Source organism: Spermophilus citellus (assembly GCF_964194105.1).
Source record: "Spermophilus citellus genome assembly, chromosome: 13".
Taxonomy (NCBI): Eukaryota; Metazoa; Chordata; class Mammalia; order Rodentia; family Sciuridae; genus Spermophilus; species Spermophilus citellus.
The window spans coordinates 540,442-612,530 of record NC_138193.1 but is presented as its reverse complement, the minus strand read 5'-3'; the positions used below and the strand labels follow the sequence as shown (position 1 = coordinate 612,530).

Below are 72,089 nucleotides of genomic sequence, written 5' to 3'. Positions count from 1 at the left end.
AGGGACAATTCATGTCCAAATCATAACATTGTATCCCTGGTCCCCCAAAGCTCACATCTCTCTCAAAACACACACACAAAAATGAGTTTACTCACTCTCCAAGAGTCTCATAGTCTTAACAGTTTACCATTGTTCCAAAAGTCCATGTCCAAAGTCTTCTCTGAGACTCAAGGAAAACTCTTGACTGTGAGTCATTGTAAAGATTAAAAAAAATTTATTGTTAATTCACGATAAGTGGGGACTAGGAAGAAAATACAGGTACTTTCGATTAGGCAGAGGGGAGTGAAGAGGGGTGAGGGTACGGGGGTAGGAAGGATAGTAGAATTAATCAGATATTATTGCCATATGTGCATATATGACTATACAATCAGTGTGATTCTACAACATGTACCATGAGGAAGTTACACTCCATTTATATATGATGTGTCCAAAATGCATTCTACTGTCATGTATAACTAATTAGAACAAATTTAAAATTACATAACCTTAAAAAGATAAATAAATAAATAGTAAAAAGGTTAAATATATCCAATGTACAGAAGCAAAGAGTAAATCTTCCATTCCAAAATGGACAAATACAGACAGAGACAAAAGTGATGGGACAAAAACATGACCAAAACTCAGCCAAACAAATAAGCCTTATATCTCCACCTCTGGCATCTGGGGAACTTGGTGGTAAGATGTGATTTCCAAAAGATTTGGACAGTCCCGCCTCTTTAATCTTCCTAGTTGCAGTGCACACATGTTCTCAACAGTCTGAGTCTCTGCACAGTCAGAAGATCTTTTCAGTGGTAAGTTCATATTACAGGCATCTCTTAATTCCTGGGATCTTCATTTCAGCTTTGTTGTTATGATCACAACTTCATGCATCACCCCTTCATGGTCAACCAACAGGGACTTTGATCCTGCTACACTTTGCCTGGCCTCCCACTCATTCCATTGAAATCTTGGTGGAAGCTTCCATGGCCCTTACCTTGAGCATTCTGTATTTCAGCAGGAGTGACACCCTGTAGATGATGTTAATGTCTGCTACCAGTTGGGGAAGTACCAGGGGCCCCTGTAATCACAACAGCAGTATCTTAGGTCCTGCGTGGCTGAGCAGTGTGAAACAATTTCCTAGGCCCCCTGGTGAAAGCAGGGTACCACCAAGATCTTTTCTAAAAGGATTTTTCTCCTCCACATTATCCAGTAGGCAATGTGTGCTGTCTTGCAAATTCCTGAGATGCCCTCAGCCATCTTTCCTATTGTGCCTGTACAAAGTGCTTAACATCTCTGTAGTGATCATAATCTCCTTAAAAATCACATTTTTCTTGAGCACAGATTTACATGCACTTGTCTAGTCAAGCTGAAGTTTCTAAAATTTTTCAGATATGATTTCTGGCCCCAAATTTTCACAGTAAACCTGGCTAAAAGCTGGGGACAATATCCACACCACTGATTGAATTCTTTGCTGCCTTGAAATTTCCTCAAGAAGATGTCTATAATCTTTATATAGAGTCTCACATGAAGTCTCAGAACATGGGCAGGATGTAACAACTTCTTTGACACAATGTAACATGAATGGACTCTAGTCAAATGTCCAAGGGAATCCTTATTTCCCTCTGAAACCTCATGAGCAGTTTTTAATCTCTGCATTCTAGTATTCAGAGTTCCCACCAGAATTTCCCATTAAACTCTTTTTACAACACTCTAAAGCTTTTCTAGCTTGCAGTCCAGAATTTTTAAAACTTCTCCCCAAAACAAGCTCCAAAGGATTCTGAATCATATGGTCAAGTTAGCCACTACTTCTTAGTATCAATTTTCATGTTAACAAATTTTGCATTTTTCTGTCAAAAAGACCTTAGGAGTGGGAAAGTTTACTTTTGTTCACAGTTCCATAGATTTAATCCATGTTCAGCTGAGTCCATTGCTCTGGGCTCAAAGTGAGGCAGAACATTATGGCAGGAGAATTTCATCGAGACCACTGCTACATTCATGGCAGCTAGGAATGAGAGAGGAAAGGGGAAAAGGGTCACAGGGAAGAGCAAACTCTATTTCCAGGGTACATCCCTACTGACCCACCTTCTCCAGTCATGTCCCACCTGCCTATAGTTACCACCCTGTCCCTTCAAACTTGGGTGAACTGGTCAAGTTACTACTACTGCAATCCAATTCTTTTACTTCTGAATATTCCTGAATGCATATAGCAGCTTTGGGGGCACACCTCATATGTAGCTCATAACAGGGAAAATGTCATGAAAATAGAAGGGAGACCAGTAGAGTACAGGAATGGTCCACAGGGAGTTTTGAAAGGAGTGAAAGGGGAAATACTGAAAAATGACACTGACCAAATCAAATTGTTACATTGCATGCATGTATAACCATGTCATACAAATCCCCTTATTAGGTAGAATTTTAATATAGCCATAAAAATATGGAAAAAGAGAAAAATAAATTAAAAAAATGAGTCCTAACCCCAAGATTATGTTAACTAATAAAATGCTGAAGTGCTTACCAACTTGAAAAAATAAATAAAATATGCCTTCTTAGAAGGAAAACAATGTCATTTCCTTTGTGCATGTTTTCAAGATGAATCACTGTGTGTGTGTGTATGTGTGTGTGTGTGTGTGTGTGTACACACACATGTGCACATGCACGTCTTTCCTCAGAATTTTAAAAAGCTTCCTTCATAGTGCTTATATATTCCTCCTTCTGTTATCGCTCTTTATGCATTTATCTTGTTCCTTTCTGGTTCATGTATACTCTGTTTACCTTTCCAAAACCAATTCCCCCTTTGGTTTTCACCACCCTGATTTTGCTTTGAGGAAACACCCCTCCCTAAATGTACACAATTTCATGGTATTATCAATTTACAAACCCACCTTTCCTGGCCAAAGTGTGAACACATGACCCAAAGCAGTCCAGCCATGTTCTCTGCTCTAGAATTTCAATTATGAGCAGAGACAAAATGTATTTGGTGCTCACTCAATTTGACAGAAGTGATCTGAGGAGAGATTGTCCCATTAGATACAGTTTCCTAAATTTCTGTAGCTGCCTCATTTTCTGTCCTGGTTCTTTTCTCTGTTTTGAGAACTGTACCGTGTCCTTCCTATTAAGTATTTCTGTTCCTTATTTAACCATGACCATTTCCTGTTTCTTACAGTCAAGGAATTCTCATAACCATTTGCCCCGATACACATGTGCAACATACATATCAACCCACACATATGCAGGTTCCATGACAGCAGGGCACATGTGATCTTAGCAATTCTCTAAACTGCTGCCAACACCAACCCACCATACACACACCACATGACCACACAAAGAAGTCCATGATAACTTGAGAAAGTTAGATTCCATGAAATATTTATTATCACGAGTTTCCTAATTGAATGACATCATCTCTTTGTTAGCGATGGCAAATGAAAATTACTGAGAACCCAGAATTCTACAAAACCTGAGGCTTTTAGACGTCATGCTACCTGCGGGCAATTCCAACTCCAGTTCCACCTTCTTCCATCTAATTCCACCACTACCACCTCAAGCCCCCAGTTTCCATTAATACCTCCATCACTTCCAAAATAAGTCATGCCTGCTGATAAGCCAAAATGTCATCGACCAACCCTATCTACAATCAGTGATGCCAAGAGTGCACTTCCAGAAGCAATTTAAAAAGGCATCCAGCTACAAAAATAGAAGAGCAGCACAAACAAGAAGCTCACTGGGATGACATTGCCCCAGCCTGTCTGGCCACACTGCCGTGGACTGGAGAGATTCAGGAGGTGTTTCAGAAGCTGATGAAATACAGTAGAAATAATAAAAACATTGATGATTATAATAAAAATGAATGCCAGTGTCTTTTGCCATATTTGTTGTTTTAAAATGTTTGCTCATTCTAATGTTTTGCTCTATTTTTCACATGATAAATAATCCTTTATCACCTTAAATTATTATTTCTAATAAAATAATATCTATTAGATATCTATTAGAAATAATAGTATATATTTATTATTATATATTTAATAAATATATTATTTAGTATATATTTCAAAGTAAATGCTTTGTTTTGGCTTCTTTTTTCCTAAAATGATCTAATTTAGTCAAATAAACCCAAACTAAGCATGAACATCAGCTAGAGTAGCAGATGCATTTTTTGACATATTTTAATTGTGCACATGATGAATTTTAATGTAAAAAAAACACTTTGATCAAAATCTTGAGGGCAGTTTTATCTTCTGAGGCTCAGTTAATTTCTTAATGTTTTGAAAGAAGAAACAGTATCTTGACTGTATGAATCACTCAGAATTGTGTATTTAGCTTGTAGTGTTAACCTCTCTTAACAGAATCTTGAATTTTAAAAAAATATTTCATTTATTTTAATATTTTAAATACTTATCTTATTCAGACATGTGTCCTATATTCATATATGAATACACAACCAGTAAAATTGTACATCATGTACAACCTTAAGAATGGGAAGTTATAGTCAGTTGTGTATTAAGTTATATTCCATATATGTATAATATATTAAATTACACTCTACTGTCAAGTATATCTAAAAAGAACAAATAAAAAAAATTTAAAGTACTTATTTGGTGTTTAGTATTACTCTTTTTATTTATATACTATATGGTACAGGTTTGCTTGCCTCTGAGAGAAATATCTTTCCATGTAAAATAATCTGGATTATACATAGATGCAATTATATAACTGTTAAGAATAACAGTCTTTAAAAAAATGAGCAAAAGACTTGAATAGACATTTCTCCAAATTTATAAAAATGACCATCAGTATTTGAAAACAATTCTCATTGTCTTGAGTATCACATTTAAAAAAAAAACGTGATTCAAACTATAATAAGATATCACTTCATTGGGCTGGGGATATAGCTCAGTTGGTAGAGTGCATGTCTTGCATGTACAGGGCCCTGGGTTGGGTCCCCAGCATCACACACAAAAAAGATATTACTTCATACTCACTAGTAAAAAAGAGGTAATAAGAAGTATTAGTCAGGATGTAGTGTTAGATGATGCAGCTAAACTGGGCAAATAGCATAAAGAAGCTCCTTCAAAAAGTTAAACAACAAATATTTGCTATGGTTTGTACCCAAAAGATTCATGTGCAAGAATCTTGGTTTCTAGAATTTGTTGGAACATTTAAGTGGTAAACCCTAGTGGAAAGTAATTAGGTTATTGGAATAAACGAATGCTGGTCTCTCAGAATGAGTTAGCTTTCAAAAGATACATGTTGTAAAGTGAGGCTACCCCACATGCTTGGCTCCTTCTGCACTCACAGAGTCCCCTTTCCATTTCTCTGCTATGTTGTCATGCAACCAGAGGACTGATTCCATGATCTTTGGGCCCTATGGTCACAAGACAGGAACATTATTTCTTTATAAAGTATCCAGCCTTGGTATTTTGTTGTATTAATAGAAAACAGACTAATGCACCATATGATCCAGAAATTCCACTCCTGGGTATAGAGTAAAAAAAAAAATTTAAAAAGCAACCAAAAGGATATGTTCACACAAAACTTCATACACAAATATGCATATAGCAGCATTACTCACATTACCATAAAGAGGAAACAATTTCTATCAAGTGGTGAATGTGTTAACAAAATATGAAATATTTATGCAATTGATTATTATTCAGTCATAAAAAGAAATAAATTCCTGATATAGGCTGCAGTCTGGATGAACCTTGAAAAGATAGTGAAATTGAAATTCCAAAATTATTATGAAAGAATCTAGTCACAAAAGGCCACTTATTATGTGATTATATTTATATGAAAAATCCAGAATAGGTGAATCTACACAGTCATAAAATAGATTAGTTGTGGCAAGAGCTATGTGGCTGATGGAAGGGCTAGGGGAGGTATCCAATAAGCATGGGATTTCTTCTATGAACACATTAACTGTACATTTTAAATGGATAAATTCCATGGTATGTAAATTAGATCTAAATGAAACATTTACAAAAGAAAACAAAAAAGCAACATTAAAGCCTTAAATATGAAGGAGGGGGCAGGACAATATGAAGGAGGGGGCAATCAGAGATGCAAGTAGAGACAGGTTTACTAAAAGTGGTTTAAAGTTCAAGAATTTACTCTTTATTCTATGTACCAGAGTGCAGCTTGCCATTTGTTTTTGTAAATAAGCTTTTATTGGAGCACAGCCCACTCATCCATGTAGTATTATCTTACAGCTGTTTTTACACTGCAATGACTGAGTTATATAGGTGCAACCTGACACCCTCTGATCAGAAATCAAAGTATTTACTACTTGGTCACGTAAATGAATGTATTCTGATCTCTACTGTGAAGGTTTGAATTTATCCCCATTAAGTTCTTGTGCTGGAAATTTAACCCCAACATTCATTTGCTAATGGATTTGGAGGTGAGGCCTTTGGGAGGTGAATGAGAACAGATAAGATTATGAGGGAGGTGCCCCCTTATGGCATTAATGGCTTTATAAAAGGGAGAGACCTGATCCTGCAGGCTTGCTCTGTCTCACCATGTGATGCCCCCTGCCATGTTACAATGCAGCAAGAAGACACTCACCAGATGCTGGCACCTTGCTCCTGAGCTTTCCAGACTTCAGAACTGTGAGCTGAATAAAATTTTATTATTTATCCATTGTCCAGTATGGGATATTTTGTTATAGAAACATAAAATGAACTAAAATCCCTTCTATGTACAGGACAAAGACTTTGAAGATTTTTAGAAAGAAAACTATGATTGCCACTTAGAGATTGAAACAGTAGAAAAGTAGATGTGAAACATTAGAAACAGAAAGCACACACTTGCCCTGTACCTTATTCCTTCTTCTCACAGGACCCTCAGAACTCTGTCTACCTCTTTCTCTTCTACAGAGCAGTCACCTCTGCTTATACCTCCTGATTCTCTCTCTGGTCAGGACTCCACATGGCCTTTCACTTTAGAATTTCTACCTGTCCCTGAGACCGAACAGGTCACAGGCCACTTTGTGATAAGATTTTTAGAGAGCAGTCACGATTTCTCAGGTTCCAAGATTCCAGAAGTCAACAAAGATCTTACAAAATTCTTATTTCTTTGTGTTTTCAGTGCCTACCATTGTCCTGATGATCAACTAATGCTGAATGAGTGAACGATAGTAGTTAATATGCTGTGTTTTTTTCTCTTTTATTTTGAGAGTCTTTGGGGATCATCTTCGTCTTTTTTACCTGCTTTCACTTACCTTCTGGCTTTCCATAACTGAAACATGGTTCCAGGAACAAACGTCTAAACTAATAGCCATACCCAGTGGGCCCCATCAGCTCTCTGGCAGGAAGTGCAGAGAGTACACTGTCCTCTCACTCTGGCCTGATTTCCATTGCACCCATGCAATCAGTTCCTCCCACTTTGGAAAATGAATTCAGCATGTGTATACTTGTTCTCAGAGGACAGAAATCTAACCCTGACTCCGCACCTAGGTGTAGGCAAAAGTAAACTCATTAATCAGAGTCCTGATAGGGCGATACCAAACACATCAGTTCTTGAGGAAGAAAGCTATAGCCATGTATGAGCCATGCTTTGCCCAGATGTGGTCACACTCTTGGTGACTGGGGAAATGGTGATTGATCTCCCATGCTGCCAGTTGACCTTGGGTCAGGGCACACTCAGTTACCCTGAAGGAGGGCCCTCCTTAAAGGCCCTCTCGGAAAAACCAGGATCTGGACCCCAACTTCCTCACCTAGTGATTCACTGCTTGCTGTCAAATACCAACTGTAAGTAACCAGAGAGACAGTCAGACGAAGAATGTATTTGTAGCTTTTCTTTGAGTTAGTCCTATAGATAAAATGTATTTAAATATTGAATATAAAATGTGCTATTAATTTTGAAATGTGGGTGGGTGGGATTGTGAGTCACATAAAAGATAAATCTGAATAAATTCCAGATGACCTTTTTTAACAAAAAAATTGTTTTCCTTTAAAGTGATAATGAGCTGGGATTGTAGCTCAGTGGTAGACATAGGCTACGTGCATGAGACCCTGGGTTCAATGCTCGGAACCATAGACACACACACAAATGATACCACTCCATACCCCAAATAATTAAATTATCCTTAACACTTAAAATATGAGACCCCAAGGATAAGAGAATAAGTTTCCTAGAGGAAAAGGTGAATTATAAATGTTTTAAGGATGTGGCCCGGAGTTCCTTCAGGCTTTTGCAGAGCTTCAAAGATATATGTGATATATGAAAGTATGGGGTGCCTTTGCCTCCAGAAATACAGACTGAAGGTCTAGCTTCAAGGTACAGGACCCAGTGTGCTAGTCTTTTTTCCCATTATTATAACAAAATAATTGAGATAAGTTAACTTTAAAAGAGAAAAGGCTATATTGCCTCAGTTTCAGAGCTTTCAATCCATAATCTATTGGGTTGGAGTGAACCAATACATTTTATCAGGAGTGTATGGTGGAAGAAACTGCTCATTTCATGATAGCCAGGGAAGAGAGAGAGAGAGAGAGAGACCTAAATCTAGTCCCACCTAAGTTTTAATAGCATAGCTAAGAAAACTGAGGGCATTGGGCAGTTAGTTGATTTTTCTCTTTAAAATAAAAGAGGGAATTGCTATTAAAGAAAGGCAAATTACACATGCTATCTTATTCTGTTTTGTTCTAGTATTACAGAATACCTGAGACTAGCAATTTATAAAGAATAGAGATATATCTTTATGGCTCTGGAGGTATGGAAATGCAAGTTTGAGGGCTCACAACTAGAGAGGACTTTCCTGTTGTGGGATAACATGGCAGAAGGCATCACATGATGTGAGAGAGCAAGAGGGGATGAACTTTACTTTCACAATACACAACAGTGTTGTGATAACAACTTATTGAGACTTAATCACTTCTTAAAGATCGCACCTCTCAAAACTGTTGCACTGGGATTACATTTCAAGCACATAAACTTTGGGGGACACATTCAAGTAATAGCATTTGTAGGCTACACACTGTATGATTTCACTTATATTTGTATGCATAAAATATTCACAGTAAACGAGTCAATTGACATACAAAATAAATTAGTGGATACCTAAAGCTGATGAATAGGGGCAATGAAAGGTAACCATTAATTGGTGCAGGGTTTCTGCCACTTCCTCCTGTTCCTCCTCCTCCTCCTCCCCTTTCTTATTCTCCTCCTTATCTTCCTCCTCCTCCTCCTTACTTTGTGTGTTGGTGCTTAGGATGGAACCCAGGCCTTCAAGCATGCTAGGCAAGTGCTATACCACTGAGCCGCACAACCAGCACCAGAGTTTCTTTGTGGGATTACAAAAATGTTCTAAAATTGATTCTAGTGATGGTTACACTAGTTTTAGTTTTACAACTAAAACTATTTTAAATGGGTGAAGTGAATTAGACCTCAATAAAACTGTGATTTCTTAAAAAGATAAGAGCTAGTTCATAGCACAGTTTACTTTCAGATAGAATCTGAGAACGGCTTCAAGTAAAATTTGATTTTAAAGCTGATACATTCGACTCTATAAAATTTGATTAAGAATATTTTGGATAGGGAGAATAACAGGACTGAAGCCAAGAGGCAGGACATGATAAGATGCGAACACTAAGTTCAGCCATGGATGGTGTCATATTAAAGAAGACCTTGAATTAAGGTGGAAGCACCAGACTCTGGGCCATACAGGATGAGAGGTAACTGCTCTGGACTGAGCTAATTTATATGATGAACACAGTAAAGACCAGAGGAAAGAGACTGGGGAAAAGGAGAGCTGATGGAAGGTTTTGCAACATCCCAGTTCACTGATATGAATGCAGAGGGAGCAACCAGAGCTGTACTTAAAACTATAAATTCTGGGATTTTAAAAACTATGGGTTTATTTTATTTTTAAATTTTGTTTTAATTAGTAATACATTACAGTAGAATGCATTTTGACACATGATACATAAATGGAGTTTAACTTCTCATTTTTCTGGTTGCACATGATATACATTTGCACTGGTCATGCAATCATATATGCACATAGGGTAATAATGTCCAATTCATTCTGCTTTCGTTTCTACACCCATACCCCATCCCTCCTTTCACTTCTATCTGTCTAATCCAAAGTAGCTCTATTTTTCCCTAGAGCCTCCTCCCTTATTGTGAATTAACATCCACATATCAAAGAAAATATTTGGCTTTTAGTTCTTTGTAATTGGCTTATTTTGCTTAGAATAATATTCTCCAGCTCCATCCATTTATCTGCAAATGCCATAATTTTGTTGTTCTTTAAGATGGAGGAATATTCTATTCTGTATATACACCACAGTTTCTTTATTCATTCATCTGTTGAAGGCCATCTAGGTTGGTTCAATAGTTTAGCTGTTGGAAATTGAGCTGCTATAAACATGGATGTGTCTGCGTCACTGTAGTATGCTGATCTTAAGTCTTTGGGGTATAAACCAAGGAGTGGGATAGCTGGGTCAAATGATGGTTCCATTCCAAGTTTTCTGAGGAATCTCCATACTGCTTTCCCAAATTACACCAATTTGCAGCCCCACCAGCAATGTATGAGTTTACCTTTTCTCCCACATCCTCATCAACTTTATTGATGCTTATATTCTTTTTTTTTTAAAGAGAGAGTGAGAGAGGAGAGAGGAGAGAGAATTTTTTTTTAATATTTATTTTTTAGTTCTCGGCGGACACAACATCTTTGTTGGTATGTGGTGCTGAGGATCGAACCCGGGCCGCATGCATGCCAGGCGAGCGCGCTACCGCTTGAGCCACATCCCCAGCCCGATGCTTATATTCTTGATATTGCCATTCTCACTGGAGAGAGATGAAATCTCAATGTAGTTTTGGTTTGCATTTCTGTAATTGCTAGAGATGTTGAATATTTTTTCACATATTTGTTGATCGATTATATTTCTTCTTCTGTGTAGTGTGTGTTCAGTTCCTTAATCTATTTAGTGATTGGGTTATTTGTGGGGTTTTATTGGTGTTAAGCATTTTGAGTTCTTTATATGGTTTATTTCTTATTTGCAGTTGTCCTCAATAAACATGTGATGATAAATGATATTGTTAGATAGGTCAAGGAATCCAAGGTAATGCTTCAGGTGTGAAAGATGGCAGCCCCATGACCTGAAAGGAAATGGGGCAAGGGAATGAGGTAAGAGAGGGGTGGCATACATTCAAGTGGCTCTGGTATTGCAGACATCTACACAACTGGATATGAGGTATTTGAACTGCAGAGAAAGATCATGAGTTAGCCCTAAGAACTTTTGAGTCAATCAAATGAGATTGAGTGTTGTCAGCACTGGAATAAGGGAATTGGGAAGAGAGTAGAAGAAAAAATAGATTGCAATTAAACAAAGAAAATCCCCTTTGGAAAAGGAGAGGAAAAGAGATGTCTGATGTCAGTACAGGGTCAAAGATGTCAAACTTTGCAGGACAGGCAGCTAGGTGCACAGTTACAGAGAAGAATAGATTCTCTGGAAGAGTCCAAGGATTTCTAGAGGGAAGGGGGAACCTGACTTAGCACCAGTGGCATGCCAAATAAATTTATAGACAGAGGTTTGTTTGTTTGTTTTTTTTAGTTAAACAATGCTTTTATTGTTTGAGTACATACATAAATTTATGCCACCAGGGCAGAGGCTGTGGATGACTCATATTTCCAATTTGGGGGAAGGACCCGCTTGGTCTTATAATACCGAGCCAATCGGTGAATTCGGCTCTCTATCAGAATCAGGCGGAATTTAGCAACCTTATCCTTTCTATTCCTCTCAAGATGCTTTCGAACAGCAACTGCTTTCTCAATTAAATGATAGAGATCCTCAGGAAGATCAGGGGCAAGTCCTTTGGACTTCAGGATTCTCAAGATCTTATTGCCAGTCACAAAATGTACTTGTGCAACACCATGTGAATCCCTCAGTATCACACCGATCTGTGAGGGAGTCAGACCCTTAGCCAGTTTGTAAATCTGCTACTTCACGTCGTCAGATGTCAACTTCAACCAGGTGGGGACACTGCGGCGATAGGGCAGAGCCCACGGGGACAGGCCCTTCCCGGGAGCATGCATGCGACCCATGATGGCGTCAGTCAAGGATCAAAAAGCTAGACAGAGGTTTATTTAGGAAAGTAGATACACATTCAAGGGAGAATGGGGGCAATCTCAAGAGAGATGTCTTTGGGGTAAAGCAAAGAATACACATCCAAGAGAGACTGCAGGCTATATCCAGAGGGAAATAAGCAATCTATTGGAGTGGGGTATTAATATTTATAGGAGGCCTATGCTAGGGGCTGGACTAGAGGTGGAGCCAGGGAACAAGTACATAATTGTGCATAAGTTTTTCCTGTGCTTGACAATTTCCCTCATTTTACAAGGATGAGGGCCAAGGGCATGTTGTTAAAGAATCACAACTATTCCTGAGTGCACTCAGCATTTCAATGGCTCACAGATGTGAGAATCCGTGTACCTTTGAGACTCGGTGTATCTTTCTTTTAATCCTAAATCCTTCTCTCAGTTACACTTAAATTCCAGAAAGAAATCACTAGGTCAGAACAAGGTTGGGAGTTGGCAGAAGAGTAGCAGTCAGTGAGTATTTAATGCATGGCCAGTCTGATTTTCCAGGTAGCCTAGGTCACTAAAATATAGTCTGTCTTCATAACTGCATGCCTTTTAAAAGAGAAGGCAAGGTTAAATAAATGCATATCTAAACTCCAGACTTTTTGCTGTGTCTTTTCTGCATATAGGTGTTGATGAATACTGTTCAAGGAGAAAGAAAAGGAAAACCAATATGTGTAAGCAGTATGGGCTAGGAAAGATGTTTTCATTATTGTTTTTAAGCTTAAAGCAACAATTGGAGACAATCACCATTTCCTACATTTTTTTAGGTGTAGATGGACACAACACAATGCCTTTATTTTTTATGTGGTGCTAAGGATCGTACCCGGGTCCCGCCCGTGCTAGGCGAGCGCTCTACTGCTGAGCCACAATCCTAGCCCCATCTCCTACATTTTATAGATTCAGAAAGTGAACCTTGAGCTAAAGAAATCACCAAAGGAGCAGGAACTTATTTGTAGCTCTTTCAGTTTCCCCCATTAATGAACCCAAGTCTATTTACTCACCACTTATAAAAGAGCCCAATGACTTGAGGACAAATTATTGGGGCAAGGAAAAAGATTTACTTGGTAAGCTAGCAAAACTGACGATAATGGACTAGCATCCTGTAAACCCGCTCTTCACACAGGTTTTAAGCCTCCTTTATCTTTAGCTAAAGGGAAAAGAAGGGGATTCAGGTTAGGAAATGATAATAAAACCGGGTGGCTGGTAATCTGTTGATTTGGCACATCATGGCATCATCAGAAGTGAAGCGGGAGGAGAGAGTCAGATAAATCGACTTTGGGCTGCTAGTTTAAATGGTTAACAGGGCTGGGTGCTCAGGCAAACACAGACCCTGACTAGAAAGGAGAGGACCTGGAGGCCATGCGACTGTTTTCTCTGAAGCATAGCCTGGGAACACCCCATGCCCTGCCCATTGTGGATCCTCTGCCACTCTGAGAGCCCTGGAGGGAGGAGCCAGAGCCATGTAGTGCTGGCTTCTGCTGCAGAACTGTGGGCACCCACAGGTGCAGTCACTGGGAGGTCATAGAAAAAAAGGAGGGGTGTGCTTGCTGCCATACATTCCTGCAGACACCTCGAGTTTTCAGCTCAAGAGCAGTCAGGGCCACAGCTAAGTGAACACTGTTCAATGAAAGGTGATTCTTTGTCAGGCAGGTGGCAACAGGGTTTTTCCTATACAGCCAGACTCTTTCAGTAATGACTGCAATGTACCACACCAACAGGAGAGCCTCCCCAAGTGCCTCTACCTGCTGAAGGTCATTCAGCTGCAGCACAGAGGAAATTTGAGCCTCTGTGATTGCCATAGCCAGGGAACACCACCCTTTTCCTTGGAATGTAATTCCTGTGCCTACTGACCCTTGCTCAGGTCTTAAGGCTGCTGACTCTCCTGGAGCTTGAAGGTAAGAATACGGCTCAAAAGAAACGCTGTACTTACCTCGTTGTATTTTTTCATCTTTTGCCATGTAGGTGTTACCAAATAGGTTAACTCAGCCAGGTCCTAAGGAAACTGAAAACAATGGCATGAAAGGTGTGTGTGATAGATACCAGTCAAACTGTTTGATCTAGAAATTCAGGTAATTACTCCCTGAACTTTCTCCCTGCAATACCATCTCTCTCCTCCGACAGAGCTTCTGCAGCCTAGCAAGGGATGTGAGGGAAGGTGAAAAGGGCCTGAAATCCCTTCCATGGCACGGCCCTCTGCTCCCCAGCACTTCCCAGCTCTCTCCACACTCCTGTGAACCTCCTTTCCTGAGCTTCAGTCAGGTTCCACCCGCCCTGTGACTGCCTCCAGCACAGTAAGGCCATGGGGATGACAGCACATAGACAGCCCGTCTTTAACCTCCCTAGTCCTAGACAGCCATTTGTCTCAGCACCCTGCATACTGTGGCCTGTTGAGCTCCAGGTGCCCTTCCAGACACAGATGCTGACTTATGATGGGGTTATATCTTGATAAGTCTATCATAAATTGAAAATATAATAGATGAAAATGCATTGATTAAACCTACCTCCCAACCATCCTAGCTCAGCAACACAGCACACTGTAGAGTGTCAGCTGATTCCTCTTGTGATCGTGGGGTGGGCTGGGACTTGTGGCTCTTTGCCATTGTCCAGCATCATGAGAGGATTTTACCACATACTGTAATCCTGGGAAATGATTCACATTCGAAATTCAAAGTAAGATTTCTACTGAATGCATCTGGCTATTTCATCATATAAAGTCATAATTCATAAGTCGAATGCAGTTAAGAACTAAGTGCCTCTTGACTCACGCTCTCCTCGCACACCTCAGCCCTCAGCACCTGCCTCACTCACGATTTTCTCAGCAGGGTTGGACAGTGTGTTGATCAGGCCAGAGCTCTAGACCCACCTCACACCTGCCTAAGGGTTCCAGATATAGAGGACCCACAGACAGCTCATATTCCCCCTCAAATTGAACCTAGCCATGCAAAAACTGCTCCCCTCCAGTGCTCCCACTCGCAAAAAATTCTCTGACTCCCCAGCTACCCCCATCAGAAATCTGTTCACAAGCTTGACTTTCGCCCACCACCCCTTCACCTCACATTAATCGTTAAGGGACATTTATTCTACCTCCCAAAGATCTCTTAAGTCTGCTTACTTCTTCTTGTCCCCTCTGCCACAGTACTAAGCAAAGATATGGTCACCAACTCCATCTGAATTGCTGCAGAACTCTCCCACTGGGCTCCAGTCCAATCCTTCCAGTCCCCCACCCAGTGTGACCTTTCTAAAGTGCAACATGTCACCTTGGGCAGTCTCCAGCTTCCCCCTATTTGGTGACCTCCTATTGCCCTTAGAGTACAAGCATACCTGAAAGGCCCTTGTAACACCATCCTATGTTTCCATGCTCACTTCTATACAGTCCCCACCCTAAAGCGCTAAGCTCTAGAAACTATTTAACAAGAAGAAACCTTGCTCCCTTGTTCCTCTGAGCCTTTGGTAAAGTTTGAATGTGGTGTGTCCCCTAACCCTCACCTCCACCCCCAACTCATGCAGGAGTTTGATCTCCAAACTATGATGTATAATATTAAAAAGGTGGAAACTTTATCTTACTATAGTGTTTAGAGGCAGGGCCTTTGGGAAGTAATCAGATTAGTTTAGGGGCATTAGGATGGAGTCCCCACAGTCAAATTTCAGAGAGGGAGGGACCACACAAGGAAATACACACATACTTCCCCTATGATATGTCACACCTGAGTGGACCTTTGCAAGAGCCTGTCTGGTGTTGTTTGGACTTCAGCCTCCAGAGCTGTAAGCTGAACAAACCTCTTTATAAGTAACCTAACGTAGGTAGTTAATAATAAAAACAGAAGCTGACTAATACAACCCTCACCTGCTTCTCTGTCTGAATGTGCCAGTCCCTTCCCATGATACTATCTAGATTTCTATTCTAATACAGTAATGCACAGTTTAATGCATGACTATGAAGCAAACATCCTTGTACCTGGCACCCAGGACAGTATATAGTAAAAACATGCCAACTTAAAAAGAAGCCCCCCTTTTCTCTGTCCTCTAACTTTTTAGAAGTAGCCACTGTCTTGACACTTAAGGTAATCACCTCCTTTTTTAAAGTTCTATTTTGTTTACTTTTTTATTATTGTTTTCCTCTTGTGCAGTGTTGGAGGTTAAACCTGGGGTCCCCTGCATACTAGACAAGTGCTATACCACCGAACTACATCCTCTGCTCCCTTCTTTAGTTTCTTCAAAGTCTAATCACTTATGTGAACATTCCTGTGCATGTCTTTTCTTTAATGTCTTTTTAGGTGGTTTTAAAAAATATACTGACTCCTCTTTATTTTTTAAAATGTCTTGTTATTTATTTGAAGTAAGTTTATTATTGTCCTGTAGACTTCCATGTGGTTTACGTTTTTAATTAATTTATTTTAATTGGTGCATTATAATTATACATAAAAGTGAAATTCATTTTGATATATTCATATGTGCACATGACATGGTTGGATTAATTTTATTCTGTTGTTACTCCCCTTTCCCATCCCTCCTCCCCTTTCCTAATTTTCCTTCCTCTATTCCACTGTACTCCCTTTTATTTTCATGAGATTCTCCCTTCTTTAATTGCTTATTTCTCTCTATATTTTGCATGTAAGAGAAAATTTTTGATCCTTAACTTTCTGAGTCTGGCTTTTTTCCCTCAGCTAGATGTTCTCCAGTTCTATCCATTTACCAGCAAATGATATAATTTCATTTTCATTTATGGTTAAGTAAAACTCAATTGTATTTATGTGTGTGTGTGTGTGTGTGTGTGTGTGTGTGTGTGTGAATAGACAGATGGATGGATAGATAGATAGATAGATAGATAGATAGATAGATAGATCACTTTTTCTTTATCCATTCATCTATTGACAGGTACCTTGACTGGTTCCATAACTTGGCTTGTAAATTGTGCTGCTATAAACATTTGTATGGATGTATTGCTATAACATGCTGATCTTAATTATTTTAAGTAGAGTAGCTTGGTCATAGAGTGAGTCCATTCCCAGCCTTTTGAGGATTCTCCATACTGATTTCCAAAGTGGTTGTACTCATTCACAGTCCCCTCTACAATATATAACTATACTTTTTTCCTCACAACCTCAAAAGCATTTATTATTATTTATATTTTTGATGATTATCATTCTAATTGGACTGCAGTTTTGATTTGCATTTCCCTGATTGCTAAGGACATTGAACATTTTTTTTTCATACAGTTTTTAGTCATTTGCATTTTTTCTTTTGAAAAATGTCTTTTAATTAATTATTTGTCTATTGATTGGGTTGTTTGATTTTGGTTTTGGTGTTTTTTGAGTTCTATCTATATTCTGCATAATAAACTCCTGTTGGAAGAGTAGCTAGCAAAGATTTTCTCCTCTCTTTGTGTTCTTGTTTCCTCTGTTGTGCAGAAGTTTTTTAAATCTGAAGCAATTCCATTTATTGATTATTGGTCTTATATATTGACTTACATTTTCATTTCATTGTTGTGATATATTTTAATATGAATTTCCTTTAAACCAATATTTGCTTACTGATTTGGGTTCAATGTATGTGGCAGGACCACTTCATAGGTGATGTGTTTTCTACTGAGAGGCATACGCTGTACACCTGTCTTTCATTTCATGATGTAAACTATGCTGTGGGTCTCACTCTCTGGGAGGGAAAGGCGATTTGAAAGCTAGGTTTGGCCAAGCTGGGCTGCCAGTTCCCTCACCCCTTCTATGGAATCATGGAACCAGCTTCTTTTATTGAATTTCCAACAATCGTTTACTATTACATTTTCTGTAAGGACCCTTTAATCTCCAAAGTTCTGTCACTCATATTATGCAAGAACTAAGAACTATTTATACAGGCATTTAGCCTAACACATGACAAATTAAAGTGTTTGATAAGTGCTGGGTTTTGACTACTATCATTTCATTAATAGTAGTATTAATAAATATCTCCTGAAATCCCAAGAGTAACAGTGGCCCACTACTTCTGTCTTCCTCCTTTTATGCTTTTAAAAGCCTTCTTTTCAATACAACTTCTTTCAAAAGAACAACAACAAATGCAAAGATGGGCAAAGACTTTGAAAAGACATTTCTACAAAGAAATGAACACTTAGCTCATGAGAATATGTTCAACGTCATTAGTCATTAGAGATATGCAAATCAAAACCACAATGAAATAAAACCTCATCCTCATCAGGATAGCTATTTTTAAAAACCCAGAAAACATCATGTGTTGGTGATAATATAGAGAAATTGGAGCCTGTGTACTGCATGTGAGAATGTGAAATGATACAGCCACTGTGGAACATGGTACAATAGGTTTTTCCCAAAATTAAACATATAATGTTTAATTTGGGGAATTACATTTCTATGTATTTACCCCAAAGTATGAACAATGGGAACTCAAAGAGATATTATATACCCATCTTCATAGCAGCATCAATCACAATAATCAAAAGGTAGAAACAACCCAAGCTTCCGCAGATGAATTAATGGATAATCAAATACAGCACATGAGCAAAGAATATCATTCAGCTTCAAAAAGGAAGGCAGTCCTGCAACATTACACAACATGGGTTAATCATAAAACTATTAAGCTAAATTAAACAGGCCACTCACAAAAAGGCAAATACTGTGTGATTTTACTTAAGTAAAACAACTAGTGTTTGTGGAAACAGAACGTAGAATGGTGGTTTTCAGTGGCTGAAGAATGGAGAATGAGGAGTTAGTGATTAATGAGTACAGTGTTTCCATTTAAGAAAAAGAAAATGTTCAAGAGGTGGGTAATAGTGATGAGTGCACAACAATGTGAAAGTAATTAATGCTACTGAATTATACAATTAAAAATGGTTAAAATGCTCAATTTCATGTTATGTGTATTTTACCACCAGTTTTTTTTTTTAAAGAGAGAGAGAGAGAATTTTAATTTTTATTTTCTAGTTTTCAGCAGGCACAACATCTTTGTTTGTATGTGGTGCTGAGGATCGAACCCGGGCCGCACCCATGCCAGGCGAGCGTGCTACCGCTTGAGCCACATCTCCAGCCCCACCGCCAGTTTTTTTTAAAGAAAGCTCTTTTCTTTTCTCATAAGGACTCTCCACCGCAAGACAGTATGGCCCTGACCTCGAATTTGAAGAAGCAATCACCACTGAAAGAGGTGGCAGGGATCCCCCTGCAGAGTACCACTGTAGACAACTGGAGCCAGATCCAGAACTTTGAGGCGAAGCCGGATGATCTTCTCATCTGTACTTACCCTAAAGCAGGTGATTGTGGGGCAGGGTAACAGCAGAGACCTCACCCTGCTAAGTCAGAAAGGGCATCTCCACATAAGTCAGTATGCCCCAGGATGGAAGACGTGCTCCTTGCTGTTCTAGGAGGGGGCTTAGGCTTGGATACCTGGCATCCCTGGATTCCCAGAAGGGGCTGCAGCATAGCAGTGCTGGAGGCCCCACCTGCTGTGCTCGGCCATGCTCTGCTCTTGGGTGGTTGTGAGCTTTTCCTTTGTTTTCCACTCCAAGTAGAGACCCAAAGTCTGTCCCGCATGGACATCCCTCTCTCATGGCAAACAGGATCCTGGACCCAGAGGAGGTTGAAGCCAACAATAGACTCCATGTCCCTTCATCCTTTCCCTCAGGAAGCTTCAAGAAGATTATCTAAAAGTTTTCTGCTTCTTGTCTTTCTCTTCTGACCCTCAGGGACAACGTGGATTCAGGAAATTGTGGACATGATTGAACAGGATGCGGATGTGGAGAAGTGCCAGCGAGCCATCATCCAACACCGTCACCCTTTCATTGAGTGGGCTCGGCCTCCCCAGCCCTCAGGTGAGTCCCTCTGGTGAGTTCCAGAGAGTTCACAGATACACACACACACACACACACACACACAGAGAGAGAGAGAGAGAGAGAGAGAGAGAGAGAGAGAGAGAAACTTCCCAAAGCTGAGCATTACAGAGATCCATGTAATAGAAACTTGGGAACACAAATAATAGAGCTATGAAAACGAAGCAGTGCAGCTCTAGCATGGAGATCTGGAGTTCTTAGAAAACTGTTGATGGTGGTCTGATGAGCCTTTCCAATGCCTTAAGAAATGTACTTCCTGGTCTGATTGATATGCATAAGAACTTGTGACCTTGTCCAGGTGTATCTCCAAGCCAAGATACCCTTGAGGTCCTTCTGGATCTAAGTTCCTCTGTAGGTGACACTGGCTTTGCAATTCAATGCCTGATGTTCTCCATCTCTTAATTATCTGTGGAGTGCCAACTCCATACACAGGCTAACCTCTGTTTGCCTAACTGGGATTCATTCCATGTGCAATCAAGATCTTCCATTTTTCTTTGTCTCTGATTATGACTCCACAGTAGGGTAAATCTAGACAACTGGGGTTCAAATCCTGGCTATGTCACTTATCCCATGACTTTTAGCAAGTTATTTAACCTCTCTCTATAATTTACTCAGCTACAAAATAGCCACAGAATTTAGCACCTACCTCAATTAGTTGTGAGGATTAAGTGAGTTAATATATGTAAAAAGCTTGAAACAGTGCCTGTCAGGGTATCTCATGGTAAAGTATTGTTGCCAGCTACCTCTCCAGGATAAATCACTTGCCCCAGGGTGCCATTTGGTCCTTGGACCAACCAAGCCCAAATTTTTGTCTTGTTTCTACATCCTGCCCCTGTCAACATTGTTTAATCTCTGACAATTGGGAGATTAAAGAGAGAGAAAATCCTAAGCAAGATTTCTAATGAGGTTTCTTGCCAGTGGGGAGCACAATGTCCCATCACTAAGTCAGAAAAAAACAAGACAGAGCCTCCCTCAGGTCATCCCAGCAGCTGTAGGATTTTTAAGAAGCAGGGTAACCAATCACCCAGTTTGGCATGTCATATGGAAGCCAAGATGGTTCTTTATGAATCAAGGTGCCCTGAGTCCAAGGAGGAACAAACAGTCTCAGGTTTTCTTTTCTTCCCAGCCACTGACAGATGGATACTCAGTGGAGACTCATCCATGCAGTGGTTTTATTTCAGGATACACAGTCTCTGCCCATAGAGGTGAGGTGTGCCCCTGAGAGGAGGAGGGTAGCAGATGACATCGACTCATGCACGTGAGTCAAGGGTGAAAACCTCTGGAGTGGATGGGCACCACTGGGCCATGAACAAGCTAGTCAGTCTCCTTCCTAAGGTCCCTTGCACCCTCTGACCAAATCCCAGGTACAAAGACATTTCACACCAAAAGCATAGAGTCTAACAGGAATACATTTGGAAAGACTGAGAAAATGTGCACACATGTGGGTGTGTGAACTACATATAGGTGAAATCTAGGAGTAGCCCACTCAGTTCAACACTCACTACAGGCCCTGGACTGCTCATCAGACATCTTGCATCCACTGGCCCTCAATACGTATGGTTCCATGGAAGAGAAAAATGCAGACAACATGTATGTCACAATCGGTGGGTGAGTCAGAGGTTAGCATGGAGTGCTATGGGCAGAACCAGGGGAGCACGGCCAAACTGCACTCCTGGAGGGGACCAGAATGATCAGCTGTTACTGTCCTTGTTGACTATTGCCTCTCTCTTCTGCCAGACCACAAGCTCCTTGAAGGCAAGAACTGTTTAACTATTAGCTACTTTGTACTCCCTGGGGCTATTTCCACAACAAGCTGAACTACTTCTCTCATAAAGACACATGATATATGGCTCAAATCCCAGGGCTAGGACCTCAGTGCAGATGATGAAGGCCAAACATGACTGACTCCATGGGTCCCCTGCTCCCTGCCAGTGAGATGAAAATGGGTTCTATGGCCTCAATAGGGATGAAAGCAGGAGGGAAGACACATCTTCTCTACATAGGGGGCCTGGAGCGGTGGGACCCATGTGAAAAGACGGGCAGAGTTAGAGCAGGAGACCAGACAGGAGCTGAGGAAAGAGACGAAAGGCAGGGCTGTTCCATCTGCCCTTGGCTGTTCCTTGTGCCCTTGAACACTGTTCTTCCCAACCCGGGATCTGAGCAACCGAGGGAGTTTCCTGGGGTGGTATGAAATAACTGATTTCCTGGAGCACTAATAAGAGAAAGAGAGAGGATAAAATGTAAATTAAGAACTGAAAGACTGATTTATGCAGAGTCCCAACCCCACGGAAGCTCTTTCTCCTACAGGCCATCTTTGGAAGAAGAGTTTATGTTGGAGTTGGCCAAATCCACCAGGCGAGCTGGTTCAGGAGGAGGAGGGCTGCTATCTGGCTGTGGGAAGTGGTGGTAATAACTGAAGATAGGCTTCCCAATTAGAAGATGGCATTAAATGAGGTATGGAAGGAGAAAAATGACAGCCACAAATACCAGGAAAGAAACTGACCAGCCTGCAGGGCTGACTTCCTGGCAGATTACCTGGGTCTTGCTCTCCAAGTTGGAACTGAGAGTCCAACAGCCTGCAACCTTCCCTCCTGCCTTCATGTCTGTGCACCTAGTCAGCCATAGCCTCTTCCAAAACCTCTCCAGACATTTCCACTTCTGGGGGTACAGTGGTTTGAACATTACGAGGACGTCCTAGGACCTCTTCTTTTAGAAGACACCTATAGATTCAAATCGAAGCACCACATATGTGGTTTCATCTATTTAATCAGGGTTACAATAAAACAGTTGATGCCCCAGGGAACAAGTGAAGAGGGAGCTACAGATGGGTGGCAGCAAACAAAATTGAGATGATAGCTAAAATGTAGGTGCAATATGAAGACCAATAGAAGGAAGAGTTCTCATTACAAAAATCACAAAACAAGTAAGGAAAAACAATTTCATGAGTTAGAAAAAATATATGAGGCAGAGTTAAACTGCTACAAACCTCAACAGAGATGAAAGCAGGAGGGAAGACTCGTGTCCTCTATACAGGGGACCTGGAGCAGTGGGGCCCATGCGAACAGAAGGGCAGAGTTTGAGCAGGAGACCAGACAGGAGCTGAGGAAAGGCAGGGCAAGTTTGAGAATCCTTACTGAGAAGTATGCATTTAATGACCTCTAAAAGTGGCTTTCCAATTTTCTTTTTAGTACTAGAATGCTCTCTTATTTAAAGAAAAAAAATGTTGGTACCGCATGATCCAGCGATGTCACTTTTAGGCAGATATCCAAAAGAATTGAAAACAGGGACTCAAACAGAGTTTATAGCAGCACTAGTCACAATAACAAGAGAAGCAAGCACAAAGAAAATGTAGTCTATACATACAATGGAACACAATTCTGACGTATGCTGTAACATGAAGAACACCGAAGACGTGTTAAGTGAAATAAGCCAAATGAAAAAGGGCAAATACTGTGATTCCACTTATATGAATACTTAAAGTAGTCAAATACAAAGAGACCGAAAGCAGAATTGTGGTTGCCAGAGACTTGGAGAAGAATTGTGGAGTTAGTGTTAAAGGGCACAGAGATTCAGTTTGGGAAAATAAAAAAGTTCAGGAAATACATAGTTATACAACAATGCAAACATACTTAAAGTCACTGAAATGTATACTTAGAAATGGTGTAGATGGGGTTCGGAGTATAGCTTAGTGGTAGAACATGTGCTTAGCATGCCCGAGTCCTGGGTTCAGTCCAAGGCATACACACAAAAAGGTTAAGATGGTTGTTATGTGAAACTGTGATACCAATTTCTTAAAACATAATTGGAGATTCCCATAAATAAAGTTGAGATGATCAGAATGTTAGTGTAAATGCTAATGCTAAAGTGAAAGTTTGGGAAGAAAATGTGAAGAGCCGTGGAGATGAGAGATCATGCCAAGCTTCCAAAAAGAACTGCTCCTCAATTGGAGTGGCTCAAAAGCAGCCATGATTTGAAAGTACTAGGTCTGCATGCTTCAAGGTGTCCATAACACGGATGTCAGCTCCAGACCTGGCCCCTCCCTGTTGAAGGGCTCAGTTCTCATTCTCTTTCCTGGGATCTAGCAGAGAGACTCCCTCCTCTTCAGGGCCAGTAGAACAGCCATTCCTATAACACTTAAAGATTGCCCAGGAGCCTGGTTGACAGCAGTGGAGGGAAGTTGGCATCCAGAACAACACTCCCAGCACCACACTTTTTAGAAGGCAAAATATAGTTTACAGGTGTGCCCAGAACAAAGGACAAGAGGCACAGAGAGGCATCTTCTCCACAGTTTCCTTCCCGATGAGGCCCATCCTTGAAAAACAGGCACTGAGAGAAGAGGGCCTAGCTCCTCAGTCAGCTGAGGGCACTTTGATTACAGGCTTAGAACAGAGACCTGATCCCCTGCCAGCCCTCACACCAGCCAGCCAAATGGGAGTTTGTGTGGAAGCCACTTCTAAGTGTAACTCCCTGCTGCACATTTAAAGTAACATGTTATTTTATGTCATTTCTTATTTCTTTATTTTATAAATACCCTCCCTCAGCAATCAGCATTCTTGACCCTTCATGCAGAGGGATCTTCACCCATCACATACAACTGGTCCAAATTCAACTGTGTCACCTCAGCACATCAATTCACTCCAGATCTTTGGAGCAATTTTGATTTTCAGCACTGACTCCTTTGGCTCTCCACTGGCAATTTACCTGAGCCTCTGATTGCTACACTAGAGTTGAAACTCCTTAGAAAGAAGATGTTTGCTTTATTTGTTGTCTTTTCCCTATAACCTCAGTTCAACACAATATTGCATACAGCGAGTACCCAATAATGGTATAAATGAAAGAGTAGAAATCATGACTTACATGCCAGGAAATGTCTATGGTTTTAGAGTTGGAAAAAGTGATTGGCATAGGCCGGTCACATAGGGTTGGCTCTAGCTGGCTGGAAGGTGAGAGCCCTGCTCTCTGGTCCTGATGGGCTCCATCTCAACACGATACCATGGTCCGTCTCCTTATCTTTGAAGTAATGAAGTCGCTTAACTGGAAGCTCCCTTATAGCCTTCATGTTGTCATTCTTCAAAATGAAAGTAATATCAGTAATATGACTGTGAAATCCCAAAAGAAAGCCAAGAAACAAACAGAGAGACAAGTGCATAATGGAACATTCTGGACAGAGCCTGAGACACGAGGTCCCCACACCGTGCTTACGCCATACAGATGTACCCTCTTGAATTATTTTAAAGGTGTGGAAAAAGCCAATGCCATGCCTGGTCCACGGATACTGAGGACTCACCTTCCTACTCAGTTGCTGCCACCATCATTCTGGGAAAACAACTGCAAGGTAGGATCAGCTCAGCCACCTGGTGGCAGGAGGAGAGGAAGCCCACCCAGAGTGCGGCCTCCACTTTGTTAGCATGCCTAGAGGTCTGTCGATCTTATTTATTTTTTCGAAGAACCAACTTTTAGTTTTGTTAATTTTTTCAATAGTTTCTTTTGTTTCAATTTCATTAATTTCCGCTCTGATTTTAATTATTTCTTGCCTTCTGCTATATTTGCTGTTGTTTTGCTCCTCCTTTTCTAGGGCTTTGAGTTGGAGTGTGAGCTCATTTATTTGTTGGTTTCTTCTTTTTTTGAGGAGTGACCACCAGGCGATGAACTTTCCTCTTAAAACTGCTTTCATTGTGTCCCATAGATTCCGATATGTTGTGTCTGTATTTTCGTTTATCTCCAAGAATTTTTTGATTTCCTCCTTTATGTCTTCTGTAACCCATTGATCATTCAGTAGTATATTGTTCATTTTCCATGTGATGTAGGATTTTTCCTTCCTTCTTTTGTTATTGATTTCCAGTTTCATTCCATTATGATCAGATAGAATGCATGGTATTATCTCCACCCCTTTATATTTACTGAGGGTTGCCCTATGGCATAATATATGGTCTATTTTTGAGAAGGATCCATGTGCTGCTGAGAAGAAAGTATATCCATTTGATGATGGTTGATATATTCTATATAAGTCAGTTAAGAGAGAGAACTCAAATTACTAACATACGGGATGAAAAAGGCAATATCACAACAGATGCTACAGAAATACAGAAGACAATTAGAAATTATTTTGAAAACCTATATTCCAATAAAATAGAGGATAGTGAAGACATCGATAAATTTCTTAAGTCATATGATTTGCCCAGACTGAGTCAGGAGGATACACACAATCTGAACAGACCAATATCAATGGATGAAATTGAAGAAGCCATCAAAAGACTACCATCCAAGAAAAGCCCAGGACCGGATGGGTATACAGCAGAGTTTTACAAAACCTTTAAAGAAGAATTAATACCAATACTTTTCAAGTTATTTCAGGAAATAGAAAAAGAGGGAGCTCTTCCAAATTCATTCTATGAGGCCAACATCACCCTGATCCCGAAACCAGACAAAGACACCTCAAAGAAAGAAAACTACAGACCAATATCTCTAATGAACCTAGATGCAAAAATCCTCAATAAAATTCTGGCGAATCGAATACAAAAACACATCAAAAAAATTGTGCACCATGATCAAGTAGGATTCATCCCTGGGATGCAAGGATGGTTCAACATACGAAAATCAATAAATGTTATTCACCACATCAATAGACTTAAAGATAAGAACCATATGATCATCTCGATAGATGCAGAGAAAGCATTCGACAAAGTACAGCATGCCTTTATGTTCAAAACATTAGAAAAACTAGGGATAACAGGAACTTACCTTGACATTGTAAAAACTATCTATGCTAAGCCTCAGGCTAGCATCATTCTGAATGGACAAAAGTTAAAGGCATTCCCTCTAAAATCCGGAACAAGACAGGGATGCCCTCTATCACCACTTCTATTCAATATAGTTCTCGAAACACTGGCCAGAGCAATTAGACAGACGAAAGAAATTAAAGGCAGAGTGCGGCCTCCAGACCCCAGGTCAGAACTTCCTCCACCATATCTTTACGTCTCCTCTACTTCTGAAGGGTTGACAGCTTCTCAACAGTAAGGGAAAATGCAAGATTCTATGTTCAGTGAACAGTTTCCACAAGACTTGAAGGCAGAAGCTGTACTGAATTTCTAGAGAGAATGAGACATGGGGAGGCATGAGGATCCGCTGCTCTGAAGAGCAAGGCTTGCGGTGAAGGGAAGAGTGAGAACAGGGGCCACAGGCTGGGCCATGGGGAGAGGGAAAGGGGAATAAAAAAAAAAGCCTTGCAGATTGTTCAAAAGGGAAAGTTGATGAACAGATGGAGCAATGAATGCTCTTGAGGAGGCACTTGGCCACAGCCCTGAGCTCCTTGTTTTATTCATTCTGGTACTTTATTTATCATGGACGTCAGTGCCTGTTAAATTTCTGTCACCACATAGGGCAGTAAAGCCTGTCTGCTGATCTACAAAAGATGAGAACTGTGTAACCAAGGGGAGGCAAGAGCACAGATTGAATATGGGGCACTGTTTTCTCAGCAGTGGAAATAGATGGGAATGACTAAGAAGGCAATTTCAGGATGACAGGAGTGCAAGTGGGGGGACTCACATCAAATGACATGGCTTCCTTTTGGAAAATCTGGGTAAGGAGTGAGAACTTCTGTTTCCAGGATGATGTTTTGTATACAAAAACATTTGTATACAACCAAGGAATGCTGCAGGACATAGCAGAATTTCCTTTTTAAATGTACAACTGAGATGGGTTTAAAAGTAAGGAAAGTCCCTAAGTTCTAAAAATGAAGAGGGAAATAAAAATCAGAGAAGTAAATTAGGCCTGGATCTGTCTGGGGAAATTTGATGACCTGGATAATCCAGCAACTTAAATTTTGATGGCTGCAAAGGCACAAGGCCAAAGCCAAGGATATCAGGAACCAGAAGAATCAGGAGAATAACTGGGATACTGAAAGGTTGAGTCCTCAATGGTGGGTGGAGATGATGAAGGAGAACCCAGGGAGCCTGTCTTGAGCCTACTCTTAGCTCCCCCGAGAATGTGTGCCCACTGTCCTCCTCTCTCAAAACTTTGGGATTCAAATTGGCCTTCCTGATGCTGTTCAAGAAAATACAATAAGTCAAATCGGCATATGATAACTATCAGTGTTCCCTAGGATCCCTGGCAGGCACATGGTCTGGAAGAATACAGTTTCTGTCCATGCCTCACAAGATACCCACCTGAGCTCACCATCCCACATTACAAAATACAGAATTAGCCGAGATACTGAGATGGAGATAGAGATGATAGACAGACAGACAGATAACAAGCAGCAGAGTTAGACCTCAAGAACTTGACTTAACAATTTATCACCTATAGAAATAAAAGAAGAGGTCTGGGAAGTACTAGGGTGTTTTCCTAGCATACAAAGTTCTGGTTTCATTTACAGCCCTGGAAAGAAAAAAAGAGAGAGAGAGACAAAGAAAGAAGAAAAAAGGGAAGGAGGAAGGAAAGAAGAATAGGTTGTATAAAGAAATGAAAGATTGAATCAAAATTAAAATACAGGAATAAGATATAATTAGAAACAGAACTATTAAAGAAATATAAGTCAGTTATTGAAATTTAAAACCCAAAAATAGGCTAATATGCAGTATAAATACAGATGAATACCAAATTCATGAACTAGGAGAGGGGATGAAGTCTTGTGACTGCAGGTCAGAAATATGAGAAGAGATTCACAAGCTGGCAAGGGACAGTGAAGTGAAAGACAACTGAGGTTTAAAAGCTTAAGGATTCAGGTGTTTTTTTAAATATTTTAAGAAACGTGTTCATTGGTGGAGAAGACGGATATAGGACTTAGACAACAGTGGCAGAGTAACCAACTTTGAAAGCAGGGCTTTTCAATCTCAGCCCTTATTTTATAATTTTGTTTTGTTTTGTTTTTGCTTAAAAGACAAATGGGATTTGTTCAAAGTGATGTGGTAAGTAATGCAGACATAGAAATGACCGTCATGAAGAGTGTTTTGTGCTCACAGTTCCCTAGAAACAGAAGGTACCGCATGCCACATAGAGCCATATAGAGAAGCACCAGGTCAGTCCGGTTGCAGAGAGATGAAATATGTACAAGAGCCATTATTGTAGTCTCTGCAGGATGGGGACAGGAGATGCAAGATAGGCAGGCTTCGAGCTGGGTGGTTTGAACAATTTAGCAGACTCTGGGGCATGGGGCTGTGTCTGATTGTCTGGTACCTGCCCTGTGCTGAGTGGGCAGGTGGATAGTGGTTCAGAGTATGAGAGGTTCATAAAGGAGGAGGTGGAACTGTGGGCTCTGGACTGGTTGGCTGTATATTTACTAGACCTAGGAATGAGCTACTCCTAGAAAGGATACTCCCTCTAAAAACAGAGAGGTCCCAAAATGCCCAAGTATCAGAATAGAGAACATAAAAGATAGTTTAATATGAATAAATATAGCACTACTGATATTTTGAGCCAGATAATTCTTTCATGTGGGTGGGAGCAGAAGGACTCTCCTATGTATTTTTTATTAATTTTTAAAATTTATATATAAAAGCAGAATACATTACAATTCATATTGCACATATAGAGCACAATTTTAGATATCTTTGGTTGTATACAAAGTATATTCAAACCAATTTTTGTCTTCATACCTGCACTTTGGATAATGATGACCATCACATTCCACCATCATTTCTAACTCCGTGCCCCCTCCCTTCCCCTCCCACCCCTCTGCCCTATCTTGAGTTTGTCTATTCCTCCCATGCTCCCTCTCCCTACCCCACTATGAGTCAGCCTCCTTATATCAGAGAAAACATTCAGCATTTGTTTTTTTGGGATTTAACATTATCTCCTCCAACTCTATCCATTGACCTGCAAATGCGATGATTTTATTCTCTTTTATTGCTGAGAAAATTCCATGGTGTATAAGTGCCACATTTTTTTCATCCATTCATCTACTGAAGGGCATCTAGGTTGGTTCCACAATTTAGCTATTGTGAGTTGTGCTGCTGTAAACACTGATGTGGCTGTGTCCCTGTAGTATGCTGTTTTTAAGTCCTTTGGGTATAGACTGAGGAGAGGAATAGCTGGGTCAAATGGTGGTTCCATTCCCAGTTTTCCAAGGAATCTCCATACTGCTTTCCCTATTGGCTGCACCAGTTTGCAGTCCCACCAGCAATGTATGAGTGTGCCTTTCCCCCCACATCCTCACCAACACTCATTGTTGTTTGTCTTCATAATGGCTGCCATTCTGATTGGCGTGACATGAAATCTTAGTTCTGTCTCCTGTGTATGGCAGAGTGATGTACAGCATTCCTGACCTTTACTCACTAGAGGCCAGCATCACTGTCCCAGTGTCACAACTAAAAATGTCTCTGGTGATTGATAAATGTCTTCTGGTGGAAAATATCATCCCTGATTATGAACCACTGTTTTATGGTGAGAATCAGCACAGCACTGAAATAACTGTTCATGGGTCCTGGGTGGATAGTTGAGAGGGCACTTTGGGGCTGATACAATCAATGTGAATTTACCTACCTCTCTCATTTTATAATAATGAGACAAACGTTGGTTAAATGAAAAGTTGTGAAGAGGAAGATTTGACTTTGAGGTCAAAGTGACACATAAAGGGACGCTTTGTAGGGGCAGAGCTGAAGTGACTAGAGATAGAAATAATAAAGTTGGAGAGGCCAGAAGGAAGACAGTAACTCTTTTCTTGTTCCACAGTCCATACCCTAACCACGAAGCTATCCTGTTTCACCAGGACACCAAGATGAGTTTGTCAGAAGCCTCATCCATATGCATGTGGCATTTTTTAGTCACATGACAGGTCATCCTTTCTAAAGGAGGATTTAGCCCCCTGCCACCAGTGGGGATCAGGTTAGCTAATTAAAGACTTAATAGGATCAGGTTGGAAACAGAGTATAATTGGCAAAGATACACGGAGAGTGGTGAGAGGTTACAAAGCCACACTGCCAGCTCTGAAGTGCTAAACAGGTGTGTGTAGATAGCCTCAGGAAGACTCAACCCAGGTGAACTTTGTGAAAATCCATTTCTATAACATTTTTCATCCATCTGTCTCCTTACCCTAAAGTTCCTTTATGTAGCTAGAAATGCCAAAGACTGTATGGTTTCCTACTACCATTTCCAAAGGATGAATCAAGTGCTACCTGACCCTGGAACCTGGGAAGAGTATTTTGAAACCTTCATTGATGGAAAAGGTAAAAGAAAATGCTTCATGTACCTGTATTCCCATTCTAGTGAGACTGATTCAAGAGAATCAGACATAACATTTGATTCTCTAGAACTTTGCCTCTTTGGGTAATCCTGCCACAGATGGGGACCAGGTAGAGCAGCTTGGCTGCTTTTCTACTATAGACCCACAGCCCTCAGTAAATATCTCCCACCTGGTTAGAAAGTCTGTGTTCTGGGTCACAGGTTCTGTTGAGGCACCCTCATTCCAGAGGGATTGCTATCTCAGTGAGGGTACACATGTTTGTGCATCCTCAACAGGAAGACCCTTTGGGTAGCATGTTTGGACAAATAACCCCAAGCCCATCCCAGTCCACATGACCATCAAAATCAAACAGATTGGGACTCTTAGGAGGTATCTGATGCAGACTCTGTCCCCTTTACACTTCAAATCAATAAAAACCCTGACCCTCAGAAGGTTCTGTGCCATGTCTCTGTAGACTGCTCTTTGTGTCTGTTACAGTGGGTTGGGGCTCCTGGTTTGACCATGTGAAAGGATGGTGGCAGACGAAAGACAGTCATCAGGTTCTCTTCCTCTTCTATGAGGACATAAAGAAGGTGAGTAAAGAGCCACTTAGACCCAGGAACAGAGAAACTTGAAGCTGTTCAGGGCTGTACTTCTGAGAAAGAATCATGGCTTTCTGAAACTCATCCATCCCATTCCTATGTCACCCTCACCACAGGACCCAAAACATGAAATTCAGAAAGTGGCACAGTTCATGGGAAAGAACTTGGATGAAACCATGCTGGATAAAATTGTCCAAGAGACATCATTTGAGAAAATGAAGGAAAATCCCATGACAAATCGTTCTACAGTTCCCAAATCTATCCTGGACCAGTCCATTTCCCCCTTCATGAGAAAAGGTTTGTGGGGCCTTGCCACAAACGCTGAGCCTGCCTGGTAACATTGCCAAGATGATACTGGGTTTCATTAATTCCAAAGCCATGTACTGACTATTCATGATACCTGGTTCTAATAAGGCTAGGCACTTGAACCTGTTGTAGTAGACAAAGCTCTGCGAATAGCAAAGGAAATGCAACCTTGTAAATGAATAAGGCAGGAGCAACTATTGATCCAGAATTCACAGAGACTCCTGGACCTACCTAACGATCTGGGACCCAAGCAGCAGGAGGTCACAACTCTTTGCTCCATGAATCCACCACTTAAAAGGCTCAGCGACTGTCCGCATTAGGCATATCTTCGGTCATGACCCATTTCCTCTCTCTCTGCCCATTGTAACTTTAACTTACATTATAGTTTCTGCTGCCTCAATATCTGCTCAGACCTAGTCATGACCATGTCAAACCTGCCCTACGTCATGATTTTCAACTGTAACTACTACTGAGAACTGCCTCCTCTTGGTATTTTTTGCTTCTAGTTCTTAAAAGAGGGATTCTAATTGGCACAGCATATATTTTTCAAGAAAAAAAAAACTTCATCACTTTTATGTAAGAAATAATCCATTAAAATTATAGAAAGTTTAATCAATTCAATATTATCTCTTTAAAGAAAATCTCCTCCAAATGCTACCACCCCAAAGTCTTTCTGCTCTCTGTTTTATAAGCATATACTTTTATTTTTCACAACAGTGGAACTATGGTTTACATACTATTTTGTAATGTCTTTTCTTCTTCCTTTTATTTTTTGGTAGGCAACTGAAATTATTTCATTGCCCTTTCCATCTAAAAGAGTACTCAATGCTTCTGAAAAAAATCAAATTATTCAATTTCTTTTCAAATAGCTGATGGTGATTTTGCAAATAGCCCTTCTTTAGGCCCTTACATACCTACCTTTCTATACACACTCTTCCTTTTGTCTCATACAAACACAGAGATATGTATGCCATATGTAGTTATCCTGTACAAATTTGCCCACCAGAATATGAAACATCTCTCCAGGGCAAGGCGTATAGATCCAAGCCCTTCACTGCTTTTAGAAGTCCTCTGTTATATCAAAGTGGCAGAATAAACTTTCCTAATTCACCCACCTGTTTTTCTAGTGATAGGGAAGTTATCATTGCCTTCAGTTTTCATCTTTATGAATAATGTTACAATGAAAATTTTTGTGCATAGTTCTTATTTCCTGATACTTTTCTGTTACAAAATTTTTCAGAAGAGACATTGGTGGAACAAAGAACATTTTCTAATATGAAATTATTTTAATCACTACTTAGTGAAAAATAGTATCTCCTTCTAACTATTTTCAAATTCTTTTATGTTGATATATAATCTAAATACAAAAATGCTCAGATCTTAAGCATAAAGATGTTAAGCAAAGTTTAACGTACTTTGATAAATATATGTAGCCATACAACCAGCACCCCAATCAAGATATCATTTTCATAACTCCAGAAGGGACCCTCTCATATCCTGTTTTTATCAATATGTACCTGCAGAGACAAGTGCTATTCTAATCTCTATCCTGTAGATTGATTTTACTTATTCTTGGATGTCATACATATGGAATCACACAGTACACTTTTTTTATGTCTGGGGCCTTTGGTCAACATAACATCTTGAGATTTCTTCAGGTGGTGTATTTCCATAGTGTATTTGTTTGTATGTCTGTGTAGTGCCACCGTGTGACTCTACCATAGGTGGGTTGGGTCATTCTGGGTCACCAGCTCCTGGTACCAGTCATGATTAGATTTAGAAGCCCATCCTCCTGCACTGAGCCTCAGAGGGCTGCTTCCCATAGCAGATAGCTGCAGATGGAATGGAGTTCATTGAGGGATAACTGGGTGAGTCAGGCTACTGACAGGCCAAGCCTAATGTGGGTGCTCCACTGATTAACGTGGGTCCACTCAGTCTGTCCATAAGAGAATGACAACTCCTATCTGGTTTCCATCTTCTAGGAACTGTGGGGGATTGGAAAAACCATTTCACTGTGGCCCAGAATGAAAAGTTTGATGAAATATATAGGGAGAAGATGAAAGGAATCACTATAAACTTCTGCATGGAACTCTGAGGAGGTAGTAAATAAAAAGTTGGAAGACAAGAACACAAACGCTGTTGTCTTCAATCCTCAGCCACAGCCAGATGAATCTCTGAAAGCACATTGGAAATGTTTATGATTGTGGTACAAACCATCTCTGTAATTATGAACCATATGTCACAGCTTTGCAAAAAGGATCATGTCTAATGCCTATTTTCTCCTCTATTTTTTCCAAACTAAGAATAAGACATCTTAATAAACTAGGTAAAATATAAGACTTAAATACTACAAGGAGTTTTATAATCCCCATTCTTTTGGGAAGTGTATCCATTTTCTAGGGTGCAATATAACAATATCTTGAGAACAAAAACACAAATATTAGATAAAATATATACTAACAACATGAAATTCTGATGTCTGCTCTGACCACTTGGGGAACACTGGTCTGGGCTCAATCCGGAGGTTCTTCCTGGTCACAATGGGAAGAGAAATAATGGGAAGGGATACAACCCTGGTGCTGCCAGACCTGAAAAAATATATTCTGAGCACCCTGATTGTAAGCAGAGAATAAAAGGAAAGGCCAGAGAGTGAATGTCAGAAGTCTAAAACATGATTAAGAGGGACAAGGTGCCAGGCCATATAGGAAAGAGCAGGAGGGTGGTGTTCGGGAGCCCAAGTTAGATCCTGGTAAAGGCAGAAAGTAGGGGACGTGACTGATGTCAGCAGTGTCAGCCTAGGTGTGTGCTCAACATGGAGACAGCTGAGCCTCGGCTTCATTGCCATACACTCTGGGGAATACTTCCTAACCAAGTCAGGTGTCCTTTGCACTCAGTTCCCATATTTTCCCCTATTGCTTGTCTGTACATCCCACTACATTGTAAATCCCTTGGGGTTTGGTTCCATATCTTCGTCACCATTTTACTCCCAGTGCCTAATGCATACAGAACAGGCCAATACAAACCTGTTGCATGAGCGAATGAAAGCATAGAATACAGGAAGGAAGGCACATTTCAAATTACGAATTCCAAACGTTGACCCTTTTCTTTTAGACCCAAATCAGAGGGTGCACTAAGGCAAATAAAATACTGATTTCTTTTCATCACTGCTCACGTTGGGACCTGAACTTTCCCACAAAGTCCCATGTGTTACAGACTTGGATTCCAGTGTGTCCCTATTGTGTGGTGATGAACCCCCAGAGGAAAAGCTTAGTGGGACTTCTCCAGGTTATTGGAAATTTTCCCCCAAGGAGGATAATGGAACCCAGGCTCTTCTTCCTGTCTTACTTCTTAGCCCTGAGATGAGCAATTTATCTCTGCCATGCATTCGCACCATGCTGCCTCCAGACCAGAAGCCTAAAAGTAATATGTTTAACCAATCACGGACTAAAACTTCAAAAGTTTGAATCAAAGTAAGTGATTATATCAGGTAATTGTTTCAGTAATGGAAATCTGACTAACACAATCACCATGTACTGCCAATTCTAAATGATATCAATGGTAAAATATCCCTCTCTGGAAAAAAAAAAGAATCTTCCATTGGCCCAACTTTTAAACAATTGTTTATGTTGACTTCATACAGTTAAAAACACTTAGCTTTAAACATATGTAAGTTTCAAATTAACATGTTTGTTACATTAAAAAATCATCTGTATCTTCACTGGATTACATTTTTTTGTTATTTGGTTCTATGTCTTATTCACCTCTGTATGCAAACTGATTCAGAGATTCACCTGGTAAAACCTTCCATAATAAACAGAAGCTATAAGAATTCATAACAAGGAAAAAAGCCTGCACTACAAAGCATACACAATAAAATATTTCATGAAGCAAAAATTAAAATATTCAGTAAAAACCTGCAGATGGGGGCCCAGTGGAGACTGGGACCTATCTTCCACTTGCATCCTGGGGCAGATATAAGGGCAGGAGGGAGTGTGGGAATGTTTGTGGCTGGGCCATTGCTAGGAGGGTTGTCAGGGAAGGGTCCTTTGGGTCGTCACCTGTATTCTCTGAGGTGATCACTGTTTCATGTTGAACCAGGTGTTTTCAGAATTCCAATCTCAGAAATTTCCTTTTTCTGTACGATGATAAATGATGGTTTGAGATTTCTTTGTACGACGATAGGATATTTCTGGGGTTTAATGTCAGGCTAAGTCAGAATCACAGTGAGGTAACTCTTATTCTATGATGGGGGATGTATTTCAAAATGGTGTTGCCTATCTAACATTCCTGCCTTTTAAAAAAATTTTTGAAAAAGAAGTGAAGGGAGGGGTGAGGGGAGAAGGGGCAGCGATGTCTCTTACAGTTCTTCCTGCTGAGAGAGGGCATTCATGGAAGACTCCTGTAGGCATTGATATTGAGCAATTCTCTTGTCACTCAGCAGAGGATGTTCTGGATCGCGTGATTCGTAGTGGCATGGATGGTTCTGTGTGAAGAGGAGCTGAAGAGCTGAAACAGGGAGGGCCCAATAGCAAGGTCAATCATTATACAGAGAATTGGGAAGAAGACAAAAGGGGCATCCAAGAGAACACAGCCAGGGGAGACAGCCACCTCATATTTCATGAGGAGGAGTACTGATCAACTTGGTGCCTGTTCTCTTAATTTTAATGCCATTCCTCACCAGACTTGTTAGTGTCAAAGCAGCAGGTTTCTTGTAGGAAGGAACAGATACTTCCTTTGTCTGTGGTTAATAAATCTAGATATCCTCTGTTTTGGAGGACAGTTGGTGCCAACAAGTCTCTTTGGTCCTGAAGCATAAATAGTTGGGTTGAGATTTCTCTGAGGCTAGCTGCCATTTCTTTAGATAGTACTGCAAAACTGATGGGTGGAAACTCCTACTCCTGCCACTCCTGTGCCCACTGCTGTAGTTATGCCCACACATATCAGGAGAGGAGCAAAAGGGAGAGCTCATTTCAGTCTGGGTAGGGTGTGTACTGGGATTGGGATGGGTCCCTTCTCAGTGAAATATAGGAGGACTGGTGTGAGAAAGGCTGGGGTGCGAGTTTCTGTACAGTCAGTGGGTAAACAGATGTGTTTTTTCACATGGGAAGAAGAGATGATGAGAGATGATGAGAGTCAAGGCAACAGAAATGTAATAGGAGACTACTTTTTTTAGTTGGAGGCTATTGAGGTTCCATGTCCACCCCTGGTAAAAGGCAAAGGTGGTGGCCATATGTGCAGCCCCAAGAGGCTGGAGACCAATATTGGTGTTCAAAAGATGGGACTTTTCAATTAAAATCTGGTGTTTGGACACTTGTCCAGGTAGAGGAAGGAGCATTCAGTGTTCTACATTGTAGGGCTTAGGTTTTATGTTCATTAGAGGCACACTGGTTAGTGGACCTCTACCTTGGCAGAATAAGAACTGGTTTTGGTTATAGGTAAACTCCAGAGAGCACAGGGAATGAAAGCTCTTGTAAGTTTGCTTGTGGGCCCCTTTTAGGTATTGTGCTCAGCAGTGGGATTGGGGAAAGGAAAGGTATGATTACACAAAGAAAGAGAAAGGAAGGCTGCTGGGATTTCCTCTTCTGTGCATGGGATACGGAGAAGAGTCTGAGAAATAGGGGGTGAAGTAAGGGTACCCATCTGACCTGTCGTGGGGATAGTAATGTGTGAGGCAAAGTATCTGGCAGTCCTATATCAAAAAGGAATCTGTCGTATGGCTGATTCTCTGAATTCTGTTCTGTCTTCTCAGTGCATGTGGTCAGAGGAGCTGGCTGGGCTACAGAGTTGGGGCTCATGGGGGTAAACAAATCCAGCAGGGGAAACTGGTTTTAATAAGTGCAGGCATGTAATGAGGTATTAAGGCCAGACAAAAAGGAGGCAGAAAGAGAAGAAGGAAAGCTGAAGATGTGAGAAGTCCCAATAAGCTCCTTTAAGCCATGGTTGATGCATGGATTTGAAAATTTAAGCTGGAGTATTCAGGGACTCTGGGAATAGATACCAAGAAATGTACTGGGTAGTAAGGATAATAAATTGGCAAAAGTTGTGACAGAAAAAGATGAGTAATAAAGAGACATAAGTTTATAAGGCATAATGTTGGTCCTATGGTCTCTGAGTATCTGTGGGAAGTATATAGGAGTGGGGCTTGTGAAAAAAGCAAGAGTATTTTATACAACCAGGAGGGCTGTGGGGGATGTGCGTTGTTCAGGGGGGATGAGTGAGCTGCTACCTTTTTAAGCTTGGAATTGGGTATCCAGTGTGGGAATGATTTCAGTTTGGCTGCTGCAGGTGGTATCGGGACTACCTGATATGAACCTGCCCATTTTGGGTTAAGGGGAGTAAGAGAGTCTGTTTTCCACATCAGGTCTCCTGGCTGTAGTTTTAATGGAGTCTCAGAATAGTCAATAGGTTTAGGAAGGAATTGTTCTGCATGCTATCTGCCTAGGTGTTGCCTCAGGTGTAAGGCTGGCCAAGAATCAGTAATAGGAGGGGTCGGAGATAGAGGAAAACCCTGGAGCACAAAGGAACAGCCATAGAGGAGCTTGGAAGGGCTTAGACTGAGGGGTTTTCAGGAAGGACTCATAAATGAAGAAGAGCCAAGAGGAGAAGCTTAGTCCAGGTAAGCTCAGTTTTAAGCATTAGTTTGCTCAGGTGCAGTTTTAGGAGGGCATTTGTGCGTTCTACCTTTCCTGGGGGTTGGGAGCAGTATGGGATATAGACAGTTATTTACAATCCAAAATGTAAGTACTCAAGGTGAATTAGGTTTCCCATAGAAAGGCTGACAGAAGAGGAGAGGAACTGACCCCTTCCCCCAGAATTGGTTTCTTACCATAACATTTTATAATTTCATTTTATAACTAGGTCTAGTTTTGCCGCCATAAGTAGGTAAAAGGGGGGCAAATATCCTGAATGTACTTAGGAATTGAAAGCCAAAAAAATAGATTCTGTTGGGGACGGAAGGAGAACATTTTTTTTGGAGATCTATTAGAAACCAGCCATTTTTTAAGGGGAGTCCCAGGTTAGAAACACTTTATATTCTGAGGCAGAATAAGATGAAGTAGGGAAGAGAAAGTAGGGAAGAGAAAATAGGGAGTATGGAGGGGTGTGATGGGGACTTCTTTAGGCTTCGTGTAAGAACAGAGGTGACCAGTGGAGGAAGGGTCTTGTCAGCAGCCGGCTTTGCTGCTGCATCAGCTAATGCATGGCCTTTGGCTATGGGGTGGTTGAAGCTTGGTGTCCTTTGCAATGGATGACTGCTGCAGCCATCCATTTTGCAACCTTAGGTAGGTATGGGAGTCAAGAATGTGAAAGGTACACTTGGAGTTGGTATATACGTTTACTCTGTCCCTGAGCAAAAGTGAGTTCATTGGTTAAAGCTATTAATTCAGCCTGTTGGCAGATGGTATGGGGAGGTAAGGCCCCTGACTGTATAATCTAATCTTTGGATATTGTGGCATATCCTGTAACAGGATGAAGATTTATGAAGGAACTTCCATCAGTAAACCATGAAGGGACGTTGAGTAATGTCTAAATTATGGGAAAAGGGAGAGAACATGGTATCTAGAAGTCAAGGCATGAGTGAGAGGGGAGGGGGTCTGAGCTGTTATCTGAGAGGAGTGGTAGGAGGGTGCCTGGGTTATGGGTTTACTCTGTTGGAAAGATATCAGTGGATTGTCTACAAAGGAAGCATGTATTTTTGGAGTCTAAATTGGTGGGGGTGGGGTAGGACAGAGAGATGGCTGTTTAGCTCCTTTAGGTTGTGAGAGGAGGAGATAGTAATATGTTCATATAGAGTCAATTTGTTGGCCTCTGAGTCTAAAAGGGCTGCAGTTCCAAGCACCTTGGAAAAGGGGGCCATCCTGGAATCACTGCATCTACCTGTTTTGAGAGATAATCCACTGACTTGGGGGAATTTCCAAAGGTCTGACAGGAGCCCCAAGGCTACGATCTGGGCTGTGGAGACACAGAGAGAAAAATGGTCATTCTGAGTCTGGAAGTCCAAAGTGGGGGACTTCAAGAGGCCTGCTTTAGCTTTTGGAAGGGAGTGTGGTTCAGAAAGGTCACTGTGAGAAGCGGATAGAAGGGCTTAGCAATGAGGCCAAAGTTAGGGACCCAGATGGGGAAATAACCGGCTCGCTCTAGAAAAGAGAGAAAACCTCATTTGGTGGTGGAGAACAGGAGGTCCTGAGTGAGTTGTTTACAGGCAGTGGGTGCTGCAGTCTGGCGGGGCACAAATAACCGGGAGGTCCAGCCACTGGTAGATTCAAGCAAGAATGGACTTTATTTTCCAACTCATGCCGACGCCACCCACACGACCCTCAACCAACCCACGGGAACTCCCTGGGAACTCCGAGGGAGCTCAACGGAACTCAAGGGGAACTCTGCGAGAACTCAAAAACAGCGGGCACCCCAGGCAGCAGGAACCGCCCCTTCTGTCAAAATGCCAGGCACCATCTTGATCTGGCCGTGGCTCTCAACAAGTGGGAATGGTGCAAAACCGAGGAGTGAGTCCTAAATCGGTAACTTGGGTTTGAGTCACTCGGGCCTTGTGAGGGGAGGTGTAGTCACATGATTTATTTAGTAAATTTAAAAGAAAGGTAATGTGTTTAGCAGAAAGAACATGGAAAGGACTACAGAAAAGTAGATCATCTAGATACTGCAGAAGGAGACTAGGAGAGAGTCTGAGGTTAAGATTAATTAGGTCATGAGATTAGGCTTGGCTGCCTCTAAAGCCCGGAGGAAGGTCATCCAGGTCAGCTGGGTAGAGAAGTGAGTATCAGGGTCCATCCACATTAAAGCAAATAGATCCTGAGAAGAGTGATCTAAAGGGAGAGTGGAACAGGCATCTGAAGATCAAGGACTGAGAAGTGAGTTGTAGTTGAGGGAATCTGAGAGAGTGGAGCACAAGGTTAGGGATTACAGGATGATTTAGGGATTACTGCCTGATTAATCAGATCCTGGACTAGTTAGAAAGTACCCTGGGGTTTGAGACAGCCAGGATTGGGGTGTTATGAGGAGAGCTGGTGGTCAAAGACTGTTAGCTTTGGGAAGACAAGAAATGATGGGTTTAAAGCCTCAAAGGCCTCGGGGTCTGAGAAGATGTGGGATTATCAAAAGGAGGAGATGGTTCCTTATAGAGAACTCTTAACAGGAGTGTGATGGGTGGCCACAGTGAGTTTGGAGGAGCATTGACGGAGATGTCAGAGAGGAAGGAAGAGCATCTGGTCAGCATCAGAGGGTAAAGAAGGCAGAGAAGTGTGGGGAGTTATGGTGGTTTTTGTTGGGAATTAAAATGAATGGGAGCATTGAATTTGGTTAGGATGTCCCTACCAAAGTTAGGTGCTAAGGATTGGGGTATAATTAACAAGAAGTGAGAGAATGAAGAGTCAAATAGGCTACAGAATAAAGCACCTGTTTGTCTCAGGGTGCTGTGTTTTCTGCCAATGCTAACAATAGAGGTGAATGAATCTTAGAAGGGACCAGAAAATTCTGGTAGTGCTGAAAGATTTGCCCCATGTCCAATAAAAAAGAGATGGGTTCACCAGATACTGATAGCATTACCGAGATCGTGGATTAAGTGATAGTAGTCGGGGTAATAAGTCCAGCGGCCATCAATCCTCTGTTGATAGGCTGTCCACTATCAGGTAGAGGATGTTTGCCAACCTGGGGTTTGTGTCTGTGGACCTGTGGGAATTGGAAGTAATCATATGAGAGAGAAGAGTCTCATTGAGTGCATTCCAATTTCCAGTGTCCCCTTTGGTGACAGAGAAGGCATGGCCCAGACAGAGGTTTAGAGTGAGGGCATGTATTTGCCCAGTGTCCCTGTTGGCCATATTTGAATTATGGCACACAGGACCTTTGTTTATAAGGTCTTTGGGGACCTTGTGTGAGTGCATCTGCCAGCATTTGGTATTTGCCTTGATCTTGGTTGAGTTTTTGTGTCTTTAATTCCTCTTCTCTATTGTCGTATACCTTAAAGCCCAGCTTTACAAGTTCATGTTGAAGGATCTGTGGTCCATTCTCCAGTTTTGTAGCTTTTTTGTGATCACCTGGGGCAGACTGGAGATAAAATCTAAATGAAGACAGAGTCTGCCATCTTCTGAGTCAGGTTCTTTCTGAATTGGGAGAGAAAGAGGGCAAGGTGTTCATCACCCCCTGAGTTATTTCATTAATCTTTTCCCAGGTGGCTGCCTTAGGACAGCCTCTCCACGCTGCCAGGAGGTAGGCAATTGGACGACCTAACTTCCAGCTTTCAGCAGAATTGATCTGATGGCTAGGGCTGGTGCTGGGAACTTATGTGGTACCCATGGGGTTACTGACAGGATTTGGGCAGTGTGGGGTGTCTGCATGGGCCCCAGTGCTGACAAGATGTTATCCTTATCCTCAGAGGAAAGATAGGAGGAAAGGGTGACATAAATGTCATGCCACGTGACAGAGGTCATAGGACTAGGTAATGTATAGGAGTTCCTTTCAAAATGTGATGGGATCTGAAACAAAAAAGCCTAAATTCTTCTACCTATTGTCCATCTAAGAGGACATGGACACATCATGCCTTGTACTCCTACTACCTCTTGAAGGGGAAGGACCTTGAAGGGAGCAGTAGTTTCCATTGGGAGAAGCCCACGGCAGTGATTGTGTGGCAGGGAAAGAAGCAGAAAGGTGGGTGAGAATGGGAATAAGAGAGAGTTGGTGCTGAGGCCGAGAGGGAGGCGGTTCATCTGCAGGGTCAAAATCAGTGGCTGAGGGAGAGGCAGAGGGAGAGGGAGGGGATGAAGGGGAAGAAGGGGAGTTATGGATAATGAAAGGGGTTTCATTTAGAAGAAGAAAGTGAAAGGCGGAGTAGTTTGGGCAGAGAGAAGGTCTGGAGAAATCCCAGAAGACCTGAACATTGGGAACGTTGGACCATTTGCCATTGTGGTGAAGAAAGTTTTCAAGATCTCCTAGAATTTGGAAGCCAAATTCAAAGCCATTTTCAAGCTGGTGACTATTATTGTCCATCTTGTATTGGGGACAGGCAGAATTGCAGAAGAATATGAGTCTTTTAGGTTTCACTGTGTCTTTGAGACCTAGGGTCTGGATATGTGTGAGAAGGCACCCAATGAATTATTTCATGGAGGTTTTGATGTGATCTGTCCCCTGATGAACAAGATGGATTGAAGAGGGCCCCAAAGGACTCCAGGAGAGAGAAAAGCCAAAACCAACAGGTGTCCACAAAATAATTTGGTTTCTCTAAGGTTGTTCCAGGAATGACCTATGGAACCACAGGCAATCAATGGGATTGATTGATTCCTTTTCCCAAGGAAAGCAAGTCATTGGCACCCAGGGATGGCAGGGTGTTTCTCTCACCCAGAACTGTGATTTGTCATAGAAACAGTCAGAGGAACAGTGTCTGCAGAGAGAAAACCACAGCAGGGATCCCAGGAATCTAGAGGAATGAAGGTGCGGTGGTATCACTCACCCAATAGGCGATGATGGCTGTGGTGGATGTGAAGTCCAGCAATGTGAGTAGTTCCTACTAGAACCCTGGAGGGAGAGAAGGGAGAATGAGAGACGGAAAATAGAGAGACCAGGCTGAGGCAAAGTGGAGCCACCTGTGGTGGGAACCTTGAGCACCCATTCCAGGTTTGGCACCAAACAGACAGAAGAAGTGGATGAAGAAAATAGAGAGAGAGGAGAGGTGGCTCACCAGTAACAGGTTTATTTGGGACACACCTGGGGAGACTGAGACCCATCTTTCTTTTACAGCCTCAGTTAGATATAGGGGCATGAGGGAAAGGGGGATATTTTTGGTTAGGCCATTTCAAGTGTCAGAGAAGGGTCCTTTTGTTTGCCACCTTTATTCTATGAGGTGGTCACTATTGTCACTATTTCATGTTGAACCAAGATTCCTGTTCCAGATAGCAATTACTCTTCTTTTTTTTTTTAAAAAAAAATATGTGTTCTCTTTAGATATACATGACAAAAGCATATATTTTTACATATTGATATAAACATGGAGTATATCTTATTCTATTTATAATACCAGACTTGTGGTTGTCATTGATGTGGAGATTCATTGTGGTGTATTCATATATGTACATAACAAAGTTGTGTCAGATTCATTCCACTGTATTTCCTATTCCTATCATCCCTCCCTTCCTTTCCTTTCAACAGATGAATGGATAAAGAAAAAGTGATGTATATGCACAATGGAATATTACACAGCCATTAAAAAGAATGACTTCATGATTTCTGCTGGTTCAATGGAATGATCTGGAGACTTACATGCTAATTCAAGAAAGCCAATGTCAAAATACCAAAGTTCAAATATTCTGTTTGATATGTGGATGCTAACACACAACAAGGGAGATGGGAAAAATAGAAGTTCAATGGATTAGACAAAGGGAATTTCCTTTCTTTGTATAATGATGAGGTATTATTTTGGGTTTCTTTGCATGATGACAGAGTATTTTCTGGGGTTTAAGGTCAGGTTAATTAAAAGTGACCATTAGGTGATTCTTATTCTAAGATGGGGAATACATTTCAAAATGGTATTGCCTCTGTCAAGTTCTACCTAACATTCCCTATAATAACATTGAATGTAAATAGTCTAAACTCTTCAATGAAAAGGCATAGATTAGCAGATTGGATTTAAGAACAAGCCCCCAAAATATGTTGTTTGCAGGGGACTCACCTTCCAGGAGAAGACACCCACAGACTGAAGATGAAAGTATGGGAAAAGATATATTATGCAAACTGTACCTGCAAACAAGCAGGGGTAGCCATTCTCATTCAGACAAAGTAAATTTCAGGCCAAAATTAATCATAAGAGACAAAGAAGCCATAAAAGAAGAACGAAATTATGGCATTTTCCAGTAAATGAATGGAAATGAAGAATATCATGCTAAGTGAAATAAGCCAGTCCCAACAACCCAAAGGCTGAATGATTTCTCTGACACATGATGCTAACCCACAACAAGGGAGGGTAGGGAGGGAAAGAACAGAAGTCCATTACATTAGATAAAGGGGAATAAAAGGAAGGGAGGGGTATGGGAATAGAAAAGACAGCAGAATGAATTGGACATATTTTTCCTTTGCTCATATATGAATACACAGCAGAGTAACTACATATTATGTACAATCACAAGGATGGGATCCTAATTGGAATGGATTTTACTCCATGTATGTATAATATGTCAAAATACACTCTACAGTTTGCATGTTTAAAAATAACAAATAAAAAAATTATCTAGGATTTTTAAAAAGACAACAAATGTCACTTTATACTGGTGAAGGGAATTATACAACACCAGGACATGATGATTGTAAATATTTATGCCCTAAACAATGGTGCATCTACATAGAGAAAACACTCTCTTCTCAACATTAAAAATCAAATAAACCAAAATACAATAATACTGGGTGACTTCAACACACCTCTCTCACCACCAGATAGATCATCCAGACATGAACTAAGATGCTTCAGATCTAAAAGTACTGTTAACCAAATGGACCAAACAGACATCTATAGAATATTTCACCCATCAATGACTGAATTCATATTCTTCTCTGCAGTGCATGGAACATTTTCCAAAATAGATTGTATTTCAAATCACACAAAAAAATCTTAGTAAATAGAAAAAGACAGAGAATGGAGCAAAATTAGAAATCAATGACAAGATAAAAAACAGAAATCATTATAATGCCTGGAAATTAAATAATATACTTGCAAATGGTGAATGGATAGCAGAAGTAATCAGGGGAGAAATAGAAAAAAAATTGCAAACAAATGATAGAACATATCAAAATCTCTGGAAAAGTATAAAGATAGTTCTAAGAAAAAAATTTATAACACTAAGTTTATACATCAAAAAGAAAGAAATATATAATACTGAAGAAATAATCTAAAATTATGTATCAAGGTCCTAGAGAAAGGAGAATAAATCAACAGCAAATTCAGTAGAAAACAGAAAATAATTAAAATCAGAGCCAAAATCAGTAAAATAGAGAATAAAAAATACAAAGGATTAATGAAATGAAGAATTGGTTTTTTGGAAGGATAAACAAGATTGATAAACCCTGAGCCAAATTAACCAAAAGAAAGCAGACCCAAATAAACAAAATTAGAGATGAAAAAGAAAATATCATCATAGATACCAATAAAATCCAGTGGATCATCAGAAACTATTTTGAAAATTTATGATTATAGGAGAAAATATTCTAGAAATTCTTGAAGATATTGACAAATTCCTAGAGACATATCAAATGCAAAATTTGAACCATAAGGATAAAGAAAATCTAAACAGATCAGTACCAAGTAGTGAAATTGAAGCAGGTCTACAAAGCTTTCCAACAAATAAAGTCCAGGACTGGATGCATCCTCAACCAAGTTCTGCCAGACACATAAAAAAAGAATTAATACCGGGCTGGGGATGTGGCTCAAGCGGTAGCGCGCTCGCCTGGTATGCGTGCGGCCCTGGTTCGATCCTCAGCACCACATACCAACAAAGATGTTGTGTCTTCCGAGAACTAGAAATAAATATTGAAAATTCTCTCTCTCTCTCTCTCTCTCTCTCTCTCTCTCTCTCTCTCTCTCTCTCTCTCTCTCTCCTCTCTCACTCTCTCTTTAAAAAAAAAAAAGAATTAATACCATTCCTCCTCAAATTATTTCATGAAATTAAAAATAAGGAAACACTGCCAACATTATCCTACAAATACTGTATCACCCTGATACCAAATCCAAACAAAGACACATCAAGGAAAGAAAATTTCAAGCCAATATCCTTCATGAACATAGATGCAAAAATGTTAGTAAAACATTAACAAACTGCATTACCCCCCAAAAAAATTTGTAAATAATACTGTACAACAATCAAGTGAGTTTTCATTCCAGGGTGGTTCAATATATGCAAGTCAACAAGTGTAATTCATCACATAAATAAAATTAAGTACAAGAATCACATGAGTATCCCAATAGATGCAGAAAAAGCATTGGACAAACACCCATTTGTGTTGAAAACACTAGAAAGACTAGGGATAGAAGAAACTTACATCATCATTGTAAAGACTATATATGACTAACCGCAGATCACCATCACACGGAGAAAAAATTGAGAGCATTTCCTCTAAATCTGGGAACAAGACAAGGATGCCCACTTTCACCAACTCCTATTCAACTCAGTCCTTGAAACTATGCAAAGCAATCAGACACGACAAGAAAATGAAGGCAATACAAATAAGAAGAGCTTAAGTTACCTCTGTTTGCTGATGAATGATTTGATATTTAGAAACTTCAACAGAAGACTTCTAGCTCTGATAAACAAATTTAGTAAAGTGTAGCAGGATCCAAGATCAGCATATATAAATCAATCACTTTCCTATACTCCAATAACAAACCTACTGAAAATATAATTAGGATAACTACTCCACTAACAATAACCTCAAATGAAATAAAATACTTTGGGATTAATCTAACAAACTATGTTAAGGACCTCTATAATGAAAACTATAGAACACTGAAGAAATAATTGAAGAAGAGCTTAGAAGATGCCAAGACCTTCCATGTTCTTTATAGGAAGAATTAATATTATTAAAATGACATAAATCAAAAGCACTATAGAGATTCAAAGAAATTCCCATCAAAGTATCTAAGACATTCTTAACAGAACTAGAAAAATATTCTAAAATTTATTTAGAAAAATAAGAGGCCCAGAATAGTCAAAGCAATCCTGAACAAAAAGAGTGATGTGGGAAGCATCACAATACCAGACCTCCAAATATACTTCAGAGCTGTAGTAACAAAAACAGATGATACTGGCACCAAAACAGGCGTGAAGACCTATGGAAGAGCAGACACAGAGATCAACCCACATAACTGCAATTATCTGATACTAAACAAATGTGCCAGAACATTTGTTGGAGAAAAGGGACTTCTAAGAAAATGGTAGGGAGAAAACTGGAACTCCATATGTAAAACAATGAAGCAATACAGTCAAGACCTGTATTGCTCACCCTGTCTTTAAGTCAACTCAATGTGGATCAAAGATCTAGGAATTACACCAGAAACTGCAAGTACTAGAACAAAACACAGGCTCGACATTCCAACATGTTGGCACAGGGACCAATTTCCTTCACAAGACTCCAAAAGCACAAGTAATAAAATAAAAAATCAACAAGTGGAATATCATCAAATTAAAATGCTTCTGCACAGCAAAGGAAATAAGCAATCCACACATTTTCCCTTTCCTTTGCCTAGGATACAAACTGCCTTCCCACGTGGATCTGAGCTCTTACTTCCCATGTCCGTAACTTCCAGGGGCCCACAGAGCTGTGTGAAGTGCTGGGTGCGGCCAGCAGTTCCAGGGCAGGTCTGCTCCACTCCGCTCTCCTTTTTCATGGGTGGGAGAAGGGGTCATAACTAGTAGCAATTCCTCTACGACCTTTCTAGATGGATTCTTAAGAGATCCCACCACAAGGTTACTCATTCTGGTTTAATCCAACTATCTGGAAGTGGGAAGATGTGGTGTGTATTGAATTTCTTCTCAGGTGACTGGTCAGCTGTGGGATCCACAGAATGGCTGCCATTCCAAGCATGGGCTTCTCTCCACAATTTGAGTCTAAACTGCTCGACCACCTTTCAATGACTCCACTGCTACAGATGCATTTTAATTTGATCTATTTTCTTTCCAGCTATTGTTAAGGGGTGAACATTTGTGCTTTTCCTCTCCTTCTCTGTTTTCCTCTCCCCCAATCCCCATCCTGGGCTGGATTGGGGATTAGGTAATTCAAGACTGATGGGAATTTGAGAAGAGCAGACTTTGAAGTGTGTACTCCAATGTCAGCCCCTTGAATCAGAGCTGCTGTTCAGGATTTAAACACTCTCAAGTCTCTCCTGATTTAATAAATACTTACTGTTCCTCTTTTAAGTAGCTGATGACAGGTACCTTCTCTTACGCTTCATCATTCATTTTACTGTGGTCCACAGAAGCCCATTGCAAGTGTTATTTCCAAAGTCTCTGAGGTCCTTATTGCCACTAAAGCCATGAATAGGTTTAAGTCCATATCTTTCTTGATTTGTCTGTATCCTTTGAAATGGTCTCCTCCCTCAACTTCTCTGATAATAAACATGCCAGATTGTTTCTCCTACCTCTATATCAGTATTTTCTCATTTACTCTCATCTTCTTCTTCAGGAATTTTTAAATTCTTCTCTTTGCTTTTGTTGTTGCTGCTTCTTTGTTTTGTTGTTGTTGTTGTTGTTGTTGTTGTTGTTTCTGTTTTGTCTCTTTGAGACATCCATTAAATGACTCCAACTCTTTTTATACACTTAGATATGTATCTTCAGGCTAAATCTTATTCTTGAGCATATTAAACTACTATTTGGATTCCTGTTAGCATCTCAAATTCAACTCATCTAAAACAGAACTCATCACTTTGGACTATAAAATGTATTTTGCTTGGTTTCCTGTTTTATCAAATACACCATCAGTTTCCAAGACAAAACGTCTTCCTCTCTTTTACACAGCACATCACCAACACTTTTACCTCCTTAATATTTCATAAACCCTCCTGCTTCCTTCTATTCAAACTGAGTGGTGCCTAGTTGTTATCATAGCCAGCATCAATTTCCTCTTCATTCTTCCTAATTGAATAGAATTCTAGAGTTCACCCTTCTCCACAAACCTTTTGTACCTCAGAGGAAATGGAGCTCAACCCCAGCTCCAGGAATTAGCCTGATTGCTTCAGAATAAATTCACTCTTCTGAGCAGTGGTCAGGGTAGGAACAGGCATTGACTATCCTTAGACAGTAAGGGCTGGGAACAGGCAAGCTGAGAATTCAGACCTGTAGGACATTTCTCACTCTTCTGGGATGACTTCAAGAAATCACCATATCACTTCCTCTGGAAGTCTAAGTTGCAATTTTAGATAGGAAGGTGTCACAACAATTGCCAAAATAAGGAATAAGGTGCATTTATTGGGTAAATACCTATTATGTACAAAGCACTGTGTGGGGGGCTAGTCCACATTGGAAGAAACATCAAAGAGGACAGTCATTGCTTACCTTGGGAAATTCTTGATATTATTAGGAATTATTATATTCCTAAAATGAAACCAAGATTTTTTAAATATCTAGACAGGCATGGTGGCACACACCTGTAATCCCAGCAACTCAGGAGGGTGAGGCAGGAGGACAGTCCTGTCCTAAATTAAAATATAAAATGTACTTCAGGTGTAGCTCAGTGGTTAAGTGCCCCTAGGTTTAACCCCTAGGAAAAAATAATAAAAGATATACAGAAATATTACAAGTATGTAGTTTGTTTTATACTAAAATTATATGTGCATTATTAGGACAATAAATTTCTCTATACTACTAAAGGCAAACTGTGATCAAACAAGCCAATAGTATTTTAAAGATACAAGTCCCATGCTCCTAACATTAGAAGTTCCAAAATATTAAAAGTTGGAGTTCATGTATTTCCTTTATTTTGAGCCAGGACACAGGAATGTACTTGGTCTTAGTTGAAAAATACCCAAAACACTGCATGTGCAATTCTTGCTCTCCTAGGTCACAGAAGACAGTGAAGGGCAATCAGAGAACAGGAGTGGCAATACTCAGAGGAAGTGAAAAAGTATTGTCTTGGACCACTTAATTACTCAGTGACTTTGTGTAAGGGACTTTATCTTCTCAGAGACTGTTTGCTCATCTTTAAGATATGAATAAGAATGGTGATCAAGAATATAGGTCCATACAGCCAGATCAATTTTATAGCAGCACAATTCACAATAGCTAAACTGTGGAACCAACCTAGATGTCCTTCAGTAGATGAATGGATTGAAAAATGTGGCATATATACACAATGGAATATTACTCAGCAATAAGAGAGAATAAAATCATGGCATTTGCAGGTAAATGGATGGAGTTGGAGAAGATAAAGCTAAGTGAAGTTAGCCAATCCCAAAATAAACAAATGCCGAATGTTTTTTCTGATATAAGGAGGCTGATTCATAGTGGGATAGGGAGGGGGAGCATGGGAGGAATAGATGAACTCTAGATAGGACAGAGGGGTGGGAGGGGAAGGGAGGGAGAAGGGGCTTAGCAAGGAATGTGGAATGTGATGGACATCATTATACAAAGTACATGTATGAAAACACAAATTGGTGTCAACATACTTTATATACAACCAGAGAAAAAAATGTGCTGTATATGTGTAATAAGAATTGTAATGCATTCTACTGTCATTTCTTTTTTAAAAATCAATTAAAAATTTTTTGAAAAAGAATATAGGTCCTGACAAATACTGAAGTATCTTAGAATAAAATGATCATATCTGCTATTTGCACTAAATTATTTCAGGTATAAAAAAAATGACATTCACAGTTCAGTGGGAAACAACAGTAAAAATAAGACCAGCCACAAGTTAGTAACTATTGAAGAGGGGTGGTTGAGTACTGGGAATGCAAGATTTGTGTGTATCTGGAAGTCTTAGATAATAAAAAGTTAAAATAATTATATAACACTTAAAATATCAATACAGTTTCTGGAGTTGGGCTGGATTTTATTTCTAGCTTTTCTGTTTGTAAGCTTCATGATCTTAAGCATGTTCCACAGTCTCTCTAAATTAAAATGTCCCCTTTTGTAAAAGGAATATATCAATAATATATGCTTATCTTTTTATAATAAATAAATTGAATGAAATAATAAGCATAGACTCAAATGCCTAGAAATCATCAATCAATTACTCAGAAATTTTTATCCCAGGACACAGTGGCACATGACTGTAATTCCAGTTACTCAGGAGACTGAGGGTTGCAAGCTCCAGGCCAACCTGGGCAATTTAGTGAGATCCTGTGTCGAAACAAAAGTAAAAAGGATTGTGATATAACTTAGTGGTAGAGTGCCCCTAGGTTCAATTCTCAGTACACAAAAAAGTCATTTAAAAAAGAAACATTTGTTTCCTCCCCCAAACTCTTACAGAGTTTACTAGTATTGATTGTGTCCATTTCTCTTTCTTTCTCTGACCTCGCCTACAGCTGCTTTCTTACAAACCTGGGCTTTATCATTTGACTTTCCATAGGTGCCTCAATCAACATACTGAAAACTCATTTTTAAAATCATTTTCTATGCCTGCTCTCTGACTATAAAATTGCACAGTATCCCCTCCTGTCTTTGAGTTGTTAAGATTTGTTTAAAATTATGCTGTTCATTTCAGAACTGTTGTCTATCTATCCTCATTTGGAAACTTGCTGACCCTGTGTAGCCCCCATTTATCAACTCTCCAAACTTCTCACAATAACTGTTTCAGGCATTTTCCACTTACTATGAGAATCAAACTTATTCTAAGGAGATGACCTTGCTCCCATTTTATTGAAATCAAAACACTACAAATACCCATCATCTATTTTCTAGAAGGGGTCTAGACAGCCCCTAAACTTGAGACACATACTCAACTGCTTTCTTGGCCTCTCCATTTGTATTTAAGGGGTACATATGCAATGTCCTATATAATTACTAATTTTCTGAATGGGTTCTATTGCCCTTCCTGTTCCTTGGGGGAAGAGAGCAACCCGACAATTAACTATCCACAAGGCAAAGCCCTCTTCTTTTCCCTAGTCCTGCTCTTCCTCTAGCTTTTGCTGATCCTATTACATGGGCCAGTAACTGTTCCATGAGTACTGTTTTCAACATGTCCCTGCTGTGCATACATGCATACTGAGCAGGTTCTTGATGCAAGGGGATTTTGGAGAAGCTCTAGGACAAGAAGTAAGAAGTATGGCAACCAGCTCCTGGCAACATGCTATGAAGAGAGAGCTGAAGTCTGCTTGATATTGGGCACTGCACTAGGAACCAACTAAAAGTGAGGCAAAAGGGTTTTGAGTGACATGTGTCAAGAATTGAGGCTTAAGATTTTTATCCTATTTGCAATTAATCCTGCCATAGTTTAAGGGATGCTGGCAGAAGACACCAGACTCTGGGGTCAGAGACAAAGAACATTTTATACATAAAAAGAGCAGTAGTAAGTAGAAGAGCATTTTCCTAAAAGTCGATTCCCATGGAAAATGAAAAGACGAATTCTTAGCAGTGTACTGTATTAGAATAAAGGAGCTTAACATCCTCTAATTTTTAGTAATGATCAGTAAGTCTGTCTCTTCTTTTCTTAAGAAAGAGACATTGTCTTCTAAAGCCAGAACAAATGCAGACTTGTGTTCTAATGTCCAGAACAAATGCAGACTTCTTGTAAGAGGGTAGAACCATAGAGATCCACAGAAAATTGTATCACAGCAGTGTAAAGGAAGTAACCTATAAAATTAGTAAAATTTGATATGTACCCTAGCTCCTATCTTTTACTCTGGGGGAAGAGACTGCGTTTCTTTATTCTCTGAATATCCTAACAATAATTAGTTAAATGTAAAACTCAATCTGTGAATTGTAATACTCTATGCACACACACACACCTCAAAACAACAACAACAAAAACCTTAATCTCAGGCTACACAAAACACAGCTGGCTGATTGCCTCTGAAAAGTGAAGGATCATGTCTGTTTTATATATCAGAATGTTGAACAGCATCTGGCACCTAGTAGGACCTCAAAATATATTGGCTTATGGTATGCATGAGTGTGGTCTAGTATGGGAGGCCAAACTAGCATGGGACCCTGTCTCCCCTGCTGATTGATGCAGCATCATAGATCACTCTGTGATCTGGTTGCCTAGGTAACCCAGACAATAGCCCTGATCTTTAGGGTGTGAGTGATTGTGTCTTCATGCATGGGCGTGCCTTCCTTCTACAGCCCCATGGGTCAAACTACGCTCACCTATTCCTTTGTGATATTAACCCCTCTCCTGTTTGGGACAGAATATTCCATGGAAACATCCTTTGTGTGTCTCCTTCTCTTACTTTGCCCTTGGGTGTGGCCTTCCTAGATGTCAGTCAACCTGCTGACAGCAGACATCATGAAGCTAGACTCAGCCCCTTGAAACCTGACCCCTGGCCTCATTTAAATATCATCTCCTCAATAAAAGGGGACAGCATGTGTGGGCGCTCTCTCTCTCTCTCTCTCTCTCTCTCTCTCTCTCTCTCTCTCTCTACCCTTAAGGTCAGAGGAGCCATCACAGCACCCCCAAAGAAAAAGGTATTTCTGTCTCATGTGGTTATTTCTGGGGGAAGAGATTGTGTTTCTCTACTCTCTGAATATCCTAACAATAATTAGTTAAATGTAAAACTTAATCTGTGAATTGTGACACTCCATGCACACACACACCTCAAAACAACAACAACAAAACACCCTGGAGTGACCCCTGAATGTTTTAGTCACAAGCAATAGGGCAGTCTAGAACAAGAGAAATTATTGTCTATCTTTCTTAGTGCTCAGATCAAATCTAGAGTACTGTGTTCAGCTGGATGCATCATTCAAAGGGAGATTTTCAATCTATGAAACTATGAAAGATTATAAATGCTGAAAGCCAAGGAAACATGTAACATGAACAGAATTTAAAATACAAATAAATGTGGTATCATGTATGTTAGGCCTACAGTGAGAATCTCCAGAAATGAAAAAAAAAATTGTCCAAGAGCCCCAGTCTCCTCTGCCTGAGTCCCACTTTCCCAAAAGGACCCCTCATTCTGCTTCCCACTGCCACAACCACAGTGATCCCATGAACTTGCTCCTTCCCTTCACAACACTGGCTCAGCTACCTACCAAAACTCCTCCTTTGCACCTACTGATCCCAGCTGAGACAAGCTTCAGTGTTTAAAAAGAGTAAAAATGACTAAGAAAAAAATGTTGTGCCAATTACCGTTGGTTTCTACACTGCTACTTAATTCTGTGGGTCCCTGGCTACTCAAGGTAGCCACACTCTACTCCAGACACATGAGTTCCCAGCTCCCTGTCTGTTCTCACCAGCTGAGCAGTTCATTTCTATGAAGAGAGCTTTTGATACAGTCACAGCCTCATTTTACAGTACCAAGTACTTTTTACTAAGCTACTTAAGCCTGCTGCTTTTTCTTTCCATGATAGCCAATTATTCAGTCTAGTCAACATATTTATTGAATTCTATTTCATGCAAAACACTCTCCTAGGCACTGAAGATATAACCAAAAACCAAAAAAGGCAGAAATACTTTATCTTAATGATCTGTTTTGTGTCCTGGAAAACATTAAGGAAACACAACAATGTTAAGCATTGCTTTGGATTTTTTTGTTTTTCATATTTGTAAGTATACCCGTGTGTGCACATGAGTAATAATGTGAAATTATATTTCTTGATAAGGACTGAGGCTTAAGTTTTTGCGAACCAGTAAAGCACAAAGTGCAGGGAGTAAAGTAGCATTGAAATACTAAATAGAACGATCACAGAAAACCTCACAGAGAAGATGACATTTCAGGAAAGACCATCAGGAGGTGAGGGTGGAGCCAAGTGATCACTCAAGGAAACATCATCCAGGAGAGCGAACAGTAAGTGCCAATGGACAGGAAGAGGTGAGTGTTGAGTCTGTAAAGGAGATTGGGATGTAGACCATGTAGGACCATATAAACCACCATCAGGCCTTTGGGGTTTTTTGGTGGTGGGGAGCTGCATACTGGAGTTTGAACTCAGGGGCACTCGACCACTGAGCCACATCCTCAGCTGTATTTTATATTTTATTTAGAGACTCGGTCTCACCCAGTTGCTTAGCATCTCACTGTTGCTGAGCTGGCTTTGAATTCATAATCCTCCTGCCTTAGTCTCCAGAGCCACTAGAGGATTTTGATGAAGGATTTTGGTGGGATAGTGAATGGCATTTCACTAAAGTTTGTACATTGTATACTCATAAGGTCAATGTTGACCTCAGGTTACACAAAGGACAGCTGGCATTATGAATATATAAGTTAATGTCTTTTTTGAGGAAATATAGTGAAGTATTAGGGATAAATGAACATGTCTGTAATTTACTCTTCATACTATAAAAAAGAACATGACAAACACCAAAAGAGGATGATAAAGCAAATTAGTAAATTGGGCATTTGGATGAAAGGCATATAGAAATTCTTTACTGTTTTTACAAATTTTCTTTTAAGTCTGAAGGACTTAGTAAAATGGTGGATTATAGGGTAGGAAGAAAGATCTTCCATTTGTGAGTTTCAAATCACAGCAGAAAAAAAAGCTCACTAAAACACCAAATTACCATATGCAGTCATTACCCTTATCCCAGATAGAGGAAGAAAAAAGGGAGAAGTTTGGCCATAGAAATATGCCAAGGGAAAAATCACCTTTTACAGGCCAAGAACAGATCCTTTCCTCACAGCCTCTTAGACAACCCAGTCTGCAAATCCTTTTGGATTTTTGGTCCCTAGAATTGCGAGACAATGCATGTCTTTGTTCTACGCCATCCATTCTGTGGTGTTTTATTACAGAAGCCCTAGAAAACTAATAAACCTACAACTTGATACAGTAAACACAGAGAAGCCCATCACAACTTAAAGTGGAAAACAGAATTGACCAGTGTGAACACCTGAAATCATAGACATTTGTGTTCAAAATTGTTATAAAATTTTACTCAATAAACTAAAATATAATGCTGACTGGCTATAGCATGTTCATGTTACTCTAGAGTAAAATACCAGAGAGCTAAGGTTTTTTTTTGGTCATGGAAACGAAAGGACTGTTTTGAGAGTCAGAAGTCCTTAGTTCTGGTACTATCTCTGCCAGTGGCCATTTCAGACTTTAGCAAGTACCTTAAATTCTGGTTTCAGTTTCTTATGAGGTATAAAGGTCCAGAGGTTGGAACAGATAAACCAAACTCAATTCACTTCTATTCTAAGCATTATGTTTATCAAAAACATTTAAAATATATAATGTGGCTAAGCCACATCAATACATGCACACTGGGCTTTATTCATGCTTACATTAAGAGTTGTAACTAAAGCTATACCTTTGTAAAGAGCCAAGGATTCAGTTTTCTATATAAAATTTACTACCATATTCACAACAAAAAAAGATCAGGCATCTTCCTGGACCCTCCCTAAGTAACAGGTGCATTCTAATAAACCTCTGTTGGAGATGATAGACCATACATACCAAGCTGATATTTGTACCTATCTAGGGCTTCATAATTTCCTCAATTTACATTTTAATAAGATTATATTTTGGGGGGACTGTTTGTTAACATAGAGCAGTCTCCATCTCTCAAAACAATGTGCCCAGTACCACAGTACATATTATTGCAAATTCACTGACCCTATGTTTTGTTTCCATAACATATTCAAGGTGATTTTTATTATCTTTTTGAGATTTTCCCTAATAAAAATATAGATATTCTTCCATAAATCTGTGTTACTTTTATGATTGTAAGGAAACATTCATTAAATAGATCTTATATAGATGTGTTAAGCTAACAAATTCTAAAACCAGAAGCTAATAGCCAAGGTGATAGGATGTGAAATATAGAGAAGACAATATTTCTAAAATCAAAATAAGGTCTTTCAGGTTTGGTGGTGCACACCTGTAATCCCAGTGGCTCAGGAGGCTGAGGCAGAATTGTGAGATCAAAACTAGCCTCAGCAACTTAGTGAGGCCCTAAGCAACTTAGCAAGACCCTGCATCAAAAACCAAAACCAAAAAGTCTGGGTGGTCTTGGATGCTTAATAAAGAAATCAAGTGTCTCCCAGTCACAAAAAGGAGGAGGAGGAGGAGGAGGAGAGGGAAAAGACGAAGAGAAAGAAGGAGAAGAACAAAGAAGAAGAAGAATCCAAAATCAGAACCAAAGATGGAAAAAGAAAACTAAACAAAAGAGTCAGCGCCAACGTCCACTTCAAACCAGCTGGCAAAAGCCACTGTGTCTGCCACCCAGAGAAGTGGGTCTTTGGCCCTTGGCAGAGGAGTTACATTGGGTGTCATCAGGGGGACAGAGGAAAAGTGGCATCCTAGGAGATAACCAGACAAGAGGAAGAAGAGACCCAGAGAGGCAAGAGAGACAGCTGCCCCGTGTGGCTTGAGGCTGGGGCGCCAGAAGTGGGACTGGAACCAAGTACAGCCACCTGCCAAGGAGGAAGCAGCAGACATCAGTGAGCAGCAGGTGAGAGGACAGCTTTGCTCCAGGGCTGGCCCGGTGGCCTCGTGCCCAAGCTCCTTGCCAGCCCTCCTGGCTTTGCAGGGCCCGGGGCACACCCCTGCAGCCTTCCAGGGAGGAGGCTCCAGGTGCCCCTCTAAAGACCCCATCTTCTCTCGCCTTCTCACATCACTCTGGTCCTCTGGCTTGGAGGCTCGGGTTGGGTGGGGGAGCTATTCCACCCAGGCTTCTCTCCTTACATTTTTTTTCCTTCACCCTCTACTGCACTCCTAACTTTTCTCCCAGTCTGTTTCTTGCCTCTGGAGCCAAAGTTGGATTGAGAATTTGGGGTGCAGAGTAGGGAGATGCCTGCTCCACCCTGCATTCCACTGCTTGCTGAGTGCCTGTGGCTTCTGGCCTCCAGGGACAGAATCCAGTTGGCCTTGGGGCGCTGAAGTGTGAGGCATGCCCAAACCTGGGCTGCAGGCTGGCTGTGGGGCAAGCCACTGGAGTTCAGCTTGACCACCAAGGTGGATAAAGCATCCTGGGAAATAGATGAAGTATTGTTTCTAAAGGATCCCCTTCTGGAAATCTAATAAACCTCTCCCTTACTTTAATAAAAACCACAGAAATTAATGCCTTTCAGTATTTTCTTCCCTTAGACAGAGTTGCAAACTTTGTGAGTTGATTAGTGGGATGGAAACTATTACCAGTCAGTCCTCCTTCCACCTTTGGAGGGTGATGACTCTGGATTCATGGGGGTCCAGAAATCTCGACCAACTGGGAGAGGAGGGGACTGGCAGCTCAGGGTGCAGTTGACCTTTAATTTACTGGTGGGGCAGGATTCAAGAGAAGAGGAATCCAGGAAATATCCTGACTCTGACGCTCTCACTTTGTCTAAACCTGCTTTAGAGAGACAAATTCATAGTTTGAACATTTAAATGTCTCATGCTTATCCAAACAGTATGATTTTAAGATAAATTGAGGGGAAAATAAAAACACACTCACATAGACATAATAAAGCACCCACAACACAAACTATTTTGGCTGTACTTGTTATTTAAGGGGTAACCCTGGAAAAGGAAGGACAGGTACCTAGAAGGCTCTTCACGGTGCAGTGTTTTGGATTGAAATCAACTGTTTAAGTGGTCCTTTGCCCCTGCCTTCCTGATTGCCTTCTCCCACCCCTCACCTCACCCTTAAGACCCAGATTGAATGGGACATCCCAAAAGCCCATCTGTTTTAGGCATTTATTGATTTCATTTTTAATCTGCCATATCAGGACATAATACATTAGCCCTCCCAGCAGACTGCAAGTGAGAGGGAGTTCTTGTGGACACTAGGTAAGGGAGAGGGCTCTGGGAAACTTCTGGATAGTGCAGTCTCTGAGGCTGAAGGGTTAGATATTGGATGCTCTTTTTCAGGAGGGTAGAATAGACCTCAGAGATACCTACTATTCTTTTCCTGCCATTTTATGTTTCTATTTCTCTTCTGGTCACCTCATTTCTTATTGCTACACCTGGGGAAGCTTCACACAGAGATCTCCTTTGCATCTTCAGGATATCTGAAGCATCTTGACCTGTGTTGCACTCTCCACCAGAGGTCTTAGGTTCTTGTTTCATGCCTGCTGACTTCCCATTCACTCCAGCTTGCTAATACCTGGATTGGTTTAATTCTCCTCCCAGAGGTTTGGGAATTGTGCTCTCAAGTGAGCAGGTTTTAAAGAGAGCAGGCATTACGTAAGGCCAAGGAAATGATGCACTTCTGCTCATCCCTGCAGTTTAGATTAGGAAAAGCAGCCAAGAACAACAGTGAGGCCCTGTTCCTGTTTGTGCTGGCTCTGCAATCAGCTGAACAGGTCAACGTCCAGAGTCAGGTTTCCTGTCCATCACACTGTTTGTGCTCCTTTTTCTGTAGCAAGGCTGTAGTTTGGGAAAACTCAGGGACTAATGAAAAGACAAGGCCTTCATTACACAAGTCCCCTTTTGCCTAACAAATTTTAGATGAAGATGAGGCGTGCACACAGTATCATTTTTGTTCGATGCCAACTCAATTGCAAATACATTACATTAACACAGAATCTTGCACGGGGATTCCCTGAAGCAGCATTTTTTCATTGCATATTTAATTACCATCAAATTGAAAAACTTTCAGGAAAAAAATCACAGCAGTACTAAAAGAAGCTTGGCACACAAATAATTTTATTGCATTGCAAGTTGCGAACACTGTTTTTTAATATTTTTCACTTCTTCCAGAATTTTTTTTTTATTTTCTAATGTTATAAATGCAGAATGTCTTTGACAGCAGTCTGTAATCAGAGAAAGCACAAGTTCTACCTTCATGGATTCTGCTCACCCTAGAAGAGGGTTTTATAACCACTTTTCAGTAATTTTTTTTAAAAAAAGTTTTAAGTTTCACAAGTTCCATTTAAAGTGGGAGATTCTCATGTTCCTTTGGGTGAGCTCTGGCAAGCAGCTCTTCAGTTCTGAAGGGGGCTCATCATTCTATCCATGTAAAAAATCACCTCCCCAAGAGAGCTGGCTTGATTACCTGGATATTGCATAAAGAAAAACACCACATATTTACAGACTCCTATCTCATGACACTTTTTATTAGATTTATAATTTCTTATTTTTTCCTACTCGCTTGTTTTAGAACCTTTGTTTTCAGGAGAATGAATAGATATGTCATTCAAATGGCTTTTGAGGCACACCAGGTTTTTAAGAAATGGTAATAAAAATTAGAGATTTCAGAGCCCCACTGTCCTTGCTGGACTCTGTCTGCAAACTACTTGGAAGGCACATCTGGGGATCCCTGTCCCCTTTAATGACTATGTAGGAAGTGAGAGTAAGGGTCCTGTGCCTGTGTTCACTGGTTCATTTTTGTTCTAGAAATGATCGTAAGGACATCCAACTCAGGTCTGTTCTGGGAACATTATGTATTCACACAGGCATGCAGAAAAAAACGCAAGATGCAAGCGGGAACTGCTGATATGTTTCCAAAGCAAACTCCATGGATGAGATGATTAAATAATTTGAAGCTATTTGAAAGTCATTAAAATGGCCATCTGGAATCTCCAATTGTTGCCTCTCTCAATCTTTTGCATTATCTTTATAAAAAAAGATGTCCCCTGGGTATCCTCAAATATTCTCAGACACCAAAGTAATGCCTAAAAATATCTGAAATTTTAGAAAGTAAAATTAACAACAGGCACAGCTGGATAATCCTACTAATAATACATCAATAATATTTTGAATGCCTAACAACAGGAAAACATATAATGCAAAAGTTTTAGAGCTAAGAACTTAGAGAAATTACACAGGAAAAAAAATACCTGGATCACTTCTAAAAGCATTTGTCTTGGATTTTTCTCACCTAAATAAGAATACCCTTGCCATCTGTTTATTTTTAAAATAATAATAATTAAATGCCCTGTATCTACTCCCTCAACCTGAAATTGAATCTAATAAGCTCTTTCTGGATCCACAAAGATTATAATGTATAACCTTTAACTTTAATTTTAGATAATGAAAGTGGACGTATGAACCCAAAGGAAACCACCCAGAAGCTGCAGGAGCTATCTTAGGGTCCAACATCAAACATGTTATATCAGCAGCATAAGGAGAAGATAACATTGCATTTTAACAACACATTTCCTCTTGGCAAATAATAAGCACAGAAGAAGAAAAGATTTTTAAGGAGTTTTTAGGTCTCCTGCATCTCTTTTCAAAGACTATGCTAATTGAAAAGGTATATAGTGTCCATTTATGCTAAAGGAAAGGTCTCATGTTTACGCAAAGCTACAAGAAACTAAAGTGGGTTAAAAAGAGGGAGGAGAGAGAGGGACAACATTCTGCAGCTTCTGTTACCAAAAAACTCAGATCACTGAGCTGAATTAGTTGTGCTTTCAGAACTGAATGAATTCACTGAACTCATACCTGAACTTTCTTCTTAAAGCCCATCTAAGCCATTTCTATAGAAATAATATAATTTAGATATTAAGATGGGCAGAACAGTTATTGTTTATAATGAAAATAGTTACAAAGGGAAACATGAGATAAAAATAAGAGTTGGCAGCAGCCATTCTGCCTGTAATGAATTTGCAAGGAACTTTCATATTCCTTGACTGGATCATGAAAAATCCGTGATATGGGACACACAAAAATGAGACAAGTGTCAAGGTTGTCTATAGGGTAAAAAACATTGTGTAAACAAGAACAACAGCATGTAAATGATTCTATATAAAGTAATCATGGGGCTTACTTTAAATCACTTCCATTTATCAGATCGTTGGAATTTTCTGTGTATTTAGGGGGCTTTCTCTTACACCCCAGGGAGATATGAATGTAGCTACTGGGCTAGATGATGCTGTAGAGCTAAATCTGGTCCATGTGTTTGTTCCCATTTGGTACAGAAGAAATATCCAAATGAAAAGCTCAAAGTGAGCTTTATATCAAAATTGCCTTCAGGTATTTTCCTTTATTGGAAAGTTGGGTACCCTGCTTTGCGTGTCTTCCTGTTTCCTCCTTGGGATTAACTTTTAGATGGTGGTTGGAGCAGTTGAATACGAGGAAGTGACTGAGGTTCTCCTTGCAACTTTGCATCATGCTGGAAGGTAGCCCCAAGCAAGGTCTAAAGATGAGCCTCACAGGAGAGCAATGAGGAACACAACTCTTGGAGCCAGGCTGGTCCAAGTTCAGTCTCTAGGTTCTGTCTCCTCATTGGTTGGGTCAGCTGGCTCAGCCAACTCAAAGCTCTACCTCTACCTTTCAATCTATAAAACTGGGCCAGCTGTAGTTCTTTTTATGTCCCAGGTTTGTGGAAAGGGTTGTATGAGACTGGGTCTGAGAAAGTACTCAGAACCTGGTTGGTCCCATGTGGATAGGAGGGAAAGTGCATTTTTACTCTAAATAGCCAGACCTTGGAAATTTCATACCAGATGGGAAATGAGCTACACACCGATTGTCATAGACCCAGGAGTCCAGGGAACTGAAGGAAACCAGGCATGGGTGCACTGGGGGTTTTAAAATCGGCAATGCAATGGCTGAGAGATTTGGAAGCCTCTGGACCTGAGGTAGGCTTATGCTGGGCTGTCTGGAGCCCTGCAGCAGCTCAGGAAAACTTTCTTCAGGAACAGGAATTACAGAGCTCCCAACAGTCTAAAAATAGAAATAATGACACCTGCTGGGACCACAGTGCTCCTGATATACCAGCACTGTACCAACTGCTTTAACACTGACTTTACTCATTTAAATAGCTATCACTTCTTGAGTTCCTACTCTGTGCCAGGTCCTATTCTAATAGCTGGGGCCTGGGAGTGGACAGTGTGGCTCTGACCCTGGCAGACTTGCCTTTCAGTTGAGGAAGCAGGAGAATATCCATGTAATGGTATAAAGAAAAAGATAATTTTTATATAGAAAAATACATCATGATAACAATCATTTCATAGAAACAAAATCATGAGAGCAGAAATTGGGACAACATAAGTGTGGGCACTCAGGGGAGACCTCTCACTGGTGGGGAGACCTCACTGGGTCTTGTTCCTTATACCTTCCTATGCACACATGCAGACATGATCCCTGTTTTGCTGACAGGGGTGTGGATAACATGAGAGACAACTCATTTTAATCAAGCTGGGTTTGAAACTCAGCTCTCCCTCTTTCCAAGGCCCAAGTTGCTCATCTGTTCTGATTCTTTATCTAGACTGGCCATGGCAATTTACCAGGAAGGACCCTTTTTTGCATCTATTGTGATGTCTACACCTGTGCAGGGGGTGAGGGATATGGGCCTTTCAGGCCAACTACTGTCATGAATGCACAAAGTTTCTTTCTTTAATGTTTTTCATGTATGTGGACATGTATTCATGCATTCATTCCTTCATTAGCAAACAGTGATGGCGCACCTACTACGAACCAGGCATCATTCTCAATGCTGGGGATATAGCATTGGGGGAGGGGAGAAGAAACAATATCCCCTCCCTGGCACAGCTAATATTCTTGTGAGTCTAAAAAAATCTAATGCACAAAAAAGTTCAACAATGATTAAGTATATTTATTGAAAAGTGCTAATTGCATTTCACAAAAGTAAACCAGAATTATTGGGTTTTAGAGAGAGAGAGCTGGGAAGATTTTCCTTTAAATAGAGTAGCCAAGAGTGGAATTTCTCCAGTGGTGATTCTGTCAGGACTGAAAAAGTGAGAGTCCACCGAGCTGGTAGAAGCATCTAGGGCAGAGAGAGCAGTAGATACCAAGGACCTGGGTCCAGAATGGACTCGCTTGTCTGAGACCACTGGAACCAGATGGGTGAAGATGGAAGAGAGTGTTAAGGATGAGACAGGGGCAGAGCGAGGACAGCCTTCTAGATTCCATTCTAAGTGTGGTGGGATTCCACAGAGTGGTTCCAGCAGAAGAGCAATGCAGTCTGGTGGGGATATTAGTGGAATATTTGCCTGCATTCCTAAGGTGCAATGAACCTGGTATGTGTAGGAGCTGTTGTAGGACCAGCCTCCCAGGGAAGGTGAATGGACGAATGGATATATGGCAGGATGTGTAGGTGGATGGATGGACAGAAGGATACATGGCAGTATGGAGGGCAGGATGGAAGGATGGGTGGGTGGGTGGATGGGTGGATGGATGACTATGTGGCAGGCTGGCTGGATGAAAGGATGGGTAGATGGCAGGCTGGGTGATGCCTGGCTAAAAGGTGAAAGCATCAATGAGTGAGTGAAGATGGCCCACGGCTGTCCAGGAACTCAGGCTCGTTGTGTATGTTTGTTTCCTATGTCCACAATGGTGAGCAGTAATGTGCTGTGAAGCTCTCCACATTTACAGTTGGCCTTTTGTACTCCTCACTGAGGGTACTAATGGGGTCTCTATGTTTCTCTGCGCCTTCCTTCCCTCTCCTTTCCTCTCAGAAACTGTCCTCATCAGACGTGCTGACATTTCCAGAAAACCCACTCTGTGCCAGGCATTGTCCCAAATGCCTTGGTGCACCCGACCTCATTTGGTCTTCCTCTCAATAGGGAGGTGGACACACAATGATCTGATATTCCAGATAAGAAAGAAACAAGGCTTAGGTCTCCTAAGTAATGTGCTCATACAGTAAACACAGATGAGACCGACATTTGAGGGCAAGAGTGTTTGACTCCAAAGCCACACTTAGTACACAACCCCAGCACCTTTAGAGGCCTGGGTGAACCCTGTGGTAGTACACGATACACCATGCATCTTCTGGTGACTCAGTGCAGCCCTGGCTCAGCAGCTGGGAAGAGAGCCGTGGGATGGGCTGGCACCAGGGCTCTCTCCTTGACTCTTTCCTTCAGAATCTCTGCACATGCTGGTTGCAGTGTCCACCTAGCAGCATTGTTCGTGTGGCTTAGTGGCCTCCTTCCATGAACCCTGGCACATGATCTGGAGGTTTCATCCACCCACGTTTCTGCACAACCCCCATAATTAGTGACTGGCCTCTAATCCACCAACCTCTGCCAAGAATATGTCCAGGACCTCAGGAGGCAGCCGTGTTGACGGCCAAAGCAAAATCAAGCTGGCATTTGCAGCACAAGGGGATGGATACTGGGCTTTGTACTGCCTGCTCCGTAGGGTTAGCATCCAGGCCTTGAAGTCAGTCAGACTGGGGTTCAAATCCAGGTTGCTATTTCCTTTTTGTCTCACTTTAGAAAACCTATTTAAACTTCTCAGCACTACTGTCTTAACTCAAATATCCCCCCCCCCACTCTGTTATGAGATCACCATGTGGTTTATACAGGTTATATCTATGGCATGCTGCATGTGTACCTGGTGCATAATAAGTGCTCAATAAATGCTAATGGGGTGTTTATAATGGTGAGGGTCAAAACCAGCCTAAGGACTCCTAGAACAACAGTGTGTGATGTCCTTGAGAAGGAGATGCGTTCTTTTGAGATCTCTGGTATATTTTTGTGCATAAGATTAATAAAGAAGCTTATGGGGAGTGGAAAATATAATTCCCTAAATAAGTCAACAGGATTGAAAGAACCACATTCCATGTCTAGCTCACCATCTTCCCCCCCCCCCCCTTAGGGCCAAAAGTTCTTTACAACTTTCATTTCCTTTCAGGTTTTGATACATTTATTTATTAGGCAAAATGGGAAATGAAAACCCTAAAATGATAAAGATGCTCAGGATTTGAAAAAAATGTTTTCAAGTGTCAGGAGTGAAGGATGCAGGAGAGAAATGACGGTGTAAGAGTCAGCTGGGTGGGGGGAAGCTGGTGAGAAGGTTGGGGGTCGCCTGCTTGCTCTCACTGGACCTGGGATTGTTCAGACTAACCGGTCAGACGCAGTTTGCTCTTTTGGACTGACACGCTCAGCGGCACACCTGTGCACTTGAGGCACGAGAAGCCGGTTTTCTGGCAGTTTGTTCTGGATGGTGGTGTTCCCAGGCTGCTCATGCCCATGAGGAAGTGATGTGCTCATGTGGAGTGACGCTCCCTGCAACATGCATGTGCTCGTGGCCGAACTCCGTGTGTCTCTGAAGCCATGTGCCCTGGCTGCTGCTGCCTTGGGCTGATGCATGTGCCATGCCCTGTCCAAACTGCTCCTGGTGAGCAGCGGCTCACTCACTGTGCTGCACAAGCTGCCAGGAAAGGTGCTCATGCTGAACAGGAGCCACCTTTGATTTAAAGTTACTGAAGTGCTTATTTAAATGGAGTAGTGATCAGGGGGTTCAACCTGTGCTTGGGGACACTCATCAAGAGCCTCTGGACTGCTCACAGGGCAGTGTTCTGTGGGCCCATCTTTTTCACCCAGGTGGTCTTAGAAGGCCTTGTGTACCTGGCAGGGGTGCAGTGGAGGCTGTGTGTCAGCAGCTCTCTTTCTCACCTGTCCTCCTAAATGTCACCAGAGGACAAATCAAATCCACTTTCATCACCCTGACCCCTGTACCTGCATTCCTCTGTGCCCAGCCCACTGGCTTTTCCCAGTCACCTCCCAGATATCTCAACCCCACCATGACCAGCCTCCCTGGGGGGACTGCAGTCCTGAGATTTCTGACCTGGGTCTCAGCTTAGACATCAACAGCCAAACTCAACCAGTTCCTTAATCCTCTAAGGATTGACTCTGAGATGCATTAGTGTTTGTAAGATTTCATTTCAATCTCATGTATGGTTATCTTTGCTTTCCAAAGATTACCTGAACGTGTGTGTGTGTGTGTGTGTGTGTGTGTGTGTGTGTTTTCTTTTTAGCAAGCCTAGGATTTTTTAAAAAAGAAGAAAATGTGGGTGCACAGGGCTGTCTCTCCACTGCCTTCCAGAATTTCTAAGTTGTAACCTCCAGGCAAGGGAGTCCCCACTGGGAAAAGGCACCTGTTCAAGGCAATGTCAACTATTATTGGGGTTGAGTTGAATGTTGGCAAAGAATCAACAGCAGCAACCAGGAAGGAGCAAGGGTGTCAACTCTTTCTCTCTCTCTCTTCCCCTTCTCCCCGCCCCCCCAGTCTTTCCTTCCTTCCTTCGTGTGTGTGTGTGTGTGTGTGTGTGTGTGTGTGTGAGAGAGAGAGAGAGAGAGAGAGAGAGAGAGAGAGAGAGAGAGAGAGAGAGACTTCCCAAGAATTCACAAGTTCCAGGCAGAGGATTTTGCTTCATGATAATGGTAAGACAGGTTCATAACCTCCAGAGGGGTCTTCGGAAAATCACTTTTGTCTCTTAGTACAAAGACGTGGCCTAAAAACCTTCCTCCCCCAAACTCAGTTCATGGACCAGCAGACTTGCGCCTGGGAACTCATTAGAAATGCAAATTCTCAGGCCCACCCAGACTTGGAACCAGAATCTGCATTTTAGCAAGATGTCCAAGGGATTTGTGACACACAAAGATTGGAGAAGGACCAGACTCAGCCCCTGACTGCTTGGCTCTGCCCACCTTCTGAGGTGAAATCTCCAAGTTTCCGAGCTGGCCTTGGCCTTCGTCCTGTTCTCATTCCATGTCCAGCTCCAGCCTCCTTCTCTTCTAATGAATGCCTTCACATGGTCCAAATCTGGGCTCCGCTGGCACTTGCTCAGGGAAACATCCTCTGACTCTTTAGATTCCACGTCAAGTTCATCTCTGGCTCCGACACAGACCTGAAGACCACATAGATCTATCTGGCTGCCTTCATGTGTTCAGGGCTGTGCTGTAGGATTCTTGGCTCTGGTGATTCTCATCTGTCACCAATTCCACACAGAATGTAAGTTTCATGAGGGCAAAAGCTGAGTCTGGCTTATTACCCCAAGTCCCAAGACCCTAGCACAGTGTCCAGTATGTGGCAGAAGCTCAATAAATATATTTCAGAAAGCAGATGCAAGTTGTCAGACCTCGTCATTAGGATGTCACAGGCACACTGCTGGCTACTCAGTTTCTCTTTGGGCATGTTCAGAGAACTTCTACAACTGTGGTCTGTTTATAAAATTCCAGGTAATAAGAGAAACCAACACATAGAACTACTACCTTGGGAGCATCTGCTGCACATTGGACTTCATCCTGTTTAATCCTTACAGTGTTTTCTAAGTTTTATAAATGAATGAACCGAGGCTGAAATCCACGGTTTCAGACCAAATATCTGGGAGGAAAACCAGGCTGCATTCTTGATTGCTGCTTCCAAGACAGAGGAGGCTGGGACTCAGGCCCTGCCCTGGGTGGGCTGGCAGGTTGGCCCCCACAGGTGCATTGCTTCCTACTTCCTGCCCCTCTTAGCACAGTCTTGGCTGAGCACACTGCCTGGCTGCCCTGCACTGTTCCAGGCCTTGGGAATACCAGTGGGCCAGGTGCTACCAGGCTCTGGTTCTCATGGGGAAACTAGAACACATTTTAGATGCCAGGTGGTGAACAGGGCTGAGGAAAACTAAGGGGTGATAAAGGGAGGGAGGTAAGGAAGGGAGGCTGTAATGTTGGAGGACCTCTGCCTCCTCATGCAGTGCTAGCACTTAGTGTGCCATTTAATAGCTCCTCAATGAACACTGGTTGATGACTGGCTGACACATGGAATCCAAGACTCACAAAGAGGGCAAGAACCACCTGTGACCATAAATCAGGGCATGAAAAAAGCCAATCTGGGGTTTGGAGTTGATTCTGTAATTATTAGATGATGCTCTCTCTGAGCCACAGGTTTTTGGTTGGAATCATCAGATTTTCCTCAAGAACTTAAAAAAAAGATCACTAATGCTCAGCTTATTCCTTGGACAACTTTTGGAATCAGAATTTCCAGAGAATGAAAACTTAGCCTGTTTAAGAGTGATTCTACAGTGGAATCCAAGTGCTTGGAAGGCTGGGATGTCCTCCTTTGAGCACGTGAGGAAAAAGCACTGTCTCCTATTTTTTTCAGACCTACTGTGTGTCAGGCAGAGTGCTCAGGACTGCCAGACCCTGGAAAGAAAAGGTGGTAAGGATGCTGGTGATGGATCCAGAGAACGCTGAGTGGGGCCAGGTGGGGTGCGGGCCACCAAACAAGTCTCCTCTCCTCCTAGCCCTCCTGTGAGGGGTCTTGTCATGTTCACTGGCTGTTTTACGAAATTTCAGAGAAGGCTCAAAAAAACATTGGTTTTGTGATTTAAATCAGAGACTATGGCCCCTGAGCCCTATTCAACCTACCAGCTCTTTTTTATAAGACCCGTGACCCAGACTGGCTATTTTATTGTTAAGGGATTAGGAGAAAATGTTGAAATGTGTTTTCACTCGTGGCATATAAATACCCACCCAATATCCTTGATTCATGCTTTTTGGTCTACAAAGCCTACGATATTGACTATTTGATACTTTACAGAAAAAGGTTTATTAGTCCCTACTCTATCATTTCCAAAATTTTGCAGTCATAAGAGTCATATTAAAGGTAATTTTAAGTGGTATAAGCATGAATAGGTTAATAGTATTTTAATTCACTGTGTGTTAGAAGGGGAAAGTATAACTAACACAATAAATTCATGATTTCATGTTATTGCTAAATACAATGTAAAGAAAAAATAAATATATATTAAATACAAATATATATATTACATAACATTGGAATTTGAAAAACTAAAATCAGAAATGTTCCAAAATCAAAACAGTAGATCCCCATTGTTATGATACAAGTAGAAAATTCCACACTCGACCTCAGGGAATGGTTCACAGTCAAAACACAGGTGCACAAAATATACTGCATGACATGACCTTCAGATAATGTGTAAAATCGCATCAGCAGCACACAGGCATGTCCTTTTTAGACTTGGGTTTCATCTGCAAGACAAGTTATGCAATTGAAAATATTCCAAAATTGGAGAAATGTGAACAATTTTTCCAAAATATTTCAGCATAGACCAACTCAAACTATCCATCTCTCAATGAGTGTGTGTGCCAGTGTGTGTGTGTGTGTGTGTGTGTGTGTGTCCTTGTATTTGTCTGTGTCATGGCATTTGATATTTCATTTCTCCCATTGAAAAATTGACTCAGATAATGCCATCTGCCATATTCCTAAAAACAAAATTTCTTTGTGATCGAATGAAACATTCCTCCCTGTTGCTTTGGACGTGTCCTTTAAGAATCACTGCTATAATTAATATACTCAAATCATCAAAGTATCAGACAAGGAATATATATATATATATATATATATATATTTTAAAAAGTACTTGGTTTAAACAACAAACACATGATATAGTAATGAATGTGTTAACTAAAAGGAATAAATAACAAATATCTAATGTCAAACTACAGATTAGAACTTCAAAATTTTGAAGCAGATATTAATAAATGTAAAAGATGCTTCAGCACTGCCCAGCCACACAGCACCTGGGCAGTGTTCTTAGAAGGATCCTGTGGAGAGCTTGAGCCTCCTATGCTCACAAAGGGGAGGTCTGGGTGGATCTACTCATCCTTCTCATTTGGGGTGGTATTGAATGTGAGGGTTCATGGCATAGGAAACATTGGCATGCTGAGGAATCTCTAGCTCTGGGAAGAGAGGGGTATATGAAAAGAAGGTGGCACTCAAGAGGTGCCTCATAGGACACCCCAACATCTGAGAGCCTGTGCCAGAAAAGGCCAGAGCCACACACCTGAGAGCTCCCCAATTCAGCACCAATACCAACAAAGACAGCCTCCACAGTCCTCCCCGAGGAAGAACTAGGCAGAGCACTTCAACAGACCTAATGTCTGTTCCTACCAAAGGCTTTGGACTCCAGAACATCCCAGGTCCTCTTGCATCTGCCAAAGCACACCACTAGGGTTTGCATCTGAAATCTCCCACAAAAGGCTCCTGTGCTGAAAATTCCCCACATCAGCCATTTTCACAGGTGGGTTCTAGGGAAAGCATTCAATGGTGAGTGCTCTGATGTCATCATGAAATTCTCATTCAAGATAAACACACTACTGGGAGGTGGTAGGATCCATTCACGATATCCTCAAAAAAAAATAAAATACTTGGGAATTAACCTAACAAAAGAGGTGAAAGATTTATATAATGAAAACTACAGAACCCTAAAGAGAGAAGTTGATGAAGATCTTAGAAGATGGAAAAACATACCCTGTTCATGGATAGGCAGAACTAACATCATCAAAATGGCGATATTACCAAAAGTTCTCTATAGGTTTAATGCAATGCCAATCAAAATCCCAACGGCATTTCTTGTAGAAATAGAGAAAGCAATCATGAAATTCATATGGAAAAATAAAAGACCCAGAATAGCAAAAGCAATTCTAAGCAGGAAGTGTGAATCAGGTGGTATAGTGATACCAGATTTCAAACTATATTACAGAGCAATAGTGACAAAAACAGCATGGTACTGGTACCAAAACAGGCAGGTGGACCAATGGTATAGAATAGAGGACACAGAGACTAATCCACAAAGTTACAACTATCTTATATTTGATAAAGGGGCTAAAAGCATGCAATGGAGGAAGGATAGCATCTTCAACAAATGGTGTTGGGAAAACTGGAAATCCATATGCAACAAAATGAAACTGAATCCCTTTCTCTCGCCATGCACAAAAGTTAACTCAAAATGGATCAGGGAACGTGATATCAAACCAGAGACTCTGCGTCTGATAGAAGAAAAAGTTGGATCCGATCTACAGATTGTGGGGTCGGGCTCCAAATTCCTTAATAGGACACCCATAGCCCAAGAGTTAACAACAAGAATCAACAAATGGGA

At 41.0% G+C, this 72,089-nt stretch overlaps 1 protein-coding gene and 1 pseudogene across 2 annotated transcripts; one reads left to right on the top strand and one right to left on the bottom strand.

Annotated features, from left to right (window-relative positions):
- Positions 1 to 11,509: 11,509 nt before the first annotated feature.
- Positions 11,510 to 12,042, bottom strand: LOC308632860 (small ribosomal subunit protein uS15-like; annotated as a pseudogene). The gene has a single exon. The product of its transcript is annotated as a small ribosomal subunit protein uS15-like (transcript).
- A 7,123-nt stretch (positions 12,043 to 19,165) lies between these two features.
- On the top strand, positions 19,166 to 34,053 carry LOC308632859 (sulfotransferase 1C2; the record flags this gene model as incomplete). Its single annotated transcript, XM_081265229.1, has 7 exons — positions 19,166 to 19,316; positions 19,749 to 19,874; positions 25,130 to 25,227; positions 30,928 to 31,054; positions 31,549 to 31,643; positions 31,769 to 31,949; positions 33,941 to 34,053. 7 exons carry the CDS (start codon positions 19,166 to 19,168, stop codon positions 34,051 to 34,053), a joined length of 891 nt encoding a protein of 296 aa, XP_081121355.1.
- Between the last annotated feature and the right edge of the window lie 38,036 nt (positions 34,054 to 72,089).